General features: G+C 33.4%; 6 protein-coding genes and 1 long non-coding RNA gene across 18 annotated transcripts; 3 read left to right on the top strand and 4 right to left on the bottom strand.

The window, feature by feature from the left end:
- Positions 1-4838: 4838 nt before the first annotated feature.
- On the bottom strand, positions 4839-7063 carry LOC131011833 (MADS-box protein defh21). The gene is made up of 6 exons (XM_057939709.1): positions 6479-7063; positions 5786-5873; positions 5542-5709; positions 5418-5459; positions 5289-5330; positions 4839-5193 (listed from the first exon to the last, which is right to left on the bottom strand). Exons 1-6 carry the CDS (start codon positions 6664-6666, stop codon positions 4999-5001), a joined length of 723 nt encoding a protein of 240 aa, XP_057795692.1. The 5' UTR covers positions 6667-7063; the 3' UTR covers positions 4839-4998.
- Positions 7064-12171: 5108 nt separating this feature from the next.
- On the bottom strand, positions 12172-13003 carry LOC131011832 (uncharacterized). The gene is made up of 2 exons (XR_009097123.1): positions 12858-13003; positions 12172-12747 (listed from the first exon to the last, which is right to left on the bottom strand). It is a non-coding gene; the product is annotated as an uncharacterized LOC131011832 (long non-coding RNA).
- A 2-nt stretch (positions 13004-13005) lies between these two features.
- LOC131011831 (uncharacterized) lies at positions 13006-13470 on the top strand (the record flags this gene model as incomplete). The annotated part of the gene is made up of 1 exon (XM_057939708.1): positions 13006-13470. A coding segment is annotated over one exon (465 nt), but the record flags the coding sequence as incomplete, so codon positions are not given.
- Positions 13471-17252: 3782 nt separating this feature from the next.
- LOC131009638 (uncharacterized) lies at positions 17253-18237 on the top strand. Its single transcript, XM_057937051.1, has 3 exons — positions 17253-17257; positions 17763-17964; positions 18041-18237. The coding sequence occupies exons 1-3, from the start codon at positions 17253-17255 to the stop codon at positions 18194-18196; spliced, it is 363 nt and encodes a 120-aa protein (XP_057793034.1). The 3' UTR covers positions 18197-18237.
- A 910-nt stretch (positions 18238-19147) lies between these two features.
- On the bottom strand, positions 19148-26148 carry LOC131011830 (ubinuclein-1-like). 11 transcript variants are annotated; one of them, XM_057939697.1, is made up of 12 exons: positions 25580-26148; positions 25025-25123; positions 24846-24922; positions 23587-24115; positions 22841-22964; positions 22658-22767; positions 22440-22526; positions 21865-22005; positions 21507-21638; positions 21373-21420; positions 20679-20780; positions 19148-19890 (listed from the first exon to the last, which is right to left on the bottom strand). In XM_057939697.1, exons 1-12 carry the CDS (start codon positions 25937-25939, stop codon positions 19423-19425), a joined length of 2277 nt encoding a protein of 758 aa, XP_057795680.1. In that variant the 5' UTR covers positions 25940-26148; the 3' UTR covers positions 19148-19422. The 11 variants fall into 11 exon arrangements, with proteins under 11 accessions (XP_057795680.1, XP_057795683.1, XP_057795681.1 ...); XM_057939700.1 differs by having other exon boundaries at positions 21880-22005; positions 22865-22964; XM_057939698.1 differs by having other exon boundaries at positions 21880-22005; positions 25580-26138.
- A 5561-nt stretch (positions 26149-31709) lies between these two features.
- LOC131011829 (pentatricopeptide repeat-containing protein At3g02650, mitochondrial) lies at positions 31710-34120 on the top strand. The gene has a single exon (XM_057939696.1). It carries the CDS (start codon positions 31896-31898, stop codon positions 33735-33737), a length of 1842 nt encoding a protein of 613 aa, XP_057795679.1. The 5' UTR covers positions 31710-31895; the 3' UTR covers positions 33738-34120.
- Positions 34121-35037: 917 nt separating this feature from the next.
- LOC131011828 (protein EMBRYO SAC DEVELOPMENT ARREST 30) lies at positions 35038-42653 on the bottom strand. Of its 2 annotated transcripts, none has more exons than XM_057939694.1 (11): positions 41276-42653; positions 40825-41044; positions 40592-40679; positions 39318-39388; positions 39150-39238; positions 38825-39068; positions 38364-38476; positions 37705-37795; positions 37029-37157; positions 36026-36579; positions 35038-35830 (listed from the first exon to the last, which is right to left on the bottom strand). In XM_057939694.1, the coding sequence occupies exons 2-11, from the start codon at positions 41011-41013 to the stop codon at positions 35395-35397; spliced, it is 2004 nt and encodes a 667-aa protein (XP_057795677.1). In that variant the 5' UTR covers positions 41014-41044; positions 41276-42653; the 3' UTR covers positions 35038-35394. The 2 variants fall into 2 exon arrangements, with proteins under 2 accessions (XP_057795677.1, XP_057795678.1); XM_057939695.1 differs by having other exon boundaries at positions 40825-41037.
- Positions 42654-55267: the final 12614 nt, after the last annotated feature.

The raw sequence follows: 55267 nt of genomic DNA, 5'->3' as shown, positions 1-55267 counted from the left end.
ACATATTTTTAGCAAAAGAGTAGAAAATAAAATAAATATAGAAAAAATAAATAAAAGAAAAAGTAATGTACTCCAACTTTAAGAAGATAGGAGAGAGGAATAGAAGAAAATTTTATTTTAAAATTTTAAATAATTATAACTTATTTATTTTAAAAGTATTTATAATGTTTTTCACACTAAATTAAAGATGTTAATATCTTTTTTTTACTTGATCTTGTTATGATCTTTAATTTAAAATGCATATTGAATATTTATTTATGTATTAAATTTAATGATTTTAAGGAAAGATTTAAAATAAAAATAAAAAGAATAGAAGAGAGATAAAAAGGATAAGAAAAGAAAGAGAAATTAAATGGAAAAGGTTACACTTATTTTTTTTATATATATTATGTATAAATAAAGTATAATATACCATTTAATATTAGATAATAGTATACTATCTTCTTAAATTAAGAAACGTGAGCTATAATTTTGTTTAATAATATTTTAGTATTATATAACAATTAAAAAATAAGTATCTAGTAGTGGGTGAGTTAGTGGGCATGTGATAGAAAACTGTATAATTATTTGTTTATAAATTGCCCTTATTTTATGATTATAATTACAAATTTAACACTAATTTGGCGGCAAAATATTAGTTGTAAAACTGATGTTTTATATATTATATAGATTATTAGTTATTAGCTATATATATTATCAAATATCACTAATTTTTATAACACGCATAATAGCTACCAAGCATCATATTATTAGTGGATTTTTTTTGTAGTGCTTATGATCAAAGATTTACTATATTATATATATATATATATATATATATAATATGAAATTAATAATTTTCATACAATAAAAATAAAAATTATCGTGTAAAAAAAGATAAATATTTTTGCTCCATTACGTAATCAATATTTCGGTTAATTATCAAATTGCGCCCCAATTACTATCGAAGATTTACTATATTATATAATAAATAATCAACTGATAAAGTAATTAATTTTCCAAGTTATGGAGCTCGAAGCTAGATCAAATATTAATATATAACAAATTTTGCACCTATTAATATATTGACCCTCAATACTCTTACTAATTATAGAATTTTTCTACGTTAGTGCTAGACTGAAAATCTCGTTATTTTAATTGGCAAGTCCAATCATTCAGCTTGTACTTCATGTTATTGACAACTAATCTGACCCATTAATAAATCATCGTAATATTACAGAGTTGTTTGACAAAGAATAAATTTTAAAACAATTGTATGACTTGCCATATTTAAATTATATAATATGTTATCTGGTTTTGGACTTTTGGAACCACGTTAATCGTGTTCCACATACATAAATACCCCATAATAATATTCCTCGTATATATTATAGATCGTATGATCGATTACTAATAATTGGAGCAAGGACAGGGGGGAGGTGGGGCTAAGCCGCTTCAGAGTTGAGGGGAGTATGAATCGACTGTAAGATTATATAAGTCCTTTAATTTAGGAGATTAATCCCTGATGGATAAAAATAATAAAATTAATTTTTAATTTATTAATTTATTTAGATGGATTGAAATTTTAGGATACCCCAAAATTTTTAATAATTTTTATCATTTAAGTTAATTTTACTTGATTCATATTCTATTAAAAGAGAGGGTACGGTTTTGAAGCAATCCTAGTATGAAGAATTCATCTATATTATATTATCAATCATTCAAAATAAACACCTCCTAAATGAGTTAATTAAGCTTTTCAAATTTTGACTTTAAAAAAATATATTCAAATTCGATTAAATTGTTAGCTATACGAGTGAGCTTGAGTTGAATGGTAATCGATTTGTGAGAAAACTCGTTAAATGTTTAAGTTTGAAATTAAATATAAAATCATACAATTTATATTTTTATATTAGGGCTCGTTTGATACAAGTGATTAGAGTATATAATATATACTCCCTCCGTCCCACTGTAAGTGAGACCTTTTTTTTGGGCACGAAAATTAAGAAAGGTGTATTTTGTGTGTAAGTGAAAAAGTGAAAATGTGTTTAAAGGGAAAAACTTTTACCTAAAAAGGAAAGAGTCCCACTTATAATGGGACGCCCAAAATAGAAAGAGTCTTAGATACAGTGGGATGGAGGGAGTATAACTATAACACATTTATATTTTGTATAGAACGAAACATACCATCCTTTATAAATCCAAAAGTTCGATGAAATTATACAAATTTTTGTCATTATCCATACCACCACTGAGGCAGTATGCATAATATCAATCTTAATTACAGCAAATACATATTAAATTATTATAGACTAAATTGCCCTAATATCAACTAAAGTGACATTATTAAATAGTTTAATTATAAGAACATTTTACGAATTAAAATTTTATATATAATCTTAATACATCATATCAAATTAACAACATATTCCTCTCGTCTTTGAAAAACATGCATATTTTTTGTCATTTTGGGTCGTCTCCCAAAAATATTTTTTTATCCTTACTTTTAATATTGATTCACAAAAAGACCAGCATGGCCCATCATTACTTTTTGTTAATTAATTCATTCCGTACCTAATGTATGAAGTGAGACCCATTGTCCACTCAAAGTACTATCATCTAATATTTCTTAAAATTAGTGTCACCCACATCGTCGCATATTTTTCGGAAATGGGTGAAATATTAATATTTTATAGACATTTTAATGCATTCTATCAAATGTGATATTAATATGACATATAGTAAAAGATATCGCATAAAAATATGTAACACAAATTCTCATGATTATCAAACAAGTCTTATATGTATATAAAAGTAAGAAATAGCAGTATGAGCAAATGAAGAGTATGAATGAATTGAACAACATAGAAGGTAAAATCATTATTTAAAATATATATTAAACATAGGCGTACTTATTTTTGTTAACAATTAAGTCCAACCATCGCTAAAAAAAAGAATAAAATTTTGAAGTAGCCAAAATGAAGCATAAAACACAATTTATGGTCACACATTGAAAAAACACAAAATTTGACCATTTTTATTGATTTGGACGTTTTTACCCTTAATGGGGCGGACCGGGTAGGATCAGGCACGCGGGTCGCGTGTCGGGTCAAGTTAGGCACTTATGGCACTATTAGTGTCATAAGTGCCAAGATTTTACTTTGATTTTATTTTGGATTTGCGTTGGCACTTATGACACTAACTTGGTTTTATTTTGAATTTCCGTTGGCACTTTTGGCAGTGCCAAAAGTGCCAACGGAAATTCAAAATAAAACCAAGTAAAATAGTCATTTTGGCACTTATGGCACTAATAGTGCCAACGAAAATTCAAAATAAAACTAAGTAAAATGGTCATTTGGGCACTTATGGCACTAATAATGCCATAAGTGCCATATGTGCAGCACAAATACAGAAACAACAACATCATTTAAACTCTAAATGGAACATCTAAACCCTAAATGGATAATCTAAACCCTAAATGGAACATCTAAATCCCAAATGGATAATCTAAACCCTAAATGGAATATATAAACCCTAGGGGGAAGTGTGCACTTATGGCACTAATAGTGCCATAAGTGTCATACGTGCAGCACAAATACGGATCAGATTAGATCTGTCGATGGATGAAATCGAAGGAGGCGGAGATCAGATCTGCCGATGGAGGAGGCGGCGCAACGATCAGATCAGATCTGCCGATGGAGGAGGCGGCGCAACGATCAGATCAGATCCACCGGCCGTCGCCGCCTCATTAGATCAGATCCATCGCCGCCTCATTAGATCAGATCCGCCGCCGCCGTCTCATCCTCCGCCACCTGACCAGTCCCTCCTCCACGCTGCCGATTTCAGAGGACCGGATCTCCTCCACCGCCGCCGCCTCATCCTCTACTCCGATGAATTCTGCCCAAGCCGCGAGAGCTCCGGTGACTTCTACTCAGCGCCGCTGCCGAGCAGCCGCTGGAGAGAGAGAGAGAGGGAGATGAGAAAGAGAGAGGAGAGAGCGACAGCCGCTGGAGAGAGAGAGAGGGAGATGAGAAAGAGAGAGGAGAGAGAGAGAAGGGTAGAATAGTTATGACATACAAAAAATAGCCAAAATTTATGTTTTTTCAAATGGTGGACAAAATTTGATGTTGTATGTTGAATATGGCCATTCGGCTCTATTGTTTCAAAAAAAAAAAAAAACAATTAAGCCCAACTATCATACATTAATTTATGGGCCTGTTATTTGGAATCAACCAACTCAAGGCCCAAACGCAACCTTAGCAGTTAGCAATGGTGTCTAATGCACGAGGAGTGGTGAATGAGAAATTAATTAATATTGTTGCTTATTAATTTGGATCCATGTTGTTTCCCTTCCTATATATAGTCGATACTCTATTTGATAGTGTAAAGATTAATTTAGAGTAAAATGCAACAAATCCATGCATGTTTTAATTATCAAAAATTTGCACGAAACCCAATTCTCAAATTGTACGTGGACTTGTTAGGGCGTCGTGTGTGTGACTCTTACTGATATGATCAATTTCATGAATAAATTAAACATACCATTAGAGAAGTCTTGTCATTGGATTCTCTAAAATACTTTGAATTTGTCAATTAATTGGATGTTAATTGGAAGATGAAAGCGCCATTGATCAATGGAGGAAGTTGTGGATATTGTAAGTTTTCACATCGATATTGTGACATTCTGCTTCAATATTATATTAAAAGGGCCGGGGTATATATTATGCAAATCATTTTACACAACTATACTTAATTTGAATGAAATTATTCATAACACTAAGTAATTAGGTATCCATATTAAGAAAGACGACGATCTTCAATACAAAATGTAAATGTACCAGCAAATTAAACACAAATATATTATATATCATTGCAATTTTTGAAACTACATATCATGAACAGTAACCACTAAATTAATACTATAAATAACAGTATGAATATATATAAATATGTGGGTTGTGAAAAATAATAAATTACAGGTAGGTAGAGCAAATGATCTTGATTAGAATGAATTGAAGTCTAATCTTGAAGATTAGGGTGAGTGGGCTGGAGGCGGTATGTGTGTGTGTGAAAAGGTAGGGTTCCGAGGTGCAGATCATCTCCAAAAAATGGGAACTGATTCATCAATGGCTGCTGCTCCACAAGCTTCAGCTCCGTCATCGCCTGCTGCTCATTTTCTATCTCTGCTTCTTTTTGAATCTGATTGCTCATTAGCTAACCCAACCAACAAATTTAATTAACCCCATCACTCACATATATATACATCAATATTCTCAAACAAACTAGTATTTAATTATTAAATCATTTACCCAGTGGTACATTTCTTGATTCTCCTTCTCCATCAGAACTTCCTGGAATCACAACAAAAGTGAAAATTTTAAGTTTTAGTTAAGATATATGATAGCTAATAATATTATTATTATTATATATATATGTACCGTCCTCTTGAGATTTTCCACTTGCTCTTGAATAAGCTGAAACTGATATAAGAAACATATAGAATTATGTTAATTTGGTTAAGCTATATTAAATCTTGGAAGAAAGTAAAAATATGATATTTACTTTTCGAGCTCGAACTTTATTTAGCGAGAGCTCGAGCTGGTGCTCGAGTTGGAGCAGTTCTTCGTAGTGTACGCCGCTCAAGTCATCGCCTTTGTACCTCTGAATTAAGCTCAGCTCAAGATTATGTGTTTCGCTTCTCATTCGGCTCACCTCTTTTATCACTTGATCCTGAATTTTTATTTCAATAATTAATTACTACTATGTAGTATATGTTTACAAAATTTAATTAATTTAGAGTAATTACATCGTATGCGGTTGCTCCGGCGCGGCTGCCATGTTCCGGTATTGAGATGCCTTTGGCCTTTGCATACCTGTCTATCATCTGCTTCATGCTGCAAACACCATTAATAACATATATGTTCAATTCCGCACTCATTAACTATTCAGATTAATTGAGACTAATATTAATTTGTTGTGTTTTTGCTTTCTACATGAGGGAAAATTGCTAGGTTTTGCACATGAAATTACATGAATATAGACTGATTTTACACCAAGATTTCAACTAGATATCAGGTTAATTAATTTAATTTAATAATTTTTATTACTTCATTTTCAAAACTTTTTTTTTCTGTGAAGTACTGGTGCTTAAGAGCAGATCCAAAAAGGAGGAATATATATATATATATATATATATATATATATATATATATATATATATCATAATCAAAGGGCTATACAACAACAATAAATTGTGATGTTCATTCCAAACATGGAATTTGACACTAGATGAATGATGGAATTAGGGTCAATGGGCTGAGGCTGGTCAAAAAAGAAATTGATTACTTCTGTTCACATTCAGAAACACAAGATCTAGAGAGAGAGAGAGCAAGGTTTCTTTTTAAATTTTTTCAAGAAGACCAGCAGCAATATATAGTTTGAAAGCAAAGATGCAAAGAATTGAAAGAATTTCCATGCAACAAATTAATTAAAGGTAGACCTGTGTGGAGGGGTGCAATACTCAGTGAGCTTGCCCTTGGTGGAGAAGACGATGAGTCCGATTTGAGCATCGCAAAGCACAGAGAGCTCGTGAGTCTTCTTCATCAAACCCGATCGACGTTTCGAGAAGGTTACTTGCCTTCTCGTGTTGTTCTCGATTCTCTTCACCTCTATCTTCCCTCTCCCCATTCCAATTCTGCAAATTCCAAACACACCACTATTGGAATATATACTCAACACCACATCCAAACAAAACTATCATCAAATTTTGGTATATATGAAATTGGGAGAATTAAGAGAAAAATAGAGAGGAAACTAACTTTGTTTACCTTGTTCTTGTTTGGTATTTAGGGCTTCAATTCTATCTTTTATAAGCAAAGAGTAAAATGCAGACTCTTCTATCTTCCCTTTTATGTGCTGGGTGTTGAGTGTGTGTCTGCATGCCTATGCACATGCACCTTGTATACATACATAATTAGGATTTATTAATTATAGGCATGCATGCATATCTATTAATCTTTACAAATTAATTTACTAATATTTCAAGAAACACTTTCATACAAAGATGGTCTTTTCACATGATTAAGCCCATCTTTCCTAATTGCCCCTAAACATAAAATATTAACAATATACGTACGATATACATGCATTATGTTTATATACAGTATATATATATACATATACACTAGTGTATAGCATTAATTTAGCTATAATCATATTGAGAAATTAAATAAAATGTCAGACGAATTAATAAAACTTTGCAAGCATACATATGGTGGGTGCTCCATCCCATCGACAATTAATGCATCCCATGATATATGAGCATATATATACACACACATTATTATAAGGCCAAATCACATAAGTCTGGTCAAATTACCATTTGGTCCATAAAGTTTGTGGAAATTACTTTTGTCTCCCCTTTATACATTAGCCAAAATTGAATCACATTTTAGAGTTGTATAAATTAAACTTCAACCAAACTCTACATAATAATGTGTTCGAGTTAACATATACTCCATTCGTCCCGTTAATAATGACTCATTTTCCTTTTTCATCTATCTCATTAATAATAGCTCAATTATCTAAAAAATGAAACCATTTTCTTTCACAAAAATTATGGGTTTCACTTTCATCACTTTTATCCTTTAATTAATCACTCTTTTTCTTAATAGCCATGCATGCTGAACAGTAATAAGCCGTTATTAGTGTGACAGATGGAGTAGTATTTAATATATATCGTTAATTTCGTCAAATCAACATTTCATGACATAAAATCCTAGCTAGGGTTTTGGTTGATATTGATTATTAATTTGTTAGAGAGGATGGGTGATTTGGTAATTTGGGAAGTGAATTATTCAGCTGAAAAAGAAGTAAAAGTTTAATTGGTATAATGGTTGGAAGAAATGTGTCGTGCATTGAGTTAGAGGAAAGGATTGTTGTTGACGTCTAACCACCACTGTCTCTGCGCTACCAAATATTCCTGAATTTTACCATTTTTGGCTCTTCAAGAATAAAGGGACTCAATTAAAGATTTTCCACTTTAGGAAACTGTAAGATTGAGTTGCATGGACCATATATAACTTTATCATAAATAATTAATTCACCAGATATTGTCTAATTCAAATTTCATTCGTTTAAAACTCGAGCTTAATTAATTCATTTCTTGAATTCATTCAATCCCCACGTACGGTCTTATTCGAGCTTGGACAAATTTATGAAATATATATTTAAATTGATACGCATATATTATATCGTCTCCTTAAGAAAATATAATTTGTTGATTCTCAAAGTAAAAGATATAATATATTTACTTATAATTATAATAAAATATTAGGATGTAGTTAACGTAGTTATTATCAGAAACTAAAGTACAAAAGTGTTAGTGGAGTATAAATTAGTAATTTCCGGCTCACAAATTTATTATTAGCTCACGAGTAAATCATATTGATGAGGAGTAATACGTGCAGAGCAGAGAAGTGGTCTTAACCAGAGCAACGGGCTTGTCAGAGGAGCGGGATTCATCAAAGAAATAGACTCTCGCAGAAAAGTCAGAGGAATGAGCCTTACCAGAGGAACGGTCTTCACCAGAGAAGCCATTCTCGCCAGAGAAATGACCTTCGTCCGGGAAATCACCAGAGGAGCGGGAAAATCTCCCGCCTAAGGGCAAATTTACTATTATGACCTCGACCATGCGAGGCGCATGTTTCAAGCACTAAATTTACTATTCTACCCTCAACATGTAATCTATAAATAGCCCTTAGCATGTATCTTGTAAATTTACGCTATCTTTACTCTCAATACTACAGCAGCTTTTTCTCGTGCACTCAGCAATCCCACAATCTTCTCTCATTTTTCTGATCAATTTCTAGGTAAAATCCACGATTCACCGATAATTCACAAAATAAATGATCACCGTTCATTTATGCTTTACCACATATCAACAAGTTTAAGTTTGAATTATTCATATTAATATGCAAAAAACATATCAACAAGTTTAAATTTGAATTATTCATATTAATAGGGTGGTGTTCGGTGTTAATTTGATGAATTATTAGTCTCATAATATGTTATAATAATATATTATTTGATTAAATGGATTCGGTCCGTGACTTAATCTGAAAGCGCAATGCTCGTAGGATTAATCATGGCTTATGAGTCTTGGTCCTCCTCTTATGACAAAATTTTTCTTAAATAATCTTTGACTCAATTAATTTTGAGTAATCTCAAATTAATATAGTCTCGAGTAATCCGAACACGCCCTTAAATGTACTGAGACATACAAGTCTCATGATAATTATTTCCTCCGTTCACAAAAAATGTCATATTGTGGATATTTTTTTTTCAATAAAATGTTAGTGAAATTATGGTCACACTTTAGATGTGAGTGGAGATGTGTGAACTCTACTATTATAAATAAAAGTGACAAATTATTCATGGACAAATTAGATGAAAAATAAAAATTATGACAAATTTTTAGTGGACGATGCTAGAATATATATTTTTCACTAAATTCATTTGTTGGACCATTTTTATAATTAGGCTACCCAATGACGCGCGAGACATCTCTATTTTTTTTTCATGTTCTAATTTTATACTTTATTTACACTTTATGATACTCCCTTCGTCTTAATTAACTTGATCAGTATTTTTTTTTTTTTTTTGGATTGTCCCAGTTAATTTGATCACTTTCTTTATATGGTAAAAATTATTTTCTTTGTTCATCTTTTCATTTTTTTCACCTATCACATTTAACACTAGCTCTTTAAAATTTGTACTGAAAAGAAAGTGATCGACTTAAGTGAGACGGAGAAAGTATCAATGAATAAGCAATGAATAATATTTAATGGAACTCGTTTTATAAAATGACCAGTTGACGCGTACACTTTTCACCAACAATTTTCAAGGATAATATTTATACGAAGCAAAAAAAATATAGGGTAGTGATAAGCTTTCTATTAATATGTATGTTAGACTAGTAATTATTCCACTATCGTTTTTCCGATCGTATAAATAGTAAATATAAAAACTATTAATGCCTTAATGAATTATAGTTACATTATGATAGTCTCATATTTGATGAGCACGTAATTAAATAGTTAATTACGTAGATGATGATTTTCGATAAATGACGAGTACCAGTCTGATTAAAAATAGTTTGGGGAGAACTAAGAAGCAAAGTTTGTCCAATATGCACTGCATAAACTAAAATGACGTACGTAATTCTATTATTATTATAATTATAATTATAAAAAAATTAAAAGATATTAATGTAATTGCAACATATTGACCACGGTGCGAAAATCGAAAATTCAAATGAATACCCTATGAAGTAGCATTTAATTTATGGACTCAAAATTAATAGTTTGGCTCCTTCCACTAAATCCCCGACTTTAAACACGCACACACTATTACTAATAAAGGGACAGGAAAAAGAAGCAAGTATTAATGTCAAAGAGCGGAGAGAGAAAACGAAATTCTTGAACCAAGTCCAAGTGCATCACATTTCTCTAGTAACACGAGCAAACAATTTAATTTCCATATGCTCGTCCACAAAAAAATGTCCCTTCTATTTAAGGTAAATATTATTTTTAAATCCCAAATTATTTATGCATTATCAATTATATTCTTAATTATTGAAAATAATTTTTTAAATCTTGAACTATCAATTTTGTATCAACTAGCATTTGCATCCCGTGCAATGCACGGGAAAACATTTGTAATTTTTATATTTATATAAAATTAATACTAATTCAATTATTATACTTATAAATATAATAAAAATATTAATTTTAATTGAATATTGAAAAAATAAAAAAGAATTCACAATTATAAAATTTGATATTGAAAAACACAAAAAAGTTAAAAAAAATTAAAAATAAAAATTTAATTAAAAAATTAAAAATAAATTTATTCAAAAAAGATGAGAGAGGAGAGAGAAATTTATAAAACTTTAATATTTAAACAAATTTAAATTTTACATTTTAAATCAAATATTTTCATAAAATATATCATATTAAAGCTCTTGTCTTGATCTTTAATTTGATATGTATATTAAATATTTTATAATTAATTGAATTTCACAATTTTGGAAAAGAAATATAACAACAAATGAGAAGTTAAAGAAAATGAAAATAAAAAGGAAAATACATAGTTTAAACATAAATCTTCAATTTTATTATAACTACAAAATTGCAACTCAATTTTGAAATTAATTTGAAATTGATTGCAAATTGGAAACTCCCTTTTTAATATAGTATAGATTGCACTCTTCACCCACTTTTCACCCTTTAAATTTTTAATTAGTAAACCATATAATCACGTTGTTTTATATAATTGATACAACGAGATCGTGGCATCCAGCAAGTCACGTCAAATTTTTCGAGCCCAAAAAATGGACGAATGGTACAATTGATACAAAATTGATAGTTCAAGGTCTAAAAATCATTTTCACTAGTTTAGGATATAACTGATAATGCGGAAATAGTTTGAAGTTTAAAGTAATATTTACCCTTTTATTTATAGAAGAGCTGATTTTGGGTACAATCAATTATAACGTATAATTGGATTGCACGCTAACCCGCATCCTGATCTGAATCTATATTCCAATCAGAACAATGTAAATGACAATATTCGATTATACAAATGATACAACCTGTAATTGATACTATTCGGTTATACAAATCACATTGCGTATAAATGACACTATAATATTGTAAATGACACTGTATATAATTGACATTATTCGATTATACAAGTGACACTATCTATAATTGACACTATTCGGTTATAGAAATGACACTATAATATTGTAAATGACACTGTATATAATTGACATTATTCGATTATACAAGTGACACTATCTATAATTGACACTATTCGGTTATAGAAATGACACTATAATAGTTTAAAATGTCATAGTGTCATTTGTATAACCGAATAGTGTCATTTATACGCAGTGTCATTTGTATAATTTAATATTGTCAATTATACACAATGTTATCTATACTATATTAAAACAGCAGTTTTCAATTAGAAATTGATTTCAAATCAATTTGAATGGCAATTTTGATAATACTTTTAATATGAAGGTTAAAAAAAAATATTAACGCCACTAACTTTGAGTCCACAAACTTTTGACCACGTAGGAGCAGTTACAATTTACAAAATTTAAATTTTAAAAAAACTTCAGTGAAGCATCAAAGAGAAGTCACGGCAGTAAATTCGAAAAATCAAGAACTGAATCAAGAGCAGTCACGACTAAATTAATCACATAAAGGAGGCGAGAATCGAGAGCAAGGAGATCAGATCAGAAATAAAGAACTCAATCGACGCAGAAAAACAACGATAAGGTTCTATGAAAGGGAAAAAACATCTTCTTCATGGTATGTGCTTCAACCTTCTTCTGTAAAAGATAGAAAACTTATCTGTGATAATTTTCATCGAAGTTGCAACTTTCGATCTGAATTCCAGGGATTCAAACTGAAAGCAAAATAGAATTAAATTTAAAAAAATGCTAAAAGTATAAAGTTAAGAAGTAGAAAAACTTATCTGTTGTTTTCGGTCTTATTCACAGATCTATTATAGATCTCGATTTGATACATAGATCTACAACTGATATGGTAGATTAGTGTTGTATATAGACTGCAAGTGTTTTTCTTTCGATCATGAGAGCCTTCTATGGTGACCCGCCTCCTGACTACGAAGCTCCGCATCTGATTCCCTTCTATGTGTACTCCTTGAAGTCACTTGGCAGAATTGTCAAGTAAACTCCACCATATGTTCAAATAAAAGAAAAAATTCGAATGTCAGCATAAGTGTTTTATAAACATAACAGAAAGCTTGAATGAAAAATGTAGAAATTGTGAAAAAATTTAAACCTTGAATTTATTGTAAAGATTTTGTTAAATCACAAAGTCTGAAGCGAAAATTAAAAATAGAGACGCCCGTATAAGCCCCCATCGTTCAATCCCTCATTAACCTACCCTCGATTGGGTTCGTGCCCGAGTCCCCGATGAATGTTCTGGTGTTCCAAACCATGAGCTGTACTTGAAGGTGGGAACTCCTGTTATGTTGTTGAGAAACATTGACCATGCAAATGGATTATGTAATGGCACCCGATTAATGATTACAAGACTTGGTAACCATGTTTTGGAAGCAAAGATCTTGACAGGAGATAATGTAGAAGAAAGAGTATTGATTCCAAGAATGACGCTCACTCCGGCAGATCCAAGATTGCCTTTTAAGTTCCAGCGGCGTCAATTTCCTCTAATTGTTTCGTACGCAATGACTATCAACAAAAGTCAAGGCCAATCTCTTTCTCATGTTGGCTTTTTTTTGCCAAAACCTGTTTTTACACATGGTCAGTTGTACGTTGCTATTTCGAGAGTTCGTAGTCGTAGTGGTTTGAAAATCTTCATTTCTGATGAGGATAGTGGTGACGGTACGACTACTACCAATGTTGTATACAAAGAAGTCTTTCAGAATTTATAAAATTCAGATGCAATATTTATATAATAGTATTTTTTTTATGCATTAATATTTATATGAAAATGAAAGAATTGGGGACACCAAGCAGTGCGACCTCCTGTGTGTGAACAGTGAGGTCCCGGTTCGAACCCTACTACTCCCCCTCCCCAACTCCCCCAAGTTAAAAAAAAATATTTATATGAAAATACTCCACAAAATATAAAATATGGTAAACTTCGTAACTATTGTGAAAACTACACATTTTATCATATACAAATATTTTATTTATAAACAAGTTTATATATTTATATTTACTTAAATATTTATAACTATTATAATTAATTTAATATTTATAACATATATACAAAATTATTTCCGTGCATCGCACGGGGGCAAATACTAGTTTGTATAATTGAATAGTGTCAATTATAGGCAATGTCATTTGTATAACCGAATATTAACATTTACACGATTTGGGTTATGATACGGGTTCGGGTCAGGATGCAGGCTAGGGTGCAATTTGATTGTACAATACAACCGATTGTACCCAAATTTTTGTGTTTATAGAATTAAAATCTATATAATTTTACTTATATTTAAAGTGAAATTTTTATTTCATTAATAACTTCACTTGAATTTTATTAAAACGCGGACGTTCACAATATGCCAAATGAGAGAGTATATATATATATATGTATCACCTATCTATTCTATTAGAGGGCAATTGCGAGCCCAATATGAAGTGATCGGCTGTACATAATCTCAAAAAATTAGACTCTTGAAAATATATAGATTCATATAAATACCATATGTATATAAATATTGAAGTGTCTAGTATAGCTCAGTGGAGAAGGTCTTTTCCTAATTTCTCTTGATTTAGGATCAATTCCCTTTAACAATGCTTTTTGTTTGCCCATTTTTGCTTTTATTAGTTACTAGCAGAGATTACGTGGATTCGCACATAAAAAAAATTATTTTAATGAATAAATTGTTATGAATATAAATGTATATTTTATTTTATTTTATAGCAATATTTATCATTTTAATGTATATTTTGAACCAATTATTGATTAATTTTTTAGAATTATAATGTTATAGAACTCATAAAATTAAAATTTAATTCTATTTAATTAAACATCACCTAATTTTTTCTTCATATTTATTTTATAGGTTTCATCTTTACATAATTAATTTTAATTCCAAAGATTCTAGCAAAATTAAACTTCTAAAAAATTATTAATTCTTTGTATTTTAATTCTAAATTATTAAAATTATACTCCCTCCGTCCACGAAAGAACTTTCTATCTTTCCTTTTTGGGACGTCCACAAAAGAACTTCCTACCTATTTTTGGATTATACCCCACCACTTATAATCCTCTTACTTTTCACTTTTCACAACTCTCAATATTAATTATAATACCTTTTCACCACTCACAATACACTCAACTACCTTTTATCTACTCTCAATACACTCAACAATATTTTTTCTTAAAACTCGTGTCACTCCCTCCTAGGAAGTTCTTTCATGGACGGAGGGAGTATAATATAATACTAAAAAATAGTACTCCCTCCGTCCACGAAATAAACTCCTACTTGCCCTTAAATATTTGTCCACGAAATAAACTCCTACTCTGCTTTTTGGGCAATTATACCCTCCCTTGCTTTTAAATTTACTACACTTTTATCTATTGGGCCCACTTTATTTCACCATTAATTATGTAATTAGTCTCCCCTAAACTAAATATTGTTGTTGTTATTATTATTATTATTATTATTATTATTATTATTATTATTATTATTATTATTATTATTATTATTATTATTATTATTATTATTATTGTTGTTGTTGTTGTTGTTGTTGTTATTATTATTGTTGCTGTTTTTGTTATTATTATTATTATTATTATTATTATTATTATTATTATTATTATTATTATTATTATTATTATTATTATCATTATTATTATTATTATTATTATTATTATTATTATTATTATTATTATTATTATTATCCTTATTATTATTATTATTATTATTATTATTATTATTATTATTATTATCCTTATCCTTATTATTATTAGTATTATTATTATTATCCTTATTATTATTATTATTATTATCCTTATTATTATTATTATTATTATTATTATTATCCTTATCCTTATTATTATTAGTATTATTATTATTATCCTTATTATTATTATTATTATTATTATCCTTATATTATTATTATTATTATTATTATTATCCTTATCCTTATTATTATTATTATTATTATTATTATTATTATTATCCTTATTATTATTATTGTTATTGTTAATATTGTTTTTATTATTATTATTATTATTATTATTATTATTATTATTATTATTATTATTATTGTTATTATTGTTATTATTCTTATTATTGTTATTATTCTTATTATTATTATTATTATTATTATTATTGTTATTATTATTTTTATTATTGTTGTTGTTATTATTATTATTATTATTATTATTATTATTATTATTATTATTATTATTATTATTGTTGTTGTTGTTGTTGTTGTTATTATTATTATCAAATTGCTAGTTAAAGATTAGTAAAAGTAATAACAATACATAAACACTACCCTTTTAGTCTTTTACACCACCTTTACACCACTTTTTTCAGCTTTCTTAGTCTCCGTGCCGAACCCCAACTGGGAGTTTATTTCGTGGACGGAGGGAGTAACTTATATGATGAAGAGTCCTAATGGATACTACTCCCTCCGTCCGCCAAGATTATGGCAATTTGCTTGGGCACGTGATTTAATAAAATTGGTGATGATTTTGATGTAGTGGAGAAAGGGTCCCACCACTTTATGAGATGAGTGGTTGAGATTGAATTTTGAGTGGTTTTTTTTTATAAATAAAGAGTGTTAGTAAGGATAAAATATTAAAGAGGATGGTGAGACCATTGCCATAAAAGGAAACTGACATAATCTTGGCGGACGCCCGATATAGTAATTGTGACATAATCTTGGCGGACGGAGGGAGTACTACTTAAATAACTATTAAAATATAAAGGATAAACCATGATATACTTATAGATATATTATATGTATAATATATTAAATTACACAATTGACCTTAAATTAAGTACTATATATATAAGGGTTCTCTAAAAAAAAGTATATATATGAGGGATATAATAGGCAAATAAAATTTTGTAAAATAAAGCTCTTTTATAATAGGTATAGATTTATGAAATAAGAATTGCTTGACTTTTATACAATATCAATTGTCAAACTAAATTTATAATCTGTATCATCTTCTATTTTCTAACTTGTCTTGAATTGCTTTCTCTCAAACTCAATCCATCATACCCAAGCTTCTCTTCTCTTTTTACATTGTCAATGTCAAATCAAACGTATATCTCTCATCTTCTCTTTTCTAAGTTTTCTTTATTGATCTCTCAAGTCTAGACTCTACATTATGGTAGTTCCTTTAAAATTTTCAATTATATTTTATACTTAGTTTTTTGTTTTCATTAATTATTGTTAATAGTTTTAATTTATATCATTTTTATTTTGTATTTAGATTATACTTCCTCCATCCACCAAAAATAGTCCTAAAAGTGGACGGCACGAGTTTTAATAAAATAGTTATTGTATTGTGAGTGGAGAAAGAGGCTCACTTAAAAGTAATGTTTATAATGATAATTAATTGTATTGTGAGTGGAGAATGTAGTCCACCATATGATAGATAATTTCCAAAAATTGAAATGAATTAATTTTTGTGGACATCCCAAAATGACAAAAATAGACTATTTTTTGTGAACGGATGGAGTACGTGTTAATTTGTCAACATACCAAGACACTTGTGTTCATATGAGATTACCGGTACAAGTACAATCTTTTCTCTCTAAATTCTTATATATTTAGTTATACTCCCTCCGTCCCATAATAAGTGGCCACATTTCCTTTTTCGTCTGTCCCACTATAAATGGCTACTTTCTAAAAATGGAAATAATTTAACTTAATTAAGATCATTAATTAAGTTACTAATTAAACCCTAAATTATATTTAAAATCAACATATACACCTATCGTCTATCACACTATAAGCAGCCGCCCCTCTCTTCTTCTCCGGCGGGATGCCACCCCCATCGCCGCCGCCGCCGCCTCTCGCCTCTCCGGCCGTCGCCGCCTCTCTCCCTCTCTCTCTCTCGTTACAGATCTCGCGAAGCTCGCCGCCTCTCTCTTCTTCTCCGGTCGTGCGCCGATTTGGGGGATTCGAAGCTCGCCGCCTCTCTCTTCTTCTCCGGTCGTGCGCTGATTTGGGGGATTCGAAGCTCGCCGCCTCTCTCTTCTTCTCCGGTCGTGCGCCGATTTGGGGGATTCGAAGCTCGCCGCCTCTCTCTTCTTCTCCGGTCGTGCGCCGATTTGGGGGATTCGAAGCTCGCCGCCTCTCTCTTCTTCTCCGGTCGTGCGCTGATTTGGGGGATTCGAAGCTCGCTGCCTCTCTCTTCTTCTCCGGTCGTGTGCCGATTTGAGGTCGTCGTCCTCCCTCTCTCCCTCTATTCTCTTTCAGATCTGGTTTTTGATTTCTGGTGGTGGTGGTTGTTGGCAGAGGAGAGGGGATTTCTGGTTGTTTCTGGTTGTTGCTGGTGGTGGTGGTGGTGATTTGGTGGTTGTTGCTGGTGGTGGTGGTGGTGATTTCTGGTTGTTGTCGCCAGAGGAGGGGGCGCGGCCGCGGCTTGGCGCGGCGAGGAGAGGCGAGAGATAAGGGAGAGGGAGAGAGGTCGACGGTGAAAGGAGAGAGGGGAGGCAGAGCTGCCGGCCTCCGGCGACGGCTCGGCCGTCCAGTGGCGGCGGCAGGAAGAACTAGGGAGGGAGAGAGTGAAAAGAGGAAGAAATTATTTTAATTAACTCAATAATTTTGATGGGCCCCATTCAATTAAAACATAACACTCCATTTCTTAATCTCCGTGCCGAAAAGAATGTGGCCACTTATTATGGGACGGAGGGAGTAGTATTTTATATCTTTACTTTGCTTAGTTGTGCACTTGAAACTTATAATTAAGCTTAATATGATTAGAAAACATCAATTTGAATATGAAAAATGCACTAAAAAAAAGTAAAACAATTGATCCAATCTTAGAAGGGTGATATAAAAATATTTTTTTGGAAGAAATTGATGATGGAAGTGTTGTTAATGATTTTATTTCAAAACTTGCAAGCAGGGCAACATTTTTTAAGTTATTGACTTAATTTTTTATATGTTTATTATGCAATTTGACATAAAGATACTACTTAACCAAATACTATTAATTTATAATTTTTTTCTCAACTAAATATAGAGGGCCTAAATTTAAGAATTCGGAGCCTACATTCTCTTTAGCCCCTCCCCTAATTCTATCACATTAGAATACATTACATTTATGGCCCTATCTATGGGACAATTGCAATAATAGTAATCTGAGCTTTAAAATACGCAAAAGAATCTTTATCTATCCACAGGCTTGGCCTGCAATGTCATACTTGTTATTCTTTGTTCAAAGTAAATATATTGCTTGTTAATTCATACACATATCACAGCGAATGTTTGAAGGTAGGAATTTTGGTGTACAACTATTGAAGCCCACATGCACATATGGGCAATTATCAAGACAAATCCAGCAACTACTTTTAACCAATTTATTAAAAGTACTTCAGAGTTCACACAGATTTAAACCAATTTATCCAAATAATTTGGAGCATATATCTGTATTGAAAATTAAAATGAAAATGGTCTATACAGTGAGCTATAGTTGGAGTAAAGACCACAGAGTGGATGTCAGCGCCTCTTAATGTGACCTAATTTAATCCTAATCTAGTAAGGGTGAATCATTTTCAATAAACAATAATTACAAAACTACACTTCAATAACCTACAACAGGAAACGGAACATTAAGCAAGAAAGTTAAGACATGTATCTGTGATTCAAAACCGTTTAATTGAGGCATCGCGTTGTCAACTATGGTTATCAGATCCAGACTGCGCACCTGGCTGAAGGTTCAATTTAGGAGGAACAGTGATGTGCTTATGGTGTTTGGTCTTTTCCTCTGCCTCGGGAGCCTTCTCAATGCGGAGCTGAGCTTCAGCTGCATCTATATTTTGCTTCTTTTTTACTTTCTTTTTAAGTAGTACCTCCACTGGCACGGCATCAGTTGGATTGCTGTTGGGGCTAGCCTTCACTCTCTCTTGCTTCGGCTTGTCTACATTAGGGACACTTGCAACAGGAAATGGTACATAAGGTTCGGGTAGAGATACAGCGGCACTATGGACTAGCTTAGTCAGCAATGGTGAAGCATGGTCACGGGACTCCAACAAAATTTTCTCATGAAAATGCATTGCCGGACTAACAACACTACCTTCCCTTCGGATAGTATCCTCCAATTTTTGTGCTAAGACCTTCTTCCTCTTAACCTTTTCTTGATTCTGAAAGAAAAATTTAGTGGTAAATAAAAGGAACCTGTACAAGACTCCATCAGAAACCTGGAAGGAACATTCAAGAGTTCTTGAGGCACAACAGATATCCTAACTATCATAAACAAAATAATGGATGATTGAAGTACCATCAACACTATAGAAAAGCCATGGCAGATTGCACAAGTCCAATGCCTCATAAATGCTTTGCGTACGATCATAGTTATCAACTATTTATAAAATAGTTATTGGACTATTAAGGAAACTGCTAATCATATAAAACATGCCAAGAATTAGTTTATCTGATGCCCAACCTCAACCAAGATTAAATAACACTATAAACCATACTGCTATAGTGATCCCCATGGCCCATACATAATTTTAGTGATCACAAAAGGTTGTCCAAATAACACAGGTAAATTGTGCAATATGAGTTCAGAATATATTGCTCCTGTCCTGACTCAATATATACACAAGTACGCATTTGAGCACATTCTTATAGTTTAAGGGGGCATTTGGTTTGATGAGATTGATAGGATACAGTAGGATTGGAGGATGATTAAATATCAACCACCCTTTGGGGTAATAAATAATCATCCAATTGGATGATTAGAGTGCGGGCCGAGTGATCCATGCAAACCAAACATTTGATTAAGTTGGATAATTTTATCAATCATGCCTTATCAAGTTATCACCCAAACCAAATGTCTCCTAAGTATGCAGAGCATTGAGCGAAACTTCAGATTTCATTCTTGAAAAACAGAAAGAATTCAAGTAGAATGAGCAAAAGATACACATACCCTCTGTCGGCCACCAAATGCCCTCCTTCTATCTTTTGCTTTATGTATTGCACGTTTAATTCCATCAGTGTCCATGACTCCACCAGGCCATAATGCTGTAAGCTGCAACAGGAAATGCAAACATCATATTTTCTCTTGCATAGCCCTTATGAAATTGAATGATACTTGATAACCACAATAGTTGTTGATTCTATAATCAGACAAAGAAGAGTGAAGAGGATCAATACATTAAAGAAATCATGTCCTGTGTGTGTGTAATATAATAGGTGAAATCATGTCCTCCATCCATTCAACCTGTCTTGAGTATTATCATGAATGACCCAAAGCACATGGCTAGGTCTTCTGTTAGTATGCTAGTATAACATTCCCTGCTGACTTAGGCAGCCGCAGCAGTATCTACCATAGAATCTCACACTACAATGTGTGAGATCCTTGAACAAAGCCTAATTGTGGAAAATGAAAACCTTCCTTCCGTCCCTGTTAGAGAAAAGAATAGCCCCATGGCAGTACTCACAGCAGCATTGCCGTAAGTGAACCAGGAAAAAGTCCTCATACTTTGATTGACTTATATAAGAATTTTTCACCAAGGAAATTCTTCTAAATCCAATCCAGGAGCAGTCTACAACTTCCGATATATGATAATGCATGCATTTTACCTGTTCCAGTTTAGAATAATACACGTTATGCTGATTACCTCTTCATAAAGTCTTCTCACAGGAGGGCCTGAATCTTCTTCTAGTCTCTGAATTAAAAAAGTTATAGCAGGCAGAAATATAAATGTACTTAGGAGGATACTCTATCAAGAAATATGAAAATCTGATATATTACCTCAACATAAAGGTCATACAAGTCACAAATCTTGTTCTCCAGTGCATCGTCCATGCTGTATTTTCTTTTCAAGGCTTCTTTTTCTTCATGACTAATTTCTTGAAAATCATCCATAGCAGTTTGTTGCTGAACCTACAAAGTAGATCACATATCTGTTAATATAAAAATTGGTATCAATATTCAGCACCAGATCCCTCGGTACATGGTGGTGGAGGTAGGGTTGTGTGTGATATAACGCATTCCAATAGGAAAAATCACTTATGAGCAAACTTTATCTGCTTTATCATATGGGTTAAATGGTAAAATCATAATTTTCAATGCTAACAATCTATGCACAACTATTGCAATTAGAGCATACAAGTAAAACGAATACTTTGGATTTCACATATTGCACCCGCTGCCTAACCATCTCAGCAACTTCTTGTTTTGTCTTCTGCAAACGATCATCCTTCTCTTTCCTAGCCGACAATCCCAAATTAGCCATCACTCTAAGATTTCTCTGATAAAAAGAATACTTTATTAGCTTGGGTATAGTAAACACAAAATGTTTCAACATGTTGCATTCAGCTAGCTGCTGATATAATAATCAAGTTCAGAATAAGAAGGGACAAATAAGGTTCATGAAGGTCATTACTAAATCATAAATACAACCCATCACAGCATTCCCCAGTCCATCAAACCCAACACAGGCACCATTAAGGAGGGAAAATAAAGAAAGATAAAGAGGGGGGGGGGGGGGGTTAACAGCTAACTAGAAGAAAACATTCCAAATTGAGAGAGAGAAAAAACGTAACAGCACTGCTAATCACAGTAGAGTGTTTGCTCACCAAAATAATACTAAAGATACTAACCATGGAAAAATGGAAGGAATGTAGTGAAAAAAAAATAGTAATCCTATTCATATGTTAGTTCCTAATCTCAAACAGGAGATACCTTCAGTGTCCGAAGTTGCATCAAGTGGCCTAAGATGCTCATCAGACGATTGATTACATCCTTTGGTATTTTTCCATAGCTAGCTTGCTGCAGCATCCCAAAAATATAAATGTTTGACATTACAAAGAAATAGAGCTGCACCCTCAAGAAAGCACAAACCAATTAAAGTAATTGATTAAGTGCTGGAGATCAAGATGAACCCATAGCATCTTAAGTACCGCTAATCTAGCAACTTTAGACAGCTTCTGCTTTATTTCAGGTGACAATCTCCTTTTGACTCCCTGAGAAGAACTATCAGGATCCTGTACCTCCGTTGAAGGTGGTCTAGCTGTTATTTCAAACACACAAGAAAAAGTAAGCAATAATGGCATAATATATCACACTAAAAGAAAGAAAACTACCATTGCAGTAGGGTTCGTAAATACATTCTGCAACTATCTTCTCTAACTCTCTAATGGCTTTGTCGAGCACTGTAATTTTTGGTCTAACATTAGATCCTTCTTTTCTTGGAATGTGGGCAACCTTCTGAAAAAGATATGTGTGAAGAGCTCATCAGAGATGATGATGAGCAGAAAGACAAAATGTGAAAAAAAAATAGGGAAGATCAGTACTGCCAATATAAATCTCTAACAGATGTAAGATGCTGAATATCTACTCGAACATTTGAGTTTAAGGACAAAGTAGGAATATGCGTTTAGCAGTCAGCATGTATAGAACATGGCTAAAAAGATGATACATGTGAATTGAATATGGTTTCATCATTCGTGATAAATAAAAGAGAGAAGATACACAATACTGCTTCAAACATCAGTCATTTAAGGGAATCATCATAACCATATAAGAAGAATAGGTCAACTCTTCAAAACAGTGTGCTATTAAGTGTCCCCAATAGTAAGGAATTTATCTATTTCTAAATAAGTAACAGTTACAGATTAAGTCATATACTCATATATATCATGTGGGTAAGGAATTAGATGCTAGAAAACTACTAGTAACTCCCTAGAAAGAATCAAGTCTATGTCACAGTTGTTAGAAAATTATTTGATTACATGATCATGGGCAGCTACTACATGACAAATCATCTTAAACATTTATGTCAATAGAGATAACAAACTCAAGAACAAGCGCAGCACAAAGAATCACGCACCGCTATTTGTGGCAAGTCTCTGCTTGGAGGGATATTAAGGTCAAATCTTTCAACAGGTCCACTTTTATCTTTTTGTTGAATAGATTGGTCCAGCTCCTTAGCATTATTTAGTTTTCCATACTGAGGTTTGCTTACAGGTGAACAACTTGGCCTCTGAGCTGAAGCATCTTGAAGTTCGCTACTGTCCTTCAATTTGTTATTGTGATTCTGTGATGGGAAGACCTTTTGCTGGTCCGCATCCTTGCGCTCTAATGATCCTGTAGGATCCATCACAATCTGATTATCTGCAGTTTTCTTCTTCATTGAACCACCAGCTGCGTCTGCTTGAGAAGCCTCTAGCACATTTGTACTATGCAAGTTGAACTGACTAGTTGTATTTCTTTCAATTGAGGATGATGATTTTCTTCCTTTATTTCCTAATTTGATGTGTTTATTTGGGTTTTGAACATCTTCATTCCCACCTTGAGTTTTTGTCACATCTTTACGTCTCCTTTTCCTTGGCTGTTGTTTAGCAGATGTGGTAGGTTCACTGCACATTTACAGGAAAAAAACCTTAGCCAACTAATAAAAATGAAAAGACAAAAAAATATATATATATATGAAATAAGGTGCTGGTTCCCAATTATTTTGATGACCCAAATTGAATGAAAACCAGCAACAAAAACAGACACTGTGTGCAAGGATCAATATGCAGGATATATAAACTTGACCGACATACTCAAGGATCTTAACAGTAGATCCTAAGGGATAAATATATCCATTCTCATAGAAGGGCAATGTTCGATGTAATCAAAACATTGCATCACTTATGATTAAAAAAAAAGGAAAGGAAAAAGAAAACAAAGCATCATTTGCTTCACATACAGCTCAAACAGTTATTTTTATAATATGCCTATGCATTTCAAAATTGATCATTTCATCTATTCTCAATATAATACAGATCTTACAGGAAAAGTCAGTAAGAGAAGTCTGAAGCAGTTTATACTTTCTACCTCAACCATTAGTGTGAAATAAAAATAAATTTTGATTCTCATTTGATGTCTCCAACTCCATAGTTTACAGCATATGAAAAAGTATTGTGGTTGGTCTTAGAATGGAAGGGTTCTAAGAAAGACAGTATATTGATCTCAGTAAGTAAGTAACATTGTAGTATTGTACAGTACCATATATCCAACCAAGCCTAAATCATCCAATTGCAATATAACACACTATGATATAGTCATAAAAAGACATCAAAGGTAAATTTTAGGAAAACTTACATGCGCTCCAACTTCCCACGGTTAACAAAAAACCCATCATGTTTTATTGATGAGTTATCAACCTGGAAATAATCATCCTGCACAGCCAACAATGCAAGCAACATGCACAACAAAAGCGGAGGTGAGAGGAGGATGGGAGCAGAGCTATATAATATAATTGATAAAAGTGCAGCAATTACCAACTCAGCATCGTCAATAAAGGAATCCTCTGTATCATACTCGTCATCATCTGGCACATCATCAAGAAAAACTTCTTCGTCTTCACTAGTTCCTTCACCCTAAATGTTCCACACGTATAACATGAATTATTTGTGCTAGTGAATACAGAATCACAGCCATATCACCAATCAATAATCTAGGTGTAACAAAGTGTTACATTTGCTAATGTAAACCTTTCTTTGAAGTACACAACAAGAATCTGTCACATATGCACATGAAAGGAAAAGAAAGGAAACAGGTTCCTAATAATTAATAAACTAAATCCACCATATGCATTAAATAACGGGCGCAGGAAGAGTAACAAGAGTGAAAAATCCTAATATTTCATTGCTCGTCTAGTCATGATTAAGCAATAAAATAGAAAGATGTGACAATCCCATGTACATCTTAACCTGTACTACAATGAATTTGGAGCAGCACCCGAAAAACCATACACTGAAACTCAATTCACCAATCCAATCCCCCTCCCCCAACTAAAGAAAAAGCCTAAATTCATCAATCCAACGAAAACATACCGCGTACATTCGCTCGATTTTCTCAATCACGGTGCTCAGACGGTTCGTCCCAGCCTGACCTTGAGCATCCTTCACATCATTCTCCGCCGGCTGCTCCGAAGAGGCCAATGCAGGTGGCGTAGGAGGGGGATGGGGCTGCGGAGCTGGCTGCTGATTGGCCGCTGAGGACGGGCCAGCAGCTCTAGGACCATGCTTATTGGGCTTACTGGAAGTTGTCTCCTTAAGAAGCTTCTTCCACGAAACGATTGTTGTTTCTCCTGGCCGCAGCTCCACCGTGAACCGGAGACGGTCGCCGTGTGATTCGCACGTGGACATTGGTTTTGACCCGGAACACGATTCCGAACCGCCGGCGTCGACCATTAATCCAGAGTTCCACCAACAATTTGCGGGAGCTAGGTTTCCGGAGAATTGAAATTTAGGGGAAAAACCCTAGGAGTGGAGTTGATCAGAGAGAGGGAGATTTTGCGTTGTCTAATTTTTCCCCTTTTCTTTGGTTCCTATTTAACGGTTGCGGACTGCTGTAGTTGAAGCAATTAACTAAGAACTGTAAAAGGCACACATCTTTTGCTAATTTCAGTTAACGCCCAAACTCTTCTTATATTTCTCCAATTTTAGCTTTACACGTAATTTTTAATATTAACATTATTTTATATATAAATTTGAACTTTTTGTAATTTGGCCCAAATTAAAATTCCAGCCATATTTAATCTTACGTGGATGTCGAAATTTTTTTATGTGACATTTTTTTCACGAATTATTGATCAATTAATACATAAATTTTGAATTTTTTGAAATTTGGCCCGAATTCTTGAAGCCATTTAACAAAAGAATTTTTCCCTTTTCTTCTTTGTTTTTGAACCACATTTTCTACTTTTTCACATTTTTCTTTTCTTTTTTTCGGTCATTTTCTTGTTTATTATTTGTATTATTCTCTTTTAACCTATAATAGAACATTAATAATAGGGTAAATATCATGAAAATCCCTGAAGTATAACCACTTTATTAAAAATACCCTAAAACTTTCAAAATGTTCTCTAAACCCTCAAACTATCAGGTTTTTATCAAATATATCCCGCATCTATTTTTCGATCACCAAAAACGTGATGTGGTTCGCCGGATGCCACAATGTAATTTATATTCTATTTTTTTTAAATACAATGGCAAAAACGACGTCGTTCGTACCATATCATTTTAAAAAATCCACTCTGAAATTTAAAATTCACTCATATCGTGTTTGAAATTCACGCTAATATCCTAGAATTAGGGATAAACACGATAGAATATGGTACGAAACGAAGTTGTTTTTTCCATGTCATTTTGAAAAAAATAGAATATAAATTACATTGTGAAATCCGACGAGTCACATCACGTTTTTGGTAACCGAAAAATAGATGCAGAATATATTTGATAAAAACTTGATAGTTCGAGGGTTTAGAGAACATTTCAAAAGTTTCAGGATATTTTTGATAAAGTGGGTATAGTTCAAGGGTTTTCATGATATTTACCCTTAATAATATAATACTCCTTAGGTCACTAGAATTGCAATATACAAATTCAAAAAATAAGGAAAAAAATAATAAGAGAAGTTAAGAAAAATAAATAAGCCTTGCAATTTCAGTTAGGGTTGTATTGAATCGAAGCAAATATATATCATCATATTTGATTCATATTCATGAAAATGTTCTAATACAATTAGATTTGATTTTGAATACTCAAATTATTCGATTCCATTCGAGTATTTGATTCGTTTTCCATACTATTTGATTCGAAACTATTCTATTCGAAATCAGAAGGGAAAAACATGTAAAATAATATTCTGAATAATATAGGTATATATCCAAAAGTACCATTTTAAGATAGTCATTTTGAACAGTAAAACACAATATTTGGCCATCAATCTAAAAAACACACATTTTGGTTATTTTTTACGTTTTAAGACTGTTTTGCCCTTAATTAGGGCGGATCAGATTCGGATTTGTGCGCGAGTTAGGCACACTTGACACTATTAGTGCCAAAAGTACAAACAGGAAAAAAAAATCTAAATAAATTGGTACTTTTGTCACTATTAGTGCCAAAAGTACCAACATGAAAAAAAAAATCCAAGTAGATTAGTACTTTTGGCACTATTAGTGCCAAAATGCCATGCACGAATGATACTAGTGACCATAAGAGAGAGTATATGACACTAATGTCACTAATATGACCATATGTATTATTTGTGCAGCAATACATAAGAGAGAATATATGGAACTAATGGCACTAATATGGCCATAAGTACCATTCGTGCAACACCCTAAATGGAGAATCTAAAAACCTAAATATATAATCTAAACCCTAAATGGGAATCTAAACCCTAAATGATAATTTAAACCCTAAATGGAGAATCTAAACCCTACGGGGAAGTGTTCAAAATGGTCGTATATCCGCACTCATCTATATAAGACAAGACAGTGTATCAGCACAAGTATATGACACTATTGACACTAATATGGCCACTAGTATACCATTCGTGCATAGCACTATTGGTACTAATAGTATTAGTGTCAAAAGTATCAATTTACTTAGTTTTTTTTTTGTTGGTACTTTTGGCACTAATAGTGCCAAGTGTGCCTAACTCGTACGCAAACCCGAATTCGAGCCACCCTAATTAAGGGCAAAATAGTCCTAAAACGTAAAAAAATGGCCAGATTTTAAAATTTTCCAATCAATGGCCAAAAATTGTGTTTCCTTCTTCAAAATGGCCACGCGGATGTATTATTTCTATATCCAATATATTTACCTAATAAACACACAAATAATAAATGTAAATGTTCAATTGATGACTTGTAGATTTGTAATGTCTGAAATATATATATATATATATATATATATATATATATCTATGTATATATATAGGGAATGATTCCAATGAGATCCCTCATATATGATGAGATCTTAGATTGATTTGTAGATATTGATTTAATATATCTTATGACTGATATTTATGTGGAGGGGGAAAAATTTTACATGGATTCGAATTCTTGAGGAAGCGGAAATTTACTAATTTTTTTAACATCGTTATTCAACACTATATATTACTTCCTCCGTCCAACTTCAAATGACCCAAAACTCCTATAGTTTTGGGCCATTTGAAGTGGGAAGGAGGAAGTACCTTATTCATCACTATATGTTGGCTTACTCATTAGTCTCACATCTCACGAAAAATAGCAATCTCACTAGAACCTAACCATATATATATATATATATATATATATATATATATAGGGGATGGCTAGAATAAAAACACTCTTAAGTGTATAAAATATAAATGATTTTCAGCCCTTAGATCATCAAGATCTACGGTTGATTCGTAACCCTTTTGGATGAATTCGTGGTCCTGGGTTCGAATCCCAAAGATAGCAAAAATTTATTTTTCACAATTCGTAACCATGTTGGATAAAATTCGTACATTAAAAAACGCTTATATTTATATTTTAAGAAGTGTTTTTACTGTAGCCCTCCCCTATATATATATATATATATATATATATATATATATATATATATATACTCCCTCCGTCCTTGAATTCAAGGCCTATATGAAAAAATACGGGTTTTAAGAAAAAGAGTATTTTTATTAGTTGAGTGGAGAAAGGGTCCCACAAAATATATTGTTTATTGGTTGAGTAGAGAAAGGGGCTCACAAAGTGTATTATTTATTAGTTGAGTGGAGAAAAAGTGTTTATATATATATATATATATATATATATATATATATAATTGTTGATGATTTGTAGATTTGTGGTGACTGAAAATTAGATATATTCAATATATTCATGTAAATAATATATATATATATATATATATATTATGTAAATATCGAATCGAATATCATATTTGAATTTTAATCAAATCGAGTCAAATATTTGTAACTAAATACAAATCAAATAATTTTAAATATGAATATCCAAATTTTGAATCGAGCAAAACTATTTGATTCATTTACAACTCTAGTTTCAGTGACCTAGTTTGTGAAGCATTATCTATATTCTCTTGTTGGTGTAATAGAGAAGAGTAAATAAGAAAATTAATGAAATTATAAAAAATAAAAAAATAAAAAAGAAGAAGAAGAAGAATGGAAGAAAAGAAAGAGTTGAAAAGGTAAGCCAAAAATAAAGAAGATGAAAAAAAAATGTTAGTTTAAATTTGGGTCAAATTCCAAAAATTGCAAAGTATATATGTAATAATTGACCAACAATTCATATAAAAATGCCACCTAAAAAATTCGGGCGTCAATGTAGAATTAAATGTGGCCGAAATTTTAATTCAAGTCAAATTTCAAAAAGTTTAAAGTTTATATAAATTAATTGAAATTTTGGCAAATAAAATCATGAACAAGTTATAGATTGCAAGTTTAATATGACTTTTAAAGTGTGGCGAATTAAATCACCACATTTTCAATTTTTGCAATTTCATCTCTTAATTTTTTTTTTCGGTCGCTGAATTATTGGGTTGGAGTTTACGTGGATTAGTTTGCTACATAATATTCATGTTATGACGTTGTTTACTACATAATATTGAATATTGAAAATTGTTTGCAATAAAACCGTCACACTAACAAAAAAAAAACCTTAAAAATTAGTCATACTTACCACATTATCCTTCAGATAAAGAACTTAAAAAAATTATTCTTTTTAAACTACCTTCACATTCACCATTTCTTATCATTATTCATTAAATCTGTCGCTGCTAGATCATTGTTGGGTGTCCATTGCACCACTGCCACCATGCCGTCTTGGGAATCAAAGTCGTGATCATGCTGTTGTGAAATCTCACCTATTTAAAGATCTGTCACCCGACATCGCAAAAATTCACACCATCGGACCACCGCCTCAGATTCTGACTCCCCATTATGTTGTTGCCTCCGTGTTGAATTGTCAACTCCTCGTGTTCTGAGAAGTTGTTCTAAAATTCGCAACTAAAATTATTACTAGTTGTGAATTTGAGTTCTAAAATTAGAATTCACAACTATGAATACTCTTGGTTGTGAATTTTAATTTTAATGTTCTGAGAAGTTGTTCTATAATTCACAATCAATACTATTACTAGTTATGAATTTGATTGCGAGTTCTAAAGTTAGAATTCACAACTATGAATAATCTTGGTTGTGAATTTTAGTTTTAAAGCTATAATTCACAACCAAGATTATTATTGGTTGTGAATTCGAATTTTAAAGCTACTATTCGCAACTATAAACATTATTTGTTATGAATTCGAGTTTTAAAATTATAATTCACAACTAGAAATAACATTATTTGTGAATTATACGATTTTAACATATATTCACGACCAACCAATATTTCAATTATGAATTCATTGAATTAGTCCCATCGTGTTAGTTATGAATTCAAGAACATTAACAAAGAAGAAACAAAATATTCACATAGTAAATCTTTTCTCCGTCGTAGCCTCTTGTCAGCGATGCAGATGCCTATCTTAGTAGACATTGCAGTGCATTGATTGGTATCACAAATGACAAGATCATCGTTGCCGACGCCTATCATAACTGGTGCTGCCTCTTGTACAATGCACATTGCCACATGTTGCCACCACTAACTCTCCTCTCCGACGAAGGCGCCACCTCTTCTAGATGCCGCCATCACAAAAAAGTGAGGAAGAATAATTTACGATTAGGAAGAAGAATTCATGGTTAGCAAAAAAATCACAGTTGGAAAAAAATCATTGTTGCATTGAGACCGCCTAAATTCATGTGGTCGCACCGTCGCCTCAGGTTCTGAGTCCCCGTCGTGCTGCCGCCTCCGATTTTGAGTCGCAGTAGTTGCTGCCTCCTATTCTAAGAAATTGTTCTAGAATTCACTACTAAATAGTTAGTGTTGATCGTGAATTTTAGTTTCATAGTTATAATTCATAAATTAAGATTATTTAACTATTAGGAAGTGAAAATTAATGATAGGGGCAAAATTATCTTTTTACATAAAAAGTGATTAATTTTTAAGTTTTTTATTATTTTTTATTTTTGTTATAGGAGAATGAATTGTTTTATATATTTACTCTAATTATTAATCCATTTACACTCTAATATTCATAAAACAAATTTCAAACATAAGAATACATTGTTCAAACATTTTTTAAAACAAACAAATCATTTAAAACTTTCAATTTTTAGAAATGAAAAGGTTCCATTTTATTTCAAGAATTTATATAATCTACTAGTAATTCCCAATTAAAAATTTCTGAGAAAGCGCAACAAAACCCTCTGTCGCCACCAGATTTAGGGTTTTCGGCCACCATTTTCACTGAGCTTCGCAGACACAGTATGTGGAGGCCATTAGCAAGAAGGGCTTTGCTATACCGGCGTACGTCGCTGCCGCGGAAGCTGCATCTCCCCGTCAATCTTCAGGTAGCAAACCGACCACCACCACTAACTCATGAATCCGCATCTCGACTTTCGTTTTTCTCGAGCACGTATCATTTCCATCAGAACCCTAGATTTTTCTCGTCGGATTCAGCTGAGATTCGCGATGACCTGCCCCCTGAGCCGCTGATTTCGGAGGATAATGAAACCACTGGTGGTTTCGATTTCAGTGGGTTGAATGAATCTGGTGGATTTGAGGATGAGGATTCCATATTTGATGGCGCTACAGAAACCCCCGATGTGAATCATGGTTTCGGAGAGTTATTCGGTGAGTCTGTTGCTTTCGGTGAAAATATGGATTCTGCAGAGGAGGGTGTTGGATTGGTGGAGGAGAATGATGCAGAGAATGTGGAGAGTTTGTTGTCTTTGCTGCAGAGTTCCGACGTTGTTCATGGTTCAATCATACCACATTTGGAGAGAATGAATTTGACTTTGGATAACGATCTTGTGATGAAGGTGCTTCAGACACCCTGTGTATCAGGGGAGAATCTGATCGGTTTCTTACGGTGGGTTCTGAAGAAATGGAGATTCAAGTTAACTTCGGAGGTGCTGAATGAGCTTGTGCGTTCGATATGCACACGGAACAGGAGGAGAGAAGTGTATGCGCTGTGGGATTTGATAAATGAGGTAGCGGAGAAGGAGAAGGGAGTCGTGAGTTCGGAGTGTTTGAATGAAGTAATAGCAGAGTTGTCGAAGTTGGGGAAAGGGAAGGCAGCATTTGAAGTGTTCAATAAGTTTGAGGAGTTTGGATGTGCATCTAATGCTGATACATATTATTTGACCATTGAAGCCCTTTGCAAGAGGTCGTTTTACAATTGGGCTTGGTCTGTTTGTGAGAAGATGCTAACTGCGGATAAGCTGCCTGATGCCGGAAAGGTGGGAAAGATAATTTCCTACTTGTGCAAGGGAGGCATGGGAAAAGATGCACATTTGGTGTATCTATATGCAAAGGATAAAAAGATTAATCTCCCACGATCATGTATGAACATCGTGGTTAGCTCTCTTTGTCGACTTGAGAAAACTAATAAGGAGACTTATGAAGAAATCAACAAGGAACTTGATAGAGAAACTGTGTCCTCGGCCTTGGAGATGTTGGGTGAGTATTCAGCAGAGGATCGGAAGTATGCAATTAAGCCCTATTCAAGTGTCATTAAGAAGTTGTGTTGGATTGAGGATGTGGAAAGGGCAAAGAAGCTTCTACTTGAGATGATTGAATTCGGCCCTCCTCCTGGAAACTCTGCATTCAACTTTGTGATAAACGGGCTTACCAAAAGCGAGAATATGGAGGAGGCTCTGAGCATGATGAAGCTGATGGAGAGCAGGGGCTTAAGACCTGATGTATACACCTACTGTGTGATTATGAGTGGTCTTGTAAAGGCTGGAGAAATGGACGAAGCTTGCAAGATACTCGATGAGGCCAAAAAGAAGCACTCCAAGCTGACCCCAGTTGCATATCACACACTCATTCGTGGGTTCTGCAGGCTCGAGCAATTTGACAAGGCTGTGAATTTGCTAGGGGAAATGAGGCAGCACGGGGTGCAGCCTCAACACGATGAGTACAATAAACTGATAAAATCTCTTTGCTTCAAGGCTCTAGATTGGGAAACGGCTGAAAAGTTGCACGAGGACATGAATGCAAATGGCATAGTTCTCAACGGTAGAACAAAGGCTCTTATTGCTGCTGTCAAGGATTTGCAGGAAGTGGCCGGCGCTGAAACAGCTGAAACCACTGCTTCTGCATAATTTCCATTAAATTGCCAATGTGCTCAAAGGGGGTGTTCCACCACTTTCCCGGATTGTTGTTGCTTTTTGTCAAGACCAAACTTTATGCTTCTCGTAGTTTCATGGATCATCAATAGGTGACGTTTATACACGCCCTTGAGAATTTAGAAGTAATTTAGTGGCTAATGTATTTTTTTGTTAGCAGTTGTGACCTCCGGTCCATAGTATTGTTTTGGTTAATAAATATTTTTGGCATATTTGGTGAAAATTTCATTGACACAAGTCAGCTATGAGCTCCTGACTAGTGACTTTTGTGGCCTGAGATGTTCCTTTGTTTTCCTGTTTGTCAAAACTCTCTGAGAAAATCGTTACAGCACAAAAGTGAAAGTTATTCTGAATATCAAGAACGTGTGTTGTATGTGTGTCTATATATTTACATACTAAATTTACTGCTCCTTTGCAACTGTATAAGGTTAGCACTCTTGATAGTTGTGCATGAACGTTCAGTGGTTAATGCTTAAAGCTAAAGGTCTTAGGTTGAGTCCATCGTGATGCAATTTTTAAATTTATTTATTTAAACATTAATTTATTCCAAAAAAAAAGAAAATACAGATTCTTACATTTGGATTTTTAAATTTATTTGTTCAGTTGTTAATTTATCCCAAAAAAAGGAAATACAAATACTTATATTTAGGGTCATAAATCAACCAAACTATTCATCTAATCTCGGTTCAATAAAAGCTTGTTTGAGCTCATTTAGCTAATGAATAAAGCTTGAGCTTGACATTATTCAACATGTTAGCGAGTGAGCAAATTTGGTAAGTGATTTAGTTTGAATGTATATAATTATGGACTAGATACAACTTATATTTTTAGTGTGTGTTTGCTTTTTATCCCTCTAAATGGAGAGATAACAAAAATTTGTGCCTTTAAATGTTTGTTTTCTTATCCCACATTTTACACAAACACCATTTTTCCTTCCTTATTTTCACTTTAAGGAGGGATAATATTATCCATCCTATAATTAATAGTAATAATTTATAATTGTATCAAGTATGTAACTAATTTTATTTGTCGTAAGAAAATTGAATATTTAAATATAAATCTAAGCTTGTAAACATCAAACTATTCGATAAATACTACTCAAGGTTCGGCTCTTTAACAATAATTTATAATCCATGGGGAACTTGAAATTGGCGTTAGGAGCTTGCTGCAATTATTTTTCCAGAGTCAATGGCACAGTAGCTATTAGCCTCAACAATTGTATTTACCATAAATTGTCCATGCTCAAAAAATAACCAAAAAGAAATGACACTATTCATTTGTGAGAACAAACTCATTCAAATATTTAACTGAAGGAAAAATGTACACTGCTATGTGTTAATGTGTAGAAAAATGTGTATGCCGTATTCTCTATCAATTATCATCCTTCTATATCCTCCAAACGTAAAGTTGAGCAAAATAAGCAACTTGAGCTCCAGTCCATTTGTATTCAACTAAAGCTATATCCAAAACCTGTGTGTATACCCCGACAAGTGAAGCCTACCAAAATCGCAATGCATCGCCTGTTACACTGCTGCCTCGATAAGCTATGCTCTTCACGAAAATGTCGACTCTTTTGACTTAATAAAACAATATTGATGGCCATATCAAGCAGAGTGATACCTATACAGTGATCTTAATCATCAGGGTCCATTTCCTCGTCCTGTTCCATAGAGGGGATTGTCTCAGCTTGGTTATTCTGATCTGATTCAAGAATATCTGTGTCGATTTCATCTTCCTGTGTTTCAGCATCATCATCGCTGCTCTCTCGTGATCCGGCCACATCAAGACCTCGTGCAATTCCTTGAGGGCACTCATCTTGCCCTTCGTATATGATTTTATATTTACTGCTCTTTTGCAACTGCACGAGATCGGCACGCTTGATGGTTGTGCATAAACACTCGGGCAGGGGGTGGGAAAGAAATGACTTTGGTTTCACCCGACGAAATCCTTTCATAATGCCATCTTCTCCCATGCTTTTGTTGAGGTGTTCTCTTACAGCAAGAGTCCAATTGCGTGGAGGATGGTAAATATGATCACTGGTGCTATTTAAGAGTTCAGTAAGATATTTCCTGCAGAAATGTATAGTAAAAAATTATTGACGAGGAAACGATTTGACAAAACAAAATAAAAAATGATCATGTTCCCCAGCATCCCAGTAAAAGCTACGGACTTGCTGAAAATCAAATTCGTAATTTTGTTTTTCTAGTTCATGGATGAAATCAGACAGATTCATGAAAGTCAGAGAATAAGATCGGGCACTATACCTGTCAGGTCTGTATGTTCTACTCGAAGCCAATTCGAACAACCTATGTCCCATGACTAAGCTGGAAAAATCTGCCCATCCACTGCCATCATTGTCATAACCAGGAATGAATGCATCAGCTTTCAGAGACACAATATAATCAAGAGCATCCCATAGCAAACGATGAGCTTGGTCCCTTAAATCATTTGGGGAAGGGTCAGGTTCTGCATCTGTTTCCGCAATCCACCCATACCAGCCTTCTTTCTCGTGTCGATAAATAGGTCTGTCAGGAGGCGGAGGGAGAGGACGGGGACGAGGACCAGCCTTGTTCCATTCTTCTTTTAGTTTCTTTGCGCTCTTTTTTGGTGGAAATACATAAGAATCTGTGGGAAGTTGGGTTTCCCAGCCAACTACATTGGCTAACTCTTGTTTACTGCACAAAGAAGTACGATCCACTAAATTGGCGTACATGGCACGTAAAGGAATCAGTACTCTTTGACCACCAAAGGTTTCAGAACCTGCCAAGTATATTCTTGTTCTAGGAGGGTAACCCACAGCTCGAAGGAGAAGTCCAACCTAATTTTTTTAGATAAGAAATTAGCATCATGCTTCAAGTAGGACTGTATACAAGTAAACTGCTATATGAGAACCACTATTAGAAACTCAGCAATCATAGCCATATTCAATTCCATAAACTGTATATTTCAACTTTTGACTGAATATAATGTTCGTTTTCCTCTTTTAATCTTACAAATAACTTGATAACATCTTCAGCTCATGAAGGATGAAAAGAAATATTGCACCACCAATAAGAAGTCAAAAACTTGCAGATAAATATCTTGATCTAGCAGAACAAAGAACAGCTAAGAACCTAAATGACAGGCTCTACAGCAAAAAATATGAACACGGCATAATAAAAATTGTGATCAAATAATACCAACTAAACTTTCTTAGCGATTAAACATAAATACCCAGACTAGAAGAAGAAAAGGAAAGGATAAACTCATAACTTGAGAAAGTAATACCTCTTCTGGCATTAAAGGGCATGAACCATTGCCTTTTCTAGCGTATGAATCCACACTTAGCTCTTCTTTAACTAATCCTTGTTTAATCATCTGTGCTCGACGGTATTGAATGAGTTCCGTGTGTATGTCCTACTCAGGTAAGATGAAATTTAAGGAGTCAGGACAAAGTTAACAAAATTACAAACCAACAAAGTCCACAGTGATAATCTTGTGTTTGCAGCAAGTGTATATCCTCACATAACTATGTGAAAGAACATATGTATCACTTATTTTGTCTTGATTCCCAAGAAACACTCTCTTTGATTTCATTAACTTCTTTTAGAAACGAAAACATTTTTGCTTATCATGGTATGTTCACTAAATGTATTATATTTTCCAAAATTATTAATCATTAGTCACAATAGCTAAACAATCCATCATCATATTATAGCCCACCAACCAATACATGATACATTTGAAATTTTCAACCAACCACAAGAAAATAGCATATGAATTCCGAAAGCACAGTAGAAAAATCTTCCAAAAATACATCCTCAATTTTCAGATGAACACATCTTTCTCTAAATATCCAATCCCACCACCAATCTCTTCAAAATAACTGAAAATAAAGGGGAGGAAGTAAAAACAAACAAAGAAAAAAAAGCATGGGCTATAGGGATCAAGATCCATTAACTACCTGAAAAAGTTCAGCACAACCATGATAAGCTAGGGTCTCTCTCTTCAGCCCTGGATGGTAAACAAGATATGGTTGACCAGAACCTTGTAGCCTGTATAATGAAAATTAAACTTATGTGCAAAATCTTATGTACATGTCAGAAGCTTATACTACAGTAGCTGTTACAGATGTGAATAAAAAAACACCCAAAAATAGAAATTTAGCTACTGTGCATGATGATTTTTCTGGAAATTAATTCCTGTTTTCTTATTTCTTGTCACAGGCAAAGCACTTCATCGATTTTTAATATCAAATTATTGAAGTGCAGAAATATAGGGAATATTGCACAAGGAATCAATTCGAGACGTCCTTACATAAAGCCAGATTCAATGGCTATAATTTACTGAAAATCATGCTGTTGCATAAATTCATTAAATAGGGACAAGATCTCTCTTAGTCTACTAACTACGATAATAGGACAAGGTTCTCTTACTCTACTAACTACGATTAGAAAAATAATGTACAGTATCAGATATTATACTCATGTACTAAATTATCACTCATGCAATAAAAATAATGAAAACAGATTTGTCCTCATTTTTGGGTTTTTTAGCAACCCCTACTCATCTACCAGATTCAAGAACCATGAAAAACAAAACCTTAGTGTTCAGATTACTCACCTTGCTACCATTTGATATGCAACCTCTAGAATTTGTGCACGGAAACGCAGCACATGAAATGCAACTCGGCACCTGAGCCTCTGGTACTCAACCAAGCTTGAGGGAAGAATGGCCTAAGAGAAAAAACAGAGCAAAGGTTACAAGACAAAAACCATTATCAATCATCTAAAAATAGGTGTTACCCTCATGGTAGCTGTGTATTTAGCTTTCCTGAACAACTCACAGCATTTTTTACTCAAACAATATGACAAACTAATTCTTTCTAAAACAAGGTATGCATAGTTAAACTATGATACAACCTGACTTTTTGAATTGACTTAGGACACTATGATCGTTCCCTTTTAATTATGAAGACCTACAAAGACTTGGTAATAATCACGAAGTGAAATAACTTCAGTGAACATGATTTTTATACAAGTCAGAATGTGAGAAATAAAACGACATTAACTTATATCTTGTACCTGTAAACATCCTCCATCGTTAAGTATTAGGCCAATGACCTTTGCACTCTTTAGTTTTGGTAAAACTTCTTGCAGATAAAATTTTGGAGAAGAAGAACCCTTGGGTTTGAAGATTGGATATTGTTTCTGTTTCCGGCCCTCCATCAAGTCAGATGGTAGGCTCTTTACAACAATCACATCACTTGCCAGAGCTTCCATGAAATGCTCTTCATCATAGAGGTAAGAAAAACTCTTGAAGTTGGAACTGTAGTGTATTAAATGCGATTCAGTAGTTGGAAACGCCACTGGAGTTTATTAATGATTTTTACTCAAACTTAACAAAAACCTGACGCCCTTTGATTGAAGGCTTTGTTGGATCTCTGGTATGACTAGGGTAGCATTTAGAAGCCTCGCCACAGCGACAAGATCGCAGATCTAGCAAAGTTAAAACCAATTAAACTTTACATTAAGCAAGAATGTGAAGCAAAAGTATAGAAGAGAAAACTGAAAGTACCGAGGTTCTAATCTTCTCAAAGCCGCCATGAATTTTAGCATAAATGAACCCATGGTTCTGTTTATTGGGAACTGAAACAAAGAAGCCATTAAATCTAAGATTTTAAAAGTAATAGTTCACATGTAAGTAAATATTACGAAGATATCATTTGAGCTACAAACCATCTCCTCTTCAACTTATGTCAATTGAATATATGGAAACCTTCATGTTAAGCTAAAACTAACAAATGAGGATTTTCTAATTGCAATCACTTAGTAAGTTAGGTGCTTATGAATAAAAACTGAAAGAATCTTTGCAGGAGAATTTGCCATGTGCAGAGGCAAGATTTCAATATGGCCTCAGTAACAAATTTGGATATAGGAAAATTGAGCTGCCTTAACTCCAAGTGAAAAATGAATTCTTATCAAACTTATACTAGTTTGAAGGCTATGAATAGTAAGTGCAGGAAATATTTCAATTATTGAAGGATTTGCAACCAGCTCAAGAAAGATCTTCCATTGAGCATTTGAGCATATAAAGATGCATATTATTCTAAATATAAGATCAACAAAAAACCAAAGGTGAGCATGGTCCAAACAAAGTGGAGAAAAGTAAGTGCATCTTACTTCAAGAGCACATGAATTAGGGCATTGTTCTTATGAATGCTGTTGCAATCAATTTCAACCAGGTTCTCAGTCTGATCCTAAATAGCATGAGTTTACATAGTTAATTGTGCAGAGCAAATATCCCATTTATGTTAGCGAAAGTGGCTTTGGCTTCATGTTAGCAATAGTAGTAGGGGGAAGTATCTGAAAAGTGACATACTAATTTATGCAAGAGGCAACTTATATTGGTCCTATCCTACTATTAAATAATTTTCCCTACTATACTGCAATAAGCTGTTTTCTGCAGGAGCTATATCCTCAAGTCATTCAGCCCAAAAATTGTTTTAACTTGTGTATACACAGAAATGCAATAGCTTTTTTTCTCTGTTCACACTATCTGAGGCAATCTAAAGCTGCATACTGAATAAAGGTTTACAAGTCATGGGGATCAAAGTATAAATTCCTATAAGTTAAGCAAATTTGCACAATCATTCATGTAAATTTACAAATATAAGTAAAATCAAAAGGTAAGAAAAAGTCCCAGAATAGACAATGCTCGACCACACAAAACTTGAAGATTATCCAAGGTATAACAAACAAACTCAAATAAGGACATGATTCTTATGAGTACAACAGTATCATACAATTAAAAACTCGTGAATCCCTATAGCAACAACTCGGACAAATTACCAAGATATGGAGTACTTCTTGGGTTTGCATACGGCTGTAAGTGCTCCAAAGCATTGACTTTTCCCCATAACCTTCTATAACCAGCACCCTTCACCCGCATCAACAAATATCCATATATTAACAAGATAATTAAAAAAAGAACTATTTACCAACAAATTTGTTCATCACACCCCGCATCTACACTAACAAGTAACAACAAAACTTCAAATACAGCATCCAACAAATTCTTTCACCTTTCTGATGGGACCATCAAAGTGATTCAAATCCTCAGTGAAAGCAGTGACTGCACTGTACAGCACAAGACTGGCACTCGATTTTGCAAGAAACAAATGCACCAATATTGAAGTAAATGATAACACTAGTCCCCCAAGCGCCGCCCATTTTATTTTGGATTTCATTTTAATCCTTTCTGACCACGCCATACCAATGTCCAACACTTTCTCACCCTACAAACTGCAATGCAGTACCAAAAAACCCACAAGAACTAAATCAAATAGCCTCCAAAACAAGCAAATTCTAATACCAACCGCAAACGCAACAGCATGCACTATTTGAGTATTGCCCAACCCATTGTGATCTGGACTGGATTTACCCAAATCCTGGTTAATTAAATTGTAAAAGAAACAAAACATAGAAAACGAGTAAGAATAAGATACAGCAGATAACAAAGAGTAAGATTATTACCGAGAGAAGGGCTCAGCATCAATCACAGCATGAGCAAAAAACCTCCAACGCAGCTCAGCTACCATGCGCCAAGTAACAAGTTATATAGCTGATTCAGGAGAGAGAAAGAGAGAAAGAGAGAAAGATCCATTCCCAATGCAGCAAGCATCAATGCAGATTTAATAACCCCAAAAAGGTCCGGGTTTCGTCAAAATCACGAAACCCTTTGTCTCTTAATTTCTATTTCTTTTATTGGATCGGTGTCGCAATGAAAACCCCAGAAAAAATCAAGGATTAATTCAATTCCCGCTTCGATTTCTGAAGAGTGAGATATGGAGTAACAGAGGGGGTTTAGAGATTTACAGTCTAGAGATGGCAGTCGGTAGCTCCGATCATTCGTTATGTTTTTCGCGTTTTCCTCTTTATTTTTATTATTTCATTATTTTATTATTGTTGACTAAGATAAAAAGAGATCGTTGAATATGCGTGGCATTTACATAAATACCCCTGCATCTCCCAAAACAACGCTCACGAAACCGAAATTTCCGAAACTTGGACATGGGTAGATTCGGAATAATGATTCCTATGTAAAGCCTTCTTCACACAATTACCGGTATCTATTAGCTCAGAAAAATCAAAACTGAGGCAACAGTTAGGCAGGATTTCTTCGAGGGCGGTTGCCCCTCTCTGTTTGCCGGTGATTATTTTGTTAACAAACAGCCCTCTTCGCGACTGAGAAGTCGAGCTGAGAACTATACAACACACACACACACACATACAAGCATATATATATATATATATATATATATACGTATTTCGCTGTTGTTCTGCTGCTTGAGCAATAATATAAGGGGCTGTGTTTGGACTCACGCTGCAGTTGCGAATTCTCCGCTGGGTGAGTTGGCGGTGGTGGTGGTGAGGATCTGGCGACTGAAGAGGCCGTGATGATGTTTCTCTTTTGTTTTCTGAGCTAATGGATCGGGCAAAGAGAGAGACCCGCCGTATCTTGGTGGCGACCCGGACGGCGGTGTGGTTTTTGAATCACGTGCAACCGGTCAGCCGCCATGGCGGCGTTGGCTTCGATTTGCCTCGTTTCTTATAGATCTGAGCCTCCTGCACATTTTTTTTTAAGTTTTTTTTTTTATATCAGTGGATTTTCTATTAATTTATTTAGAATATTTTTATAAATTTAGTTTTCATTTTCACGATTTTAGATCTGATTTTTTGTGTTTTTGGAGGAAAAAAAATAATCATACATTCTCCTTTAGTCGTTTTATAGGGGTTTTCAAATAAATTTGTGATTTTATGAGTTGGCATGGTGTGTATATTTGTATATCTTCAAATTACAATCGACTGGTTATTTCAAATATGCTAAGCTTTTGGACGTAAAAGAAAATTGTTTTTTTCAGACTTATAGTAAAATTCTTTTCGAGTGTTTTTTTTTTTTTTTTTTTTTTTTTTGAGACGAGTGTTTGTTTAATGTGTACAGAAATCCTGCAATACTTCTATCAGTATATCAATTATCAATGACTAGTGTATTACCCGTCGAAATTCGACGGGTACATATTTTATGTTATTCTTATGATAATTATATAAAATAATTTTTTATGTAAATTATTTATATAATTAATTAAATTAAATTAAATTAGTAATACATTTTAAATTATATTAATCTCAACAACTTTTAGCAATTAAATTATTAATTTTGTTGAGATCATAAAAATACCCATAGTTTTCATATGAAATTTTATAAAAAGTTAACGCATAAGAAAAAAAAAGTAGAAATACATATAAATTTGACATAGGTATGATGGCGGATTGATTTGTTGCATTTGTTGTTACAAGATTTATTAATTTTGTTCATTTTTTTTTTCTTTTGCCTTTTGACCATAATTTTATATGGAGTTTGAAAAATCATAATTGAATTGTAGGTATCATATAATTCCGAACTTCTAAAAGCATAACTAATTATGAAAATAATATCGCCTGATATTTAAAAGACAATAATTGATTTATCGAACATCGTATCATTTGGAGTTTTAAGACCAACCAAGTTGTGGGCATCATCTCGTCGCAAACTTGACATATCATCTCTAACTTCTGAGCATTATCTTGTCTGAAACTTAAAAGAGAATCATCTCGTCTAAAACTTGAAAGAGCATCATCTCGTCCGGAGTTTTGAGCATCATCTCATCTAGAGTTTGAGAGAGCATCATCAAATATGAAATTATATTCAACCATGACTCCAATTGTCAACTATCTAACAAACATAACTCTAACAATTTAGATATTTTATTTATATATGTAATTTTATTAGTTCAAACTCTAGAGAGAAAGGAAAGAGAAGAGATCTTAAAGCAGTAAAAGAGAGAGCGTGTGCTTTATTTCATTATCGTAGGTATTTATAGGCATTACAGTCGGGGTAAAGTACTAAATTCGTTTGGTCATCTATTCCGCATGCTCGCCATTAAACTAATTAAGGCTATTATTAGATTATAACTTGTCAGGTCGTTGTCCCCTAATTACAGAGCTGGATTCTGTCCTCATCATCCCGCTCTGTCTAGTAGCTCTGGATTTCCTTCCTTGGGGCAGACTTTTACTCTTTGGCTCCGCTCTGTTAAATAGCTCTGCCTTCTGGCGAATTGTCTCTGACGTGTGGCTCCGCGCTCTGGCTCCAATAGCTTAGCTCTGACTCTGGATCTGGCGATTTGGCTCTGGCTCTGACTCTAACGACTTAGCTCTGACTCTGGATTTGGCGACTTGGCTCTGGCTCTGACTTTAATGACTTAGCTCTGGCATCTCTGCTCTGGCAGCTCTGCTCTGGCAACTTGGCTCTGGCCCTCTCGAAGCTCTGCTCTGGTTAGCTCTGGCTCTGGCAGCTTTGCTCTGGAAGCTCTGCTCTGGCAACTCTGCTCTGGAAGCTTTGCTCTGGCATCTCTGCTCTGGTTAGCTCTGGCTCTGGCATCTCTGCTCTGGCTAGCTCTGGCTCTGGCAGCTCAACTCAGCGGTGACTCGGCAGCGGACGAACCGCAAGCTCAGCGGCGACTATTTTGCCGGAATTTAGAAGAAGGAACGGCAACGGGTTATAGGAAAAAGAAATCTTAGGGCTCTTGTATTAATTGCTTCGAATGGAGAATTCTCATGGGTTTAAGAAGTGGAATCAGAATCGAACTAATTAAGGAATGGAAGAGGGAGTCAGAGATGAGGCGGAGCAACGCCGCCCTTAGGACGGCGGCGACGCCTGAATTTAGAGGGAGAGAGAGGCGGGCAGTTTAAAGGGGGAATTAGGGCTCAATTTGAGTGTGCAATCGACTTTAGAGACATAAAAGGATTGAGAGAAGAGAGAGACAATTAAGGGGGAGACGACGCCGACCTGATTCAGGGACGGCGGCGATGGGGTGAGGAAAATGGAGGCGTGAGGAAGAGGGAGGCCTGACTTTTGTTTTAAAAGTGAGAATGAGAATATATAAATTGGATTCTCAAATGCCACGTTGCAGATTGAGATTTAAAAGATAGAATTTGAGGCCTGCCACGTAGGCTAAGGCCTAATCGTATTATAGAATAGATATTATTATTATTATTATTATTATTATTATTATTATTATTATTATTATTATTATTATTATTATTATTATTATTATTATTATTATTATTATTATTATTGTTGTTGTTGTTGTTGTTGTTGTTGTTGTTATTGTTGTTGTAGTAATGGACGAACAGAAGCAAATAAAGTTTGGAGAAATGAAAAATATATTTTTCTTCCCTATATAAATAAAATGTATGGATTTATTTTATAAAAAATAAAATTAAAATTTTAATTATTTTGATAGACATATAATAAGATTTTGTTTTAAAGTAATCTGTTTATAGAATTTGTGCCTTATTATGCAAACATGTAAATCAATGACCGGACCCGTTTATAATTTACATATACGTGCATGTCTCAATTCAAACTTAATTCAAAATTAATTTTATTGAAAATTAAGAATATAAATATTATATATATATATATATATATATACACAATATAATATATTGCAACATATACATATAATATGTACGCTATTGAGAAATATAAAATTAATAACAAATATACATCTAATCACTAACATTCAATTAAAATAATTTATCGTATATAGATTATAATTTTTTTCTTATCAGACATGTAAATCTAATTTTTATCTAGAAAAAATAAATAATAAAATTTATTAATTTTAGATTATATGTAATGTTAATATTATATATATATATATATATTATTAATTATATTTATTATGATTAATGAATCTTTATATAGAATGTAATAGTTAATTAATTAATAAATGATGAAGATTATGTATGGTAAATTTTGAAATGGTGAGATTTTAGATATGCCACATAGGTTAAGGCTTAATCCTATTAAGCTTAATCCTATTATATAATAGATGAATGATAAAAGAACAGACTCATAATATTAAAAGTATACAGAAAATCCTAATAGAAACGAACATCTAAAATTATTTCAATATTAATAAATATATACTGTACATGTTCTATCTATTTATTTGAGGTTATAATTAGTTACCAACTATAGGGTTTTATATTAAAAATGGTACTAAACTTGTATTAATACAAAATTAAAGTGTAAATATCACTCCCTGCATAAAATTCATATACCCCCAAAAAAGAAGCTGACGATTTATTCTTTCCATCCATGAAAAAAAATACTACTAGTATATATATATATATATCAAAGACAAAGATAAAACTAGAAGCTTAACATACTGTAATTTTGTTATAGAATTATGAAATTAATCGTTTATTTGGATACAAAATTTATTTTGAAATAGATCGGGTAGATGGGGAACAAATGAACGCACACGAAGCAAGAGGTACAAGCCCTGAACAGCACAGTCCAGTCACTCCTAGGAGACAACGCCAGTTCCCACTACCAGCCAAGTAAAAACCTCTTCTGCCCTTCTAATATTACAAAACTCAACGCTCCACTACTGCAAATACCAGCTCCAACAAGGGCAAATCAAACTCCATCACCATTATAAATCCAAAGCCCCAACCCGTCTCCCATAATCAAGTAAACCCAGCAACTCATAATTTCACAAACAATCAAGGAAAAAATGAGGTGAACAGCGAGATGGGATTTCTTCTAGGGTGGTTACCCCTCTCTGTTGGCCGATGAGTTTCTCCAAAAAAAAAAAACAGCCCTTTTTTTTCTGTGAAAGAAAAACAAATAAATAAATATATATATATATACTGGGAAATTGCATACATACTCGGATCTGGGTGCCTCTTTGGTACCGTCATCTTTTTCTTTTTCTTTTTTTTCCCTCCGGGTAACTTGCTAGTTTTTGCGTCGGATTGAAGAGGCTGTGATGATTATTTTTCTCCTCCTTTTTTGTTTGTATGAGCTATTGGGTCGGGTAATCGGATTGTCCAACCGTATCTTGGCGGGGCGACCCGGACGGCGCGTGAATTCACGTGCAATCGGTGTCGCAGCCATGGCGTGTTTGGCCTCCGTTTGCCTGATGATAACAGATCTGAGCCTCACGATGTAGTATAATTTAGAGACTGGCACATTAATTTGTTTTATATATTTATTTAATTATATTATGTATGTAGCAGTTTGCCAAATTACTTCCGCGTAAAATTATGAGCTAATTTCAATATTGGAAAATCTTAATCGTTTTCTCTCAAAAAATAAAATTTTGATTTCGGCAATGTGATTTTTCTTCTGTCTAAAAAGAAGGCAGTATGATTCTTCACTGTTTTTATTGGTTTCCCCGCTGTTTTCTGGCTGCTGAATAAGGTTTTAGGGCATCTACAATGGGGGCTCGGAAATGGCATTGAGCCCCCCAAATCCGCACCCTCCCCCATTGCCGCTCCCCCGGCTCGCGACCCCGCTTCCCCTCTCCGCACCCGGCTCAAACTGAAAATGGTTGGGCGCGTCTCCAATACCGCCCAATATTAATCACAAATTTCGAGCAAAATTAAAAAATATATATATACTCGTTGATTTCTAGCCGTTTTTTCTGTTGTTGGTTTTTTCGGCCGTTGGCCATTTTTTTTTTTTTCACTTTTTTTCTTCTATAAATTGATTCTACTTTCATTTTCTCAAACTTCTTTTTCATCTTCTACTCCTAATTTTCTTCATATTCTTCTCTCAATTTTCTCACATAACTATGGAAGGAGATTGAAGAAAATATTGGATGCAATACCCTCAAAATCTATCTCCTGGCAAATCAAATGCATCCGCCCAAGGATTCTCGCCATTCACTCAAGAATCAAATGTCTTTCAAACGCAAGGCATTGAAGGAATCAATTTGAATACCCAATTTGCGGCGGCTTTCGACCCCGAGGTGGAGGAGATAGCATCTATGCCTCCCAAACAACGAGGTCACTACACTCCAACGGAAACGATACTCGTGTGCCGTTTATATCTCGAGCACACACACGACTCTGTGGTGGGTACTGACTAGAAAGGAACTCAGTATTGGGGCGCCATTATGAAGCAATACAATGCTCAACGACCACAAGATACCATTTCACGCGACATCAAGCAATTCAAGTCGCACTTTCGACGCGTGGCAAATGAAGTGAAGTTGTGGGAGGGCATATACAAAAAATGCCGGGAGAATTGGCATCCGGCATGAGTGATGAGCAAATCATCGAGCAAGCAGAAAAAATGTGGATTGCCGAGTATCGTTCGACGTTTAAGTATCCAAATGCATGGAAGGTACTGCGCGAATCTAGAAGATTCGCGAGCATTGGCGAGGATGTCCACTCCGATAAACGCTCGAAGGGTTCAGACGGTCAAGGCACAACGACTTCTAGCGACCAAAGTATCTCCACAAGGCCCCAATGCCAAAAGGCGGCAAAGAGAGATGAAGGAAAAAGCAAGAAGAAAGCCGAGACATCCGACGCCAATGCTCAAGCTCTCGGGTACATGACAGAGATGGTCAAGGTCATGGATCAATTCTCCCAAACTCTAAGCGACATCGCTGATAGCATCTTGATGACTAGGGACGACACCTTTCAAATGAATCCCGATGAGTTGGCGTTTCACTTGGCCAAGGTGGAAGAAATCAAGCAACGCAACAATCTCCCATAGATTCTAGGTTTCTTTTGTATGTTTTTCTTAATTTTAAGTAATTTAGGACTTTATTTAATTGTATTGCAATTTTAATTTTCAATCAATGTAGAGCTAATTTTTAAATTTAATGAAATTTGAGTTGTTAGATTTAATGTAAATTTTAATTAAAAAGTATAATAAAATTAAATGGGAAATGAAAATATTAATTAGAGAGTCAAGGGGTGGGCTCTCTCATTGTGGAGAGTGGGCTCTTAAATGGTGGGGACCACATTTAAGAGCCCACATTGGCTCTTCATTGGGGATGCTCTTAGAAATCGGCAATTAGTTACGATGCCCTCCCGCTTGTATTCTTTCGTCGACTTGTTCGAGGGAAAAAAGATTTTAATAACATTTTTATAATTATTATAAGTAGAGAAAGTATAATTTGTACTATTCTTTTCGTCAACGAAACGAAAAAGAGTCTTGTTTGAGGGAAAAAAGATTTTAATAACATTTTTAAAATTATTATAAGTAGAGAAAGTATAATTTGTACGAGTAATATAAGCATAAAAAGTGGAAAATGTATATTATTAATTATAAAATAAAATAAAAGTATAATTTATAATTAATCATAGCAAATAAGGTATGATGTGATGGTTTAAAAAGTAAAATTAGACATTTTCTTGTGAAAAAAAAATATCACAAAAAAAAGATAAGTATGACTCTGTTTCGTGAATGTGAGAATATTTCATTTTGGATTATACATTTTTTCATAAATGACAAAATTAACGTGAAAAAACATGTAGGTATTACAATTTTTAACTAATTTTATGTGCCGAAAGTTTTATGCCACTTACAACGAGTCGAAGGAAGTATTTTAGTACCACGATCTATAAAAGTGTATTTTTTTTACACTAATCCACGTTAAAATTCCTTATTTTTTTTAAGTTAATTGTCAATAGATACACAAGTTATACCCAAATTTTGGTTATAATCAAATTATTGCTTTGGTTAAGAAATTTATATTTTATTTTTTTAAAATTTGCTTGACTTTAAAATTCATTGCCCATTAATTTAATTGTTCAGAGGTTGATGAGCAATTCAAAGTTATCATTGAAAATATCTTTATGATACTCATATTGTTGAGTTTTGGTTATCGACTGTGATCGAAAAACAGAAAGATATAGAGTTTAATGATATCAACTTTCATGTCATGTTTTGATAATTTTTTGTGATAAAAACCAAACAATATAAGTATCATTAAAAATATAATATCAAAGGATTTTCAACAGTACCTTCAAATTGCCCATCAAATTTTAGATAATCAAATTATAGCCATTAAATTTCGAGTTCATGTCATTTTTTTAAAAAAAAATATATATATATTTTGACCAAATAGATTTGATTAAAAAAATAAAATTTTGGTATAATTCGTAACATAGCAATAATCAACATAAAAATAATCAAAATTAAAATCTCTTATTTTTTATTTTCACTATAATAACACTACAATAAAGGTAGGTTCATTTATCCACTCATAATAAATTCACTTAACATTTATTTAAAACAGATGCTACCAAAAGTGATTCACATGGATTACTATTTTTTTTATAGAAAAAATTATAAACATGTAATGTAATGATGGAGTATTATTTTGGAATTTTTTTGGCACTCGGAAAATAAAAAAAAGATGGTGACATACTTAAATTTATAAATGTGTTGATTGAATTTAAACCCATGACATTCAACCTCAAGAATACATAATATATTATTATGTCATTATTTTGGCTTGTTGATAAACATGAAATTTATACATTATTATAGGTGGTTGTGTCGAATTTATTTGAGAAAATCGTGTTCGAAACAAGTTTATGTTAAGTTTGCTTATCCTTAATTTGAGAATTAATACTTGTTTGCATCTTTTGACGAAATCTCAAGAAAATGAGATCAAAATTGAAGATGTTGAACTAATAAAGGTTAAATTACAACTTGATAATAGTCTGTGGGCAAAAACTGTACAAGAATCGGAGCTCGGACAAGGAAGAACAAGTTGAAACAAGTTGGGCGCACGAGTCTCCAGTGGGAAGAATTGTGGTTGCGCCTTAAGACTAATAAATGGCACATGTCGTGACCTAAGGGTGCACAAACCACAATCGGGACGGCGGGTGTAAGTCAACTGATCAGTTAGGTTCCTTAAATTGATCCACAGGTTACACGACTGTGACCATTAAAGCAATTTACTTGGTTGCATTCGAATATAAGTTCTCAAATTTCAAACTGCGAACTTGTAACTTACTTGCTAATCTAGTTCTAACACTAACACCTATATTTTACAACGGGTGGGGTTTGAAGGGTGGATTCTAATTGGGCACACTATTAAAATAAAAACAGAGGGTTTGAAGTATCATCAGATTATTAAATAAAATTGCTTAGAAACAAAGGGAATATTCATATACTAAATCTGGACGATCTTATTTTGAAATTCCAGAAAATAGTTTATAATAAATATTTTACGATTATCTTTTTAGAAATACGTTGAGTTCTTTGCAAGAATGAGATTGAATGCTTTATACATTGGGAATTCAAATGCGTAACATTTCTGATAGTCTTTACGTTGGATACCTCTGGGTATTTATAGATTGGAGATTGAATAGTTTCATTGGAGAGAACATCCTCAAATCTGTGGTGGTTGGTTTCAAAATACTTCCTATTTGACCCAATGTACGGTTGTGTCAGATTTATCATTTATGCAGATCCATACGCGACGGATATTAATATTTTGCTAAATCCCCGTACTTGATTGTCCTTTCTCTAGATAAAGTGGAACCTTCAATTAATGCCAAGTCTGTAGCATTAAATGCTTGTCTTATTCTGATACACTCCGTAGGTTAACTCCGCTTTTAATTACTTTGACTTTAGAGCTTACGTTGGCTGTACTATCATCGAGCACACCTTCAGTCTGAATGATCCTCACTTAGCTGGTATTTTATACTTGACAAATGTCTTCATACTTTGGAGGTTATAACTTCAAGACTTATCAACTGATCCTCCAGGACCGAGTTGATATCCTATAAACATATGAACTGCAGTATACAAGATACACTCTTGACATATAATCATCAGTTAGATGTATTTGTATTAAATCAAAAATTTAACTTTTTTCAACACGGTCGCGTGTCCTATGACACACCAACTCGTTCTAGCTTGTTATTCTTCGTTTGTTGTATGATTCTTTATATGTTTTTGTTGACGGGCTGTGTTGAGATAGACTTCGATTCTCTTAAGATCAATCACATGAATTTGGGCTCAATTTTCAAAAATTTCAAGGAAAAAGTCTAATGATAAACTATAGAAAACAAACTAAATTCAAACATATAATTGCATTCAAATATGACATCATGTTAAGTTTAGAAACATGGATAAAACTCTGTTTGCTTTTGATACTACACTACTCTTTAACATGAATATTATTTTTCGAATTATTTGAATGAAGCTTGATTCCATAAGCCATTTATATGAAATTGGCCATGAGCAAGGTTTACAAGTGAAGTATGTATCTATGTGTCGAACCATGCTACTAGTTGCTTTTGTTATGTTTGGATTGATCTCATCATGCATTCTATTAGTTAATGAGGCTATTTTTGAAGTATGTCGTTAGAGTAGGAGTATCTAGCAATGTGATTCTTTCGCCTTACATGTTTATATCGCGTGTAGATATTTAGTCATCTTTATTGTAGAAAGTAGAGCACAAGGGAAGAGTTCGTGGGTTTTAAGTAGTACTCCAAGAAGTACATCAAATAGACAAACTACATTGAAAAAACTTGGTTACAATCTATTATCTATCTATTATATATATAGATAGATCGATACATAAATATTCAATTAGAAATCAATTTAAAGTCAATTAAAATTAAGTCACAATATTTATTAGACTAGAATTGAAGGTTTATTTGTATGCAATATATTTTTCCCCTCTTTCCAATAATTTATTCTTTTGCGAAATCATATTATTTCATTAAGAAAAATCTATTCAATATTTATCTTAAATTAAAGATCACGACAAGAGCTTTATTTTGATATACTATATATGTAAACAAGGTTTAAAATGAACAAGTTATGATTAGGGATGGCAATTATACTCGCGGGTATCCGCCCCTAATGGGACAGGACATGGCCAAATTTTCGGGACCGAGGTTGGGATCGGGTTTAAATTTTCAAACCCAGATCGAGTTTGGGGCGGGGGCAGGTGTGTAGATCCCCGACCTGAATCCGCTCCGACAAGTATAAGACTCTATAAATTTATAACTTTCAAACTTAATTATAAGAGAATGTATTGTACAGAAAAACAAAGAGTGAAAGACTCTTTAGCGTCCATCTCTTCAACTTCCACTATCTTTAATTTATTATTCACGTTAAACTTAAGAGATATTTGCCGTAAAATACATGAACTTTCAACAAATTATAATTTTTCCCATGACCTTTAACATTGAAAAAAAAAATACACCACCTTTCAATTTTTTTTTCTTTTTCTGATTTTTTCCACGGCGATTGAAATTAAAGCTGAGGTGACATAATATGCCAACATGAAAACTAACCTAAGTGAAAACCACTCTCTATGAATTGAGGTGACACAATAAAATTGATGTATCTATGAATTGAAAATTCCTCACATTTTTCTCTTAAAAAAAAAAAAAATTTCCTCACGCTTAGATATCAAAAAATCTAAGTCAAACGCCCTAAACCTTCTCATTTTTCACACTTAGGGAATTTGAGGATGAGCTTGAGTTGCTGCCCATGGACATGGTTATCTTGATTAGGAGCCCTAAATTGCCGAAGATGCTTAGATGTTTTAAGGATGAACAAATTCGTTGCTGGATTTTGGGAGCCCTAATTTTATATTTGAAGATGGTCATATTTTTTTTACATCAGAAAACAACGTCGTTTCATACAATTGCGAATAACACCGTTTTAGTTCATCCAACTCAACTTCTAGTTGAGAGTATTTCATGCCCGTGGCAATAATCGGAAAAAAAATATATGGAAAAGTGATGTATTTTATTCAAATTTTAAAGGTTATGGAAAAAATTATAATTTGTTGGAAGTTCGTGTATTTTATGGCAAATATCTCTAAGCTTAAACCCTACACCATCTCTCCATTTTCTTTATTCAACTTATCATCTCTCCACATTCACCATTTTTTATCTTTTGTTTATTTGTTGCTGTTCAAGTTGATTCGAAGGAAATCGAGTAGCCAACCAACAACCACCCTTTTCTTTAGGTATTAAATTATTTATGTTATAGTCTAACAAATTTTGTCTCAGGTATTGTTTGCTACAATTTTAATCGATAATCATGCATGTAATCTACTTCGTAAAGTTGACGTCATTTTATAGAATATTAGAATTTTATAATATTTTATTGATTTAATCAATTTTTGTAATACTCTATTTTGTTTGCTATAGCCAATAGATTTTGTCGTACTACTTGTATTGCGTTTCAATCATTTCATTATTTTTATAATTTTTTGTATGATTTTTTTTTCGTCATTTTTGTGTTTGGCAGAAGTTCACAACCAAATTTCTTCATCTGCTCCTCCCTCTTTCATCTGTACTTCATCTCTGACATTATTTCTATTGTAGGAACACATTTCACATAATAATGGCAAAAATTTCATCCAGTGAAGGGCAAATTGAAATATAGGAATCCACCCCACCAACAATTGATTTGGAAAATGACGGAGGGAGTATATGTTTTGATATATTTATCTTCATGTGGTATTACGAGGACCAAGTTATATGGATTTTGAAACTTGATGGAGTTTTTGTGATGGAAATCGGGAAACATCAAATGAATCTTGCAGTGTGTCGATTTTTCAAGATTGATAGAGCTTTTTGTTGGAGCTTTTACATATGATATCTATCTATGTGTTTTGGCTTTTTTTTTGTTTTTTAATGTAATGTTGAAGAACTTATATTACTTGTTTTAAGGTTTTTATGGATTTTATGTTCGATTCAATGGATTAATATGGCTTTTTGGTTAAATAGAATTTTATGATTTTTATTTTTATTTTTTTCTTGCAAAAAAATAAAATTGTAGGTACCCGACGAGCACCCTTCCACCACTAGTTAATTCCCGCCCCGATTTAAATGGGTATGAGGACGGGGCCGGAGATGAATCTCTTAGGCAGGTATGGGGGTGGGAAAGCAATACGTGGCCCCGCCCCCGTTGCCATCCCTAGTTATGATCATTTAAAGTTGTGAAATAAATTATATAGATATGCTCTAATTCTAGATCGACGCTGCGCGGCTAAGTCAACCGTTGACGCAAGCTGTTCGGCAAAGAGACGAAGAGTAGGTGGTGGTAGCTCTAGATCTATACATGCTCTTTATCTATCCCTCCCCCAAATCAACACCATTATTTATTTTTCTCTATCACAAATTGGCTATGCGCAACTAAATTAGCCGTTGACGTGAGCTATTCGACGAATAATAAGAACGATGAGCACGTGGTAGTGGTCGTGCAGGTAGTGAGCACACCTGACTCACACGTCCCGTGCTGGTGGCCAACCCAAAAAATAAAAATATATTTTAGCAGGAGTTTGTCTAGCTAAAATGTCCGTGTAAATTGGTTTCTCCGTATTATTCTCATATATAAAAAAAGGGCTACATCTTTTACCCCTATATAATATTAAATTTAGTGATTATGAAATTTTATTTAAATATTTATAACAAAATCTCTCCATCGCACTAATAATGACTCGAACATCATTTTATGGTGCCTTCACTAAGTAATAATGACTCAAAACTCATTTTATTTCTTCAAATAAGTTGGACCCTTGTACTTTATAGCTTTAAATAATACTTTTTTAATATGCGTGTCAAAAACATTTGGATCAAACTTATTGGGACAGATGAATTTTTTATTATATTTATAATTTTTTATATCAT

Source organism: Salvia miltiorrhiza, chromosome 2 (assembly GCF_028751815.1).
Source record: "Salvia miltiorrhiza cultivar Shanhuang (shh) chromosome 2, IMPLAD_Smil_shh, whole genome shotgun sequence".
Classification (NCBI taxonomy): Eukaryota; Viridiplantae; Streptophyta; class Magnoliopsida; order Lamiales; family Lamiaceae; genus Salvia; species Salvia miltiorrhiza.
Note: the sequence above shows the minus strand (reverse complement) of the source record. Positions and strands in the feature narration are given on the sequence as shown.

Coding starts and splice junctions, on each gene's coding strand:
- LOC131011830 (XM_057939697.1), bottom strand. CDS start 25,939: ATGGTCGACGCCGGCGGTTCGGAATCGTGTTCCGGGTCAAAACCAATG. Junction 21,421..21,506: donor TGTATGACCTTTATGTTGAG/GTAATATATCAG, acceptor TTTTTAATTCAG/AGACTAGAAGAAGATTCAGG. Junction 19,891..20,678: donor CATTTGGTGGCCGACAGAGG/GTATGTGTATCT, acceptor TTTTTCTTTCAG/AATCAAGAAAAGGTTAAGAG.
- LOC131009638 (XM_057937051.1), top strand. Junction 17,965..18,040: donor CGGTCGTGTGCCGATTTGAG/GTCGTCGTCCTC, acceptor GGTTGTTGGCAG/AGGAGAGGGGATTTCTGGTT.
- LOC131011828 (XM_057939694.1), bottom strand. CDS start 41,013: ATGGCGTGGTCAGAAAGGATTAAAATGAAATCCAAAATAAAATGGGCG. Junction 40,680..40,824: donor TTGATGGTCCCATCAGAAAG/GTGAAAGAATTT, acceptor ATGCGGGTGAAG/GGTGCTGGTTATAGAAGGTT. Junction 39,239..39,317: donor TTGAGAAGATTAGAACCTCG/GTACTTTCAGTT, acceptor TAACTTTGCTAG/ATCTGCGATCTTGTCGCTGT.
- LOC131011829 (XM_057939696.1), top strand. CDS start 31,896: ATGTGGAGGCCATTAGCAAGAAGGGCTTTGCTATACCGGCGTACGTCG.
- LOC131011833 (XM_057939709.1), bottom strand. CDS start 6,666: ATGGGGAGAGGGAAGATAGAGGTGAAGAGAATCGAGAACAACACGAGA. Junction 5,874..6,478: donor TATTGCACCCCTCCACACAG/GTCTACCTTTAA, acceptor TGGTGTTTGCAG/CATGAAGCAGATGATAGACA. Junction 5,460..5,541: donor ATAAAGTTCGAGCTCGAAAA/GTAAATATCATA, acceptor TTCTTATATCAG/TTTCAGCTTATTCAAGAGCA.